At 44.7% G+C, this 69367-nt stretch overlaps 2 protein-coding genes across 4 annotated transcripts in view; one reads left to right on the top strand and one right to left on the bottom strand.

Annotated features, from left to right (window-relative positions):
- LMAN2L (lectin, mannose binding 2 like) overlaps positions 1–3396 on the top strand; it is a 20377-nt gene extending 16981 nt beyond the window's left edge. For both annotated transcript variants that reach the window (XM_056571345.1, XM_056571346.1), the window contains 2 exons: positions 2283–2402; positions 2481–3396. In XM_056571345.1, the coding sequence (XP_056427320.1) occupies positions 2283–2402; positions 2481–2623 (263 nt within the window). In that variant the 3' untranslated portion in view covers positions 2624–3396. The remainder of the gene's footprint in view (positions 1–2282; positions 2403–2480) is intronic.
- Positions 3397–16921: 13525 nt separating this feature from the next.
- LOC130368081 (WW domain-binding protein 1-like) lies at positions 16922–46098 on the bottom strand. 2 transcript variants are annotated; one of them, XM_056571348.1, is made up of 4 exons: positions 24044–24592; positions 23801–23903; positions 19951–20112; positions 16922–17744 (listed from the first exon to the last, which is right to left on the bottom strand). In XM_056571348.1, the coding sequence occupies exons 1-4, from the start codon at positions 24068–24070 to the stop codon at positions 17368–17370; spliced, it is 669 nt and encodes a 222-aa protein (XP_056427323.1). In that variant the 5' UTR covers positions 24071–24592; the 3' UTR covers positions 16922–17367. The 2 variants fall into 2 exon arrangements, with proteins under 2 accessions (XP_056427323.1, XP_056427322.1); XM_056571347.1 differs by lacking the exon at positions 24044–24592 and adding an exon at positions 45963–46098 and having other exon boundaries at positions 16923–17744.
- Positions 46099–69367: the final 23269 nt, after the last annotated feature.

Genomic DNA, 69367 nt, shown 5'->3' on the forward strand with positions numbered 1-69367 from the left:
AGTACGTTTATAATCCCTTTATTTTGATGACCTCTAACTTTTTTATTTTTCCGTATAAGCAGCAGTATGGGGGCTCATTTTTTGCGCCATGATCTGTACTTTATTTTTTATACCACATTTACATATAAAAAACTTTTAATACATTTTTTATAATTTTTTTTTTTTTAATAAAATGTATTAAAAAAGTAGGAATTTTGGACTTTTTTTTTTTTTTTTTTCGTTCACGCCGTTAACCGTACGGGATCATTAACATTTTATTTTAATAGTTCGGACATTAACGCACGCGGCGATACCAAATATGTCTATAAAAAAAAATTTTTACGCTTTTTGGGGGTAAAATAGGAAAAAACGGACGTTTTACTTTTTTATTGGGAGAGGGGATTTTTCACTTTTTTTTTTTACACTTGAATAGTCCCCATAGGGGACTATTCATAGCAATACCATGATTGCTAATACTGATCTGTTCTATGTATAGGACATAGAACAGATCAGTATTATCGGTCATCTTCTGCTCTGGTCTGCTCGATCACAGACCAGAGCAGGAGACGCCGGGAGCCGGACGGAGGAAGGAGAGGGGACCTCCGTGCGGCGTTATGAATGATCGGATCCCCGCAGCAGCGCTGCGGGCGATCCGATCATTCATTGAAATCGCGCACTGCCGCAGATGCCGGGATCTGTATTGATCCCGGCACCTGAGGGGTTAATGGCGGACGCCCGCGAGATCGCGGGCGTCGGCCATTGCCGGCGGGTCCCTGGCTGCGATCAGCAGCCGGGATCAGCCGCGCATGACACGGGCATCGCTCCGATGCCCGCGGTTATGCTTAGGACGTAAATGTACGTCCTGGTGCGTTAAGTACCACCGCACCAGGAGGTACATTTACGTCCTGCGTCCTTAAGGGGTTAAATCAACTGGTGCCAGAAAGTAAAACAGATTTGTAAATTACTTCTATTTAAAAAACTTAACCCTTCCAGAACTTATCAACTGCTGTATGCTCCACAGGAAGTTCTTTTCTTTTTAAATTTCTTTTCTGTCTGACCACAGTGCTCTCTGCTGACACCTCTGTCTGTCTAAGGAACTTTTATAAGCAGGAAGGTTTGCTATGGGGATTTGCTCCTGCTCTTGACAGTTCCTGAGACAGACAGACAGGTGTCAGCAGAGAGCACTTTGGTCAGACAGAAAATACATTTAGGGTGCATTCCCACTTGGCGTATCTTCTGCTGCGTATTTTCCTACCCATTGACTTCAATGGGAAAATAAAATACGCAGCAGCAAATACTAGGGCTCGACCGATTATCGGTTTGGCCGATTATTCACGATTTTGGACATTATTGGTATCGGCAATTACCTTGCCGATATGCCGATAATGCCCCGCTCCCCCAGCCAGAGATCGCCGCTGCCGCTTCCCCATTGCCCCCATTCCCGGTTTTATAATTACCTGCTCCCCTGGTCCGTGCTACTTCTGACTCCTGCGGCGTCCTGCGCTATTGCTGTGCGCTGCGCAATGACGAGTGACGTCCTTAACGCGATGTCACCGTCAGTGCGCACAGTGACAGCTCGGGACACCGCCGGAGCCAGAAGTAGCGTGGACCCCGGGAACAGGTAATTGTAAAACCTGGAATGGGGGAGGCAATGGGGCAGCTGTGGTGGTTGGACTCAGGATTGGCAGGGAGAGAGAAGCGGGTGGCGGCGGTCTCTGGCCAGAGGATAGGCAGGGGGGGAGCAGTGGCAGTGGTTGGACTAGGGCAGACCCCAGGAAAGGTAGAGGTAGAGGGAGAGAAGTGGGTGGTGGCGGCGGTCTCTGGCCCCGAAAAAAGCTGCTGTAGTTCATTGATTTAAAGCGCTCGCTTTAAATCATTGATCTGCAGCGGCTTCTGCGGGGTCGCGGGGGAAATAGCCGATAACTTATACCAGAATATCGGAATAAGTTATCGGCCTCAAAGTTCACTGATTATCGGTATCGGCCCTAAAAAATCAATATCGGTCGATCTCTAACAAATAAGCAGCAAATATGCCAGGTGGGAACGTACCCTTAAAAAGAAAAGATCAGCTGCTGTATGCTCCACAGGAAGTTAAGTTCTGAAAGAATTAAGATTTTTAAATAGAAATAATTTACAAATTAGTTTAACTTTCTGGCACCATTTGATTAAAAAAAAATTGTTTTTCACCGGAGTACCCCTTTAAGTAAATGGTGGAGAGGGGCAGTTATGGGGTTATACACATGGTAATCATTGTGGTAAGTGGTAGCCATTGATTTTGATATCTTAATCACAAATCTCTGCAGACAACCATGACATCATCTCTCTGAAAGTGTACCAGATCAGTGTGGAGCGCACGCCCGGAGAGGAGAAGTTGGACAAGGAAGTTTTCATTCCAAGTGTAGACAACATGAAGCTGCCGGGAGGTAGGTGTCCAGTTCTTCTGTTCTCTTCTGTGGTATTTACGGAGGTTTCATAACCAAATACTGTGTTTGTTCTTCTAGTGGATGATCCGGCTGAATCCATGAGTGGATTAGCTCTCTTTCTTATCATCTTTTTCTCGTTGGTCGGAGTGGTCTTCGCGAGTGTTATACTTCTCATTGTATACAACAAGTGGCAGGAAAGAAGCCGGAAGCATTTCTACTGAGTCCATTGCCTCTTGTTCTGCCTTTTGTGCGCTGATGAGACTTTGCAGACATTGTCGCAGGTGGAGAGTCATTCTGTGAATGGGTCAGGATAGGAATCATTCTTAGCTTGTCACAAAAGATGTAGCAGAATTCACTCTTGGTTGTTTTAAACACTGTTTTTTTTATTTTGTAAGCTGCTACCGAAGACGTATCTATCTGTAACAGATCCATGACGTTTTCTTATTTATGACTGCCTGAATTTCTGCTCGTCACCTACACACAGTGGTGGCAGCCAGGTTGTTGGGTAAACCAGTCATTGGGTATCCTGTCTATAGGTTTCTTATTGCCTTATGCCAGTGTTTCCCATTCTGGGTGCCTCCAGATGTTGCAAAACTACAACTCCCAGTATGCCTGGACAGCCGAAGGCTGTCCAGGCATGCTGGAAGTTGTAGTTTTGCAACATCTTGAGGCACCCTGGTTGGGAAACAGTGCCTTATGCTGTAATGATGACATTACTACACATTGATACCTGAATACTGGGTATGTCCATATACTAGCTGCCTCTGTTGTGTGTAGGTAAATTATTGAAGAACAAGCAGAATGTACATTGCCCTATTGTCCTATCAGTCTCTGTACATTGTTTTTATAACACGTTCATTCTGATCACACAGAATTTCTATGTATCATTCATGTGCATGGTCTGTTAAAGGGATACTCCGGTGGAAAACTTTATTTTATTTTTTTATTTTTTTAAATCAACTGGTGCCGGAAAGTTAAACAGATATGTAAATTACTTCTATTAAAAAAATCTTAATCCTTTCAGTACTTATTAGCTGCTGAATACTACAGAGGAAATTATTTTCTTTTTGGAACACAGAGCTCTCTGCTGACATCTCTGTCCATTTTAGGAACTGTCCAGAGTAGGAGAAAATCCCCATAGCCAACATATGCTGCTATGAACAGAGATGTCAGCAGAGAGCACTATGTTCATGATGTCAGCAGAGAGCACTGTGTTCATGATGTCAGCAGAGAGCACTGTGTTCCAAAAAGAAAAGAATTTCCTATGGTAGTATTCAGCAGCTTAGAAGTACTGGAAGGATTAAGATTTTTTAATAGAAGTAAGTTACAAATCTGTTTATCTTCCTGGCACCAGTTGATTTAAAAAAAGAAAAATAAATTAAATAAAAAAATAAAACATTTTCCACCGGAGTACCCCTTTAATGTCGCACCATATCGGTCAAATGGAAAGCAAATCGGACCACAGCAGTAATACATACTACGGTCTCGTGTACATCCGTTTTGTGTTACAAAGGATCTGTCAGCTTTCCGTGTTATAGCACGTGCTTGTATTACCTTTGAAATAATTGTTCTGAAAGTCTTATTTTTAGATCTCTGTATAGTGCAATTTCAACAATTGGGTGTTACCATTCCTATGTATCTGCACACACCGATGTTATTCCCCCCCCATTGACAAGGGAAAGAAAAACAATATCAAAGTTTTGCCAATTTATTTATAGAATTCCAGGAGGAATGGCGCTATATACCGTTTTTAAAAAAAAAAGGTGTTTCAGTACTATTTCTCAGAGAATACAAGTGTTTACTAAAACAGACGTATCAGGAGAACTGACAGATCCTCTTTACTATTTTATAACTGAAAATGTAAACTTATATTTTATTTTTTAAAAGGGGAATTAACCTATTTATATATCTGTGTATGATAAGTTGAGCACATGTAGCGCCTTACCTCGATCTCTCCTGAGAGCTGCATACGTCCCCACAGCGTGAAAGGTTATGACTACTGTAACATAGTATATTGATAAAAATGTGCTCACATTATCAAACACTGTTATAAACCCATTTGAAGACATATTCCAAAAAATTGGGACAGCCCTCCGTGCAACTGGCCTCAGTCTATCCTCAGTTTATCCTCTTTCCTAGTTTTTTTATATTTTGGGTTGGACCAGTTTGCAGTTTATATCGGGTGGGGATTCTTAGGCTATGTTCACACAGAGATATTTCAGTGCAGAATTCCTTGGGAAAAATTCTACTTGCAAAGCCTGCAAAACTTACTGCACATTAAATTGAATGGGGATTCTGCTGTCCCGTTCACAGCAGAATTTCCGCTGCAGAAATTTGGCTTTCCGGATTCTGCAAAAATAGAAGACCTTTCTTTAAATTTTGCAGAATTCCGACGGAATCCCATTGAACTCTATGAGGCTATGAATTTCAGCAGAATTCTGTGTTTTCAGCACACAGAAATTCTGCCGAAGTTCCTCTGAAATTCTGCTCAAATTCCATAAAACTGCAAAAATTCTCCAGCAAGCTTTGCAGAACAGAATTTGAGCAGAAGAGCAGAATTTCAGCCACATGAACATAGCCTTAGGGCTCATTCACACGGGCGGATCCACAGCGTGTTTTATGCTGCGGATACGCCAAAGATGGACCCCTAAAGTGTGCCTCCAGATGTGCCTGCTCAGAGCGGCAATCCGCCGCTACGAGCAGACACACTGTGATGTGTGTGTGTGTGTCGCAGCGCGCATGCCCAGTATACTCTCACACATCACAGCTGCTCTCGGCCTAGCTCAGGGAGCAGGGGGAGCGGCCGCGATATGTGCTAGTACACCGCGCATGCGCGCAGCGACTCAAACATCGCAGTGTGTCTGCTCATAGCGGCGGTTTGCAGCTCTGAGCAGGCACACTTTAGGGGTCCATCTTAGGTGGATCTGCAGCGTAAAATATGCTGTGAATCCGCCTGTGTGAACGAGCCCTTAGGCTGGTTTCACACTAGTGTATTACATGTGCACTTGTGCATCCGTATTGGGGATGTATGTCTTGGCGTGATAGCTGTCAGTTTGGGTCATCAGACCTGCAGTCAGGCCAGGATTTGAGTCTGTAATATAAATGTTAAAATATGCATGTTATACACTTGTGTAAATCCAGACTGAGGCCACAAGAAGTCTATCACCTACTTGAGTCTATTGGGCAGTGCCCATTGTTTTTAGCCATAATCAGCTGAAGCATTTTTGCTTCTTAGGGTCTATTCACACGGCCGAATTTCTACTAGTGGAATTCCGCCTGAAATTAAAGCCCATAGACTTCTATAGGATTCCGCACTCCCATTCACACTTCTGAATTTCCGCTAGTGGAATTCCGCCTGAAATTAAAGCCCATAGACTTCTATGGGATTCCGCACTCCCATTCACACTTCCGAATTTCCGTTAGTGAAATTCCACCTGAAATTAAAGCCCATAGACTTCTATGGGATTCCGCACTCCCATTCACACTTCTGAATTTCTGCTTGCGGAATTCCGCTAGCGGAATTCCGCAAGCAGAAATTCAGGAGTGTGAATGGGAGTGCGGAGTCCCATAGAAGTCTATGGGCTTTAATTTCAGGCGGAAATTCTGCCATGTAAATAGACCCTTAGGTATCACACAAAGCTGTGTAGACCTATAAAATACGACAAGCCTGGACACACACACATATCAATGCTGCCTTCAGGCCTGTGATTTATTTAGAGCACGTTGTAAGTAGAGATTTTTGCTGCTTTCTTGCATTTTTTTTTTATTTTTTTTTTGCCATAGGAACCAATCAGATTCCAGCTCTGTTTTTCTGATGCTCTTTGGAAAATGAAATCCATGACATGAGTGGATGCTAAAGTTTTTCTTTTGTTTTTATGCATCTTGGTTGCTGCCTATTATTTGTTCTCTACTTAGAAGGAACAGGCTCCATGATCTAGCCGTCCCTTAAAGGGGGTTTTCTAGCGTCAACATCACACAAGGACAGGTCATTGTGCCTGATAAACATTAAAGGGGCCGCCATGATGGAGGGATCCTGAAGGTTGTATGCCCATTGTCAAACATTTTGGGCCATCAGTGTTGTTTTTGTCCTGGAAAACCCTATTTAATTTCTACCTCTTATTGTGAATAGTTTTGCTGAAAATGTATAAAGAATCTATAAGCTTCAAGCTACTCTGAGCCTCATGCATAAAAGTGCCCTTTTTCCCCAAAAGAAACCAGTCAATGCATCGTCCATATTCAGAATGGCCCCTTCTCCTCTGAGCTTACACAAGTATGTATAGTTTTGACACTCGCCAAGAATGTTTTGTCCTTTTTATAGTTTTTCTTCAGCAGTGTAAACATCTGTCGTATGCATGTTTAAAGGGGTACTCCCCTGGAAAACATTTTTTTTATTTTTATTTTTTATTTTTTTAAATCAACTGGTGCCAGAAAGTTAAACAGATTTGTAAAATACTTCTATTTAAAAATCTTAATCCTTTCAGTACTTATCAGCTGCTATGTGCGCCACAGGAAGTTATTTTCGAATTTCCTTTCTGTCTGACCACAGTGCTCTCTGCTGACACCTTTGTCCATTTTAGGAACTGTGCAGAGTAGGAGCAAATCCCCCATAGCAAAACTATTCTGCTCTGGACAGTTCCTGACATGGACAGAGGTGTCAGCAGAGAGCACTGTGGTCAGACAGAAAGGAAATTCAAAAAGAAAAAAAAACTTCCATTGTAGTATACAGCAGCTGATAAGTACTGGAAGGATTAAGATTTTTAAATAGAAGAAATTTACAAATCTGTTCAACTTTCTGGCACCAGTTGATTAAAAAAAAAAAAAAAAAAAGTTTTCCACCAGAGTACCCCTTTTAATCTCCCTTTTTTTTATTTTTTTTATTTTATTTTTTAAATAACTTGTCCACTATTCTATTACATGCTCTATAATATTGAGACTTCTTTATAGCTGTAAACCTGTGCTTCTACACCTGGGGGGAAACTACAGCTCATAGCATGCTGGGAGTTGTAGTTTACCAATAGCTGGAAAGCCACAGGTTAGTGTGCGTTGGTTGATAGAATCAGCGTTTTCCAAACAGTGTGTGTCCAATTATTGCAAAACTACAACTCCCAGCATGCCCGGACAGCCAAAGGCTGTCCGGGCATGCTGGGAGTTGTAGTTTTGCAACAACTGGAGTAGGGATCGACCGATATCGTTTTTTTTAGGACCGATAATCTGTGGAGGTTAGGGCCGATAGCCGATATTCCGGTATAAGTTATCCGCTATTTATCCCCCCGCAACACCGCTGCAGATCATTGATTTAAAGCGGGCGCTTTAAATCAATGCACTGCAGTGGCTTTTGCAGTGCCATAGGCCCCCGCCACCCGCTTCTCTCCCCCTACCTGTCAGGGTGGTCCGGGCCATCCATCCTTCCTGTAGTGTCCGGCGGCATTCCGGGTGGAGGGTGAACCGGTCCGGGCTGTCCTTCTTCTCCGGCGGTCCTCTTCTCCACTCCGGGCAGGCTCTGGCCTAGTAACGCAGCATAGATGCCGCTGCGCAGTGACGCCCGTGCGCAGCGACGCACCTGACGTCACGGCGTAGCGGCGTCTATGCAGCGTACTAGGCCGGAGCCTGCCCGGAGTGGAGAAGATGACCCCTGGAGAAGGACAGCCCGGACCGATTCACCCTCCACCCGGAATGCCGCCGGACATTACAGGAAGGATGGATGGCCCGGACCACCCCCATTACGGGTAAGTTTAATTTTTTTTATTGACTCGGAGGGGGGGGGGGGGGTGTCCCGACCGGTATAGCGGTATGGGCAAAAATTCATACCGGTATACCGCCCAGCACTACGGTGGGGGGTGCGACGCGGTGTGGTGGGTCGGGGGGGGCAGTCGCGGTGCAGCGGGGGCGGGGCATTATCGGCAAGGTAATTGCCGATACCGATAATGCCCAAAATCGTGATTATCGGCCTATAATATCGGCCATACCGATAATCGGTCAATCCCTAAACTGGAGGCACACTGTTAAGAAAACCCTGATCTAAACATCGGCTTGTACTGAGGCTGTGTTCACAAGTTGCATTGCAGTACTGCAAAATCATTCTGCTGTACCGCAAGAGTACTACAAATCAACTGCAACTTGTGATCACTGCCTTATGTGGATGGAAAGGATCTCCTCACTAAGAAGCTGTGTGCCTGTAGCCGTGCCTCATTGCAATGGAAAGTAGGTTCATTTGCATGTAATCCAAAGCTGGGTTTGCTGCTTTAATTATACATGCTGTAAGGACATCTGTCTGGAAAAGAAAGGTTGAGTGTGTTGACAGCTCATCCCCCTGTGTAGGGGCTGATGATCATACCACGTATTCATTCCCTTCAAAGGGTTTTGGTTTTATACCACAGGCCTTTCCGGACAGCTAACAGCTCCTCTTTAAAGAGATGATCCAGTAATAAGAAAACAGGTAATTTATTCCAAACACAGCACCACCCCTGTCTTCAGGTTGTGCGTGGTATTACAACCTGGCTCCATTCACTTCAATGCAATTAAAGGGGTACTCCACTGGAAAACTTTTTTATTTATTTATTTTTTTTAAATAAACTGGTGCCAGAAAGTTGAACAGACTTGTAAATTACTTCTATAAAAAAAAAAAATCTTAATCCTTCCAGTACTTATCAGCTGCTGTTATGATCTACAGGAAGTTCTTTTCTTTGAGAATTTCCTTTCTGCCTGACCACAGTGCTCTCTGCTGACATCTCTGTCCATTTTACTGTCCAGAGCAGGAGAGGTTTTCTATGGGGATTTTCTCCTGCTCTGGACAGTTCCTAAAATGGACAGAGGTGTCAGCAGAGAGCACTGTGGTCAGGCAGAAGGGAAATTCAAAAAGAAAAGAACTTCCTGTGGATCATAATAGCAGTCAATAATTACTGGAAGGGTTAAGATTTTTTATAGAAGTAATTTACAAATCTGTTCAACTTTCTGGCACCAGTTGATTTAAAAAAATAAAAATAAATAAATAAAAGTTCCAGTGGAGTACCCCTTTAAGCCCACTTACAGCCTGATGACAGGTGTGGTGATCTATTTAGATGTAGCTGGTGAGCTGCAGTTCTGAGTTGCGGTGAGAACTAAGGGGGAGATTTATCAAAAGTTTTGCAAAGGAAAAGTTGCCTAGTTGCCCATATCAACCAATCAGATCGCTTCTTTCATTTTGCATAGGCCTTGTCAAAAATATAAGAAGGGATCTGATTGGTTGCTATTGGCAACTAGGCAACTTTTCCTCAGGTTTTGATGAATCTCCCCCTAAGATTTTTCTGTATATTTCTGAAATGGCATACTGTTACATTGCATGTATTTTGCATTACAAGACACAACCTGATCCAGAATGATGGGTCTGTCCGCTGCCAGCTATCCATTACTACTAAGTACATGCCCATGCACTGTAAGCAACCCTGGGTCATGTTACCTCTACCATAGCTGGAAGGCTTCTGCTTGCCATGTCTTTATATCATTGTGCCCACTTTTGGCTCAGGGAGAAAATCCATTTGGTTGTAGCACTGATTTTATTTAATATTTTACTGTGAATGTTCATTGCTGCCTTTATCTTATTTCTGCTTGTATAATTCAATAAACTATGTTCCCAAAACTGGATTGGTGGGATTCAGTGCTTTTAACACAGTTGTCAGAAGGACCTTTAATATCGCTGTAAGGGTATGTTCACACACGAACGGCCCATGAAGGACCTCCTATATGCTGTATATATATGTGCCTGCTCGGAGCGGCGTATTGTAGACACACTGCGATGTGCGAGTCGCACACATTGCACCCTCTCAATGAGCTAGGCCAAGAGCTGCCTCGATATGCGAGTATACTGTGCATGTGTGTGACGACTCGCACATCGCAGTGTGTTTTCTATGCTAGGAGTGGCGTATTGCCGATCCGAGTGGGCACATATAAAGACAGCATATAGGAAGTCCTTCAGCGGCGGATCCGCAGCAAAATCCGCACTTGTGAACGTACCCTAAGACTGTTTGGTCCCAATCCTGTAGCTATGCAGGGGTATACATCACAATACCTTTTTTGATGTTCAAAGATAACTTGGCCCTGAAGCATGATGTGAACAGGGCCTTAGTTGTATGCAGTTAGCTGTGGCAGCAAAATGAAGCTGTTGTAGATGCCATGGACTGAAGAAAAGATGGTTTGGCCGAATACAGCTTAAAGGGATACTCCAGTGGAAAACAATTTTTTTCATATCAACTGGCTCCAGAAAGTTAAACAGATTTGTAAATTACTTCTATGTAAAAATATTAATCCTTCCAGGACTTTTCAGCTGCTGTATGCTCCACAGTGCTCTCTGCTGACACCTTTGTCTGTGCTAGGAACTGTCCAGAGTTGGAGCAAATCCCCATAGCAAACCTCTCCTGCTCTTGACAGTTCCTGACATGGACAGAGGTGTCAGCAGAGAGCACTGTGGTCAGACTGGAAGGAACTTCACCAATTTCACTGTAGTATATCTGTAGTATACAGCAGTTGATCAGTACTGGAAGGGTTTAGAAGTAATTTATAAATCTATTTAACTTTCTGGCACCAGTTAATTTGAAGGAAAAAAAATAAAAAAAAGTTTTCCACCGGAGAACCACTTTAATCAACTGGTGCTAGAAAGTTAAACAGATTTGTAAATTACTTCTATTTAAACATCTTAATCCTTCCAGTACTTATCATCTGCTGTATGCTCCACAGGAAGTTCTTTTATTTTTGAATTTCCTTTCTGTCAGACCACAGTTCTCTCTGCTGACACCGATGTCCATTTTAGGAACTGTCTGGAGCAGCATAGGTTTGCTGTGGGGATTTGTTTCTGCTCTATACAGTTCCTGACATGGACAGAGGTGTCAGCAGAGAGCACTGTGGTCAGACAGAAAATAAATTCAAAAAGAAAAGAATTTTCTCTGGAGCATACAACAGCTGAAAAGTACTGGAAGGATTAAGGTTTTTAAATAGAAGTAATTTACATTCTGGGTTCACTACAGAATTCTGCTTAGAAATTCTATTGAGTCCTATTGCTGTCAATTGGACTGCACTACACAGTGCACATGACAGATTAACTCTGCTGTGGAAATCCATTAACCAAAAGAGTCAAGTTTTCAATGGAATTCTACACGGAATACATTGCTGTCTATGGAACTGGAGGAATATTTCTGAACCTAGCCTAACAAGTATTTATAAACCACAAAACAACAATACAGTCCTACTAGGTTGAGAATAGAAAAGGAATAAAGCAAAGGATATACGGTTGAATAAATCAGATGTGGTCTAAAATTTATATGTTAATAATTATGCTACGGTGTCCTCTGCAGGGCCCTTGCATTGATTGGACATAACATAGACAATTTAAATAAAAGCAATAAATATGGCACTAATAAAAAAAAAAAAATCTTGAACTTGATTAAATAGCAAACAACTAATTCATGTTTCCCAAAAGGTAAGAAATTACTTACAGTATTAGCAATGTCTCTTTGATGGGTCGCGCTGTAAATACACACTTTCGTATCTCGCTGTGGGAGATGGGAAAATCCCATCTATTGACACTATTTGGTCTTATATATTTCCAGTGGAAATACATACATACCCCATCCAGATCCAGTCCAGGTTACACCTGTTACCTGGCAAAGTGATGCAGTGGTTATATAATGCCATTGTTTTCCCGGGCATTTCATTCATACTACTGGAGCCATCAGCTACTGAAAAAGGGGACCTGGCTCCCCAAAACTTTTCTAGCCAGCCACCCTATCATCGCAAACACCCCAATACAGGCAAGCTTGATTCACTAGTCACCCATACTGCAACACTGTAAACTTTGGAGAACATCATCTCACCAGCATTTCTCACAGGAAAGGATTGCAGTAACACATGTTTTGCTCTATACATGTTTTTTCCCTTTGTCTGTATTGGAAGTAAACCAAAAAAGGCAGGAAAAAAAAGCAAATTGGACATCATATCACACCAAACTCCAAAATGGGCTGAACAAAATTATTGGCACCCTGAAATCAGTCGCTTCCAATAACCATCAATAAGCTTCTTATACCTCTCAGCCGGAATGTTGGACCACTCTTCCTTTGCAAAACTTCTCCAGGTCTCTCTTATTGAAAGGCGCCTTTTTCCAACAGCAATTTTAAGATCTCTCCACAGGTGTTCAATGGGATTTAGATCTGGACTCATTGCTGGCCACTTCAGAACTCTCCAGCGCCATACATGTTTGGGGTCATTGTCCTGCTAGAAGACCCAAGATCTTGCACACAAACCCAGCTTTCTGACATTGGGCTGTACAGTGCGACCCAAAATCTGTTGGTAATCTTCAGATTTCATGATGCCTTGTACACATTCAAGGCACCCAGTGCCAGAGGCAGCAAAACAACCCCAAACATCATTGAATCTCCTCCATATTTCTCTGTAGGTACTGGGTTCTTTTCTTTGTTGGCCTCGTTTTATTTTCGGTAAACAGTAGAATGATGTGCTTTACCAAAAAGCTCTATCTTGGGCTCATCTGTCCACAAGACGTTTTCCCAGAAGGATTTTGGCTTACTCAAGTTCATTTTGGCAAAATGTAGTCTTGCTGTTTTTTATGCCTCTGTGTCAGCAGTGGGGTCCTCCTGGGTCTCCTGCCATAGCGTTTTATTTTATTTAAATGTCGACGGATAGTTTGCACTGACACTGATGCTCCCTGAGCCTTCAGGACAGCGTGAATATCTTTGGAACTTGTTTGGGGCTGCTTATCCACCATCCGGACTATCCTCCATTGACACCTTTCATCAATTTTTCTCTTCTGTCCATGCCCAGGGAGATTAGCTACAGTGCCATGTGTTGCAAACTTCATGATAATGTTACGCACTGTGAACAAAGGCAAATCTAGATCTCTGGAGATGGACTTGTAACCTTGAGATTGTTGATATTTTTCCACAATTTTGGTTCTCAAGTCCTAAGACAGTTCTCTTCTCCTCTTTCTGTTGTCCATGCTTAGTGTGGCACACACACACACAATGCAAAGACTAAGTGAACTTCTCTCCTTTTTATCTACTTTCAGGTGTGATTTTTATATTACCCACACCTGTTACTTGCTCCAGGCGAGTTGAAAGGAGCATCACATTCTAGAAACAATATTATTTTTCCACAATTTTGAAAGGGTGCCAATAATTTTGTCCAGCCCATTTTTGAAGTTTGGTGTGACATTATGTCCAATTTGCTTTTTTCCCTCCTTTTTTTGGTTTAGTTCCAATACACACAAAGGGAATAAAAATGTGTATAGCAAAACACGTGTTACTGCAATCCTTTTATGTGATAAATACTTGATTTTCTTGAAAAGTTTCAGGGGTGCCAACATTTACAGCCATGACTGTAGCAGGGTAAGTGTGCTCTGCAGTGCTGTAGCCCTGTTTGCAGCCCACTCTACCCTGGCGGCACAGGGCTAGTTTTAATATAAGACACGAGTGGGGTGGGGATTGGTACCAAGTACCTCTTACCCGTGGTGCCATTGAAAGTTGCTTCTCCTTTCAATCTGGAGGATCAATGTCCCGGATGAGTCTCATGTTGTTACTCAGCAAAGTAAGTGGGGTTGCGGGGAGCTCGCGCTCCGCTGGTGGGATGATGTTCTCCAAAGTTTACAGTGTTGCAGTATGGGTGACTAGTGAATCAAGCTTGCCTGTATTGCGGTGTTTGTGATGATAGGGTGGCTGGCTAGACATGTTTCGGGGAGCCGGGTCCCCTTTTTCAGTAGCTGATGGCTCCAGTAGTATGAATGAAATGCCCGGGAAAACAATGGCATATAACCCCTGCATCAATTTGTTTGCCAGGTAACAGGTGTAACCTGGACTGGATCTGGATGGGGTATGTATTTCAACTGGGAAAAAACTTCAGGGGTATCAACATTTACGGCCATGACTGTATATACCAGTTGTTCTCAGCAATAGACTTACAGCTTGAGCTATCAACATCAGAGAAGGACCATCAGCCACATGGTCACGACATCTCTAGTAAATTCTCTTACTTAATATCCACCTATTAATTTATAGCACAATCACACTATAGTGTGGAACAAAGAGTGTACGTGCAGCACTGCATATTGACTTTAACGTAATCACACTACAAGACATGAAAGTGTATCTACAGCATGACCCATCATAGAGACACTGCTAATACTGTAAGTAATTTCTTACCTTTTAGGGAACATGAATTAGTTGTTTGCTATTTAATCAAGTTCATGATTTTTATTTGTGCCATTTTTATTGCTTTTATCTAAATTGTCATGTCCAATGCAAAGGCCCTGCAGAGGACACCGTAGCATAATCATTAACCAATAAATAATTTCAGACCACATCTGATTTATTCTACCGTATTGGTCTTTCCTTTATACCTAAAACAACAACAGTCCTACGAGGTTGAGAATAGAAATAATTATTTGACACACAGGGTAGTGTGTAACACATTATCCTTGGTTATATTTTCTTGATCCATGTTGAGCTCCCATGACCCTTTTTTCTGTATTATTTATAAACCATAGTAACCTGTGGTAAAACCACATGCTGGGGAGATTTTTGGCCGGTAACTACACTGTCACTTTAGGTAAATTACATTTTAAGTTGCATACCCAAAACAATGACTGATTTTCTATTGTGAACCCGACCTGCTTATGTTGGGTTGTGTGCCAACAATTCTGTCAAAATTACAAAACCTGAAAAAGGGATGTTCACACAACCCAATCTATTTATTATTAAATTCACACAAAATCCTGGAAATAAATGGCTGGAAATTCCCAAAAAAAAGCTGGTCAGAACTTTTCTGACATGTGAATCCTCATAGTAGATAGATTGGAATCCAGCAAGTCTCAAACAACCCAACACTCTCAGTAAATCAGGGCCAATGTGTGTGATTGGTCAGTAACTTATTATTCATCTGAATGATCCTTTTTTTTTTTTTAGACCAGTCTTTTCCAAGCATTGTGTTTCTAGCCGCTGCAAAACTACAACTCTCAGCACGCCCGGAAAGCAGCTGGAAACACTGGTTGAGAAACAGTGATTCAAAATTACAACTGCTGGGCAGCGCTAGTTAACTCCTTGGGGGGAGGTAAACAGTGTATATATATTGGCTCCTGCTTTGTAGCCCCACCACTAATGTGACACTATTAGAGGTGGAGCTGGAGCCAAGGTGGTAAGCATGGCTCTGTTGCAAAAAAAAAAAAAAAAAGGGGGGGGGGGGGCCTCTAACTGCTAAACTGCAACCCCTATCATTCACAGATTTTCAAAGGCATAAGGTTACCAGATTTAGCCATTCCAAATTCTTTGCTTTTATTTCCTCATATGCACTTCATAGCTGTACATAGACAGATACTGTCTGGTACCTGCTCCTCCTTTAGTTATGTCCACTACCCTATTTATAAAACATGACTGGACCACTGCCATATGACATTGTTTGAGCAGGGCTCCTTGTCTAAACAATTGATTCTGTCTGTACATGTACCCTCGGAATTGGAAAGTGTTGTGGAAGATGTTGGTGCTATATATTAAATACTTTTATGTGTTCTTTTGGCCACTTTGGTTGTTTCTGGTACAGCTATAGATTCGCATACAACTTCTTTTCTTGGAATTCTACCATGTGGGCTTATAGTTTTCTCATTATTGAATGTAAAAGGATACTCCACTGGCCAGCGTCCGGAAATAAATATTCTGAATGCTGTTTTCGCGCTCTGGGGTTTGGCCACGCCCCTTGTGACAATGACCACGCCCTTTCAATGTAAGTCTATGGGAGGGGGCGTGACGGCCCATAGACTTGCATTGAGGGGGCGTGTCAAAGGCTTTTGCAAATGACGGACACTTTCAATCAGTTGATTTTAGGGGTGCCAAGAGTTGGAGAACCACCAACTTGCTACTGATGACCTATCCTAAAAGTTTTCCCCATCATTCTACACTCAATACCCATAATGACAAAGTGAAAAGCTTCTACCAATCTGGCCTTTATGGCACAGTGGCCAAAAAGAAGCCTCTTCTCAGTAAAAAAAAAAAAAAGACACATGTAAGCCGCCTGGAGTTTGCAAAAAAATAAACACCTAGAATACTTTCAAACTGTGAGAAACAAGAATCTCAGGCCTAAACTTTTTAGCCTCATTCCTTAGGCTATGTTCATATTGTGAAATGGCTGAAAATTCCCGTAAGGACAGCAGTGCACCAGCAGAACATGCCGGCACTAGGACCACTTGGAAATGCCTGGTCTCAAAGAGGGCAATGCATTTCCTTGCAGAATCCACAGAAATCAGAATTTGGCACATAAATTCTGCAGTGTGCACAGTGCAGCAGAACCCCATTAACATCAATGGGATTCTGCTGCAGCAGAATGCCCCTGAGGAATCCCCCCCCCCCCCACAGAGCTAGGAGGGAACACGCTCAGTACACATTTCTCCCAGCTTGCTCTACTGATCAGTAGGGGTCTGAACACTCAGACCTGGGCAAGTTAAAAATGTTAAATGTCTAGGAAATATAATTTTTTTTTATTATAATGACAGCACCTTTTTAAATATGACAACAGGCACAGCCCATAACCACTTCCGAATTGCAAAAAATAAAAGTTAAAAATAAATAAACACATGTTGAACTGAGTTGGTTTATTTTTCAGTATTCTCTTCTGTGAAGCAGACATCTCTCTGTCGTGTGAATACGAGATTACTTAGCTCTCTGATGTCTATAACAATGTGTCTAACGTTGTACAAAAAATAATAACAAGGAAACGAAAACTTGGATTCTTCATGAAATCCGCCGACAAACATACAAAACAAAAGTGCAAAAGCTCCGTAAGAAGATGCCATCAGTGCAAGGATAGTTTCAGTAAATAGAGGGTTGTCAGGGTTGGCGAGGCCTCTGCACCCCCAGAGTAACAGCCCTTGAAAGTAAATGTCTTTGTGATACAGCCCCTTCTCATCCTATATGCCCACTACTGCTTATAGACCAGAGATTATTTATTCCCTTACGGATGAGGTCTCGGCCTCCACACTGACACACACTCTTGGACATAAGTCAGTCTCTTCTTCCTTCTCACAGGGGCAGGCCACCTTCTCATCACAAAGTACAATCCCAGAGTCCCCAGTGACGTGACGTCTTCTCTCTAAGGCACTTGAGTTCCTCTGATCTACATTGTCATGTTGCTGATGTTCTTCTGTAGATCCCTCTGCTGCCTCAGCAGAAGGGTCCTCTTGGTGAGACCAAGCCATGGAACTGACTGGAGGATCAAGACCGGAGGGAATCTCGTCCAGAATCTCACAATAAGGTGGTGGAGGTGTAGGAGGGTCTTGTGTCACTTCATCATAGGTGGGCAGTTTGCAGGTGGGCCATGGTTCTGTAGGTACAAATGCCAGAGATGAAAGATTTCTGCCTATGAATGCAGTGACCATGCACAGTATTTATTATTCCTCACCAAATGCTGAACTCAGTTATAGTTATGTAAAATGGGGTATTCCCATCTCAATCATTCATGCAGTATCTACACCAGTAAACAACAGACAGAGAACCGGCACTATAATGTACGGTGCTGCGGATGCAGTGTTGGACTGAAGTAGTTGCCTTTGGGTGAGTGATGCGGCAGGTCGGGGGTGTGCTTATATGGAGAAACACATGTAATATGCCAAAAAGAAGAAGGGTATATTACACGCACTCACCCGATATAGGCCAAAGAAGTTGCTTTTATTCCATGCTGGAGGGGTTACAGCAGTTCGGGTCGGGGAGAGGGAGGAATCTTGAGCTCAGCCGAGCTCGTGGAACGAGCTCGGCTGAGCTCAAGATTCCTCCCTCTCCCCGACCCGAACTGCTGTAACCCCTCCAGCATGGAATAAAAGCAACTTCTTTGGCACATACCGGGTGAGTGCGTGTTACCGTATTTATCGGAGTATACCACGCACTGGCCTATAACACGCACCCTGATTTTACCAAGGATATTTGGGTAAAAAAAGTTTTTTACCCAAATATCCATGGTAAAATGAGGGTGCGTGTGTGCGCGTATACCCAGATACACCCCCAGGAAAGGCAGGGGGGAGAGAGGCCGTCGCTGCCCGCTTCTCTCCCCCTGCCTTTCCTGGGGTCTAGAGCCCTGCTGCCGGCCCTTCTCTCCCCCTGGCTATCGGCGCCACTGCCCGTTCTGTCCCCCTGACTATCTGTGCCGGCGCCGATAGCCAGGGGGAGAGAAGCGGCGCCGACAGCCAGGCGGAGAGAAGGGGCAGCGGCACCCATTGCCGGCGCCGCTGCCCCGTTGCCTCCCCCCATCCCCGGTGGCATAATTACCTGTTGCCGGGGTCGGGTCCGCGCTGCTTCAGGCCTCCGGTGTGCGTCCCCTGCGTCGTTGCTATGCACTGCACGGCGCACTGACATCATGCGACGCGCCGTGCAGCGCATAGCAACGACGCAGGGGACCCAACCCCGGCAACAGGTAATTATGCCACCGGGGATGGGGGGAGGCTACGGGGCAGCGGCGCCGGCAATGGGTGCCGCTGCCCCTTCTCTCCCCCTGGCTAGCCAGGGGGAGAGAAGGGCCGGCAGCAGGGCTCTAGACCCCAGGACAGGCAGGGGGAGAGAAGCGGGCAGCGACGGCCTCTCTCCCCTTGTCTTTCCTGGGGGTGTATCAGCGTATAACACGCACATAGACTTTAGGCTAAAAATTTTAGCCTAAAAAGTGCGTGTTATACGCCGATAAATACGGTATATACCCTTCTTTTTGGCATCTACACCAGTAAGTTGCTTCCAGCTGTTGCAAAACTACAACTCCCAGTATGCCAGGAGTTCTAGTTTTGTAACAGCTGGAGGCTGCTATTGGCTACATTAATTTGCAACACAATTTTGCAACACAAATATGGAGCAATTTCGGCACATGATGTGGCATCACTTGTGTCCCACTTGCTATAGTGAATCTTCGCCGTAAGGTGTGCAGCTGGGATCTAGACAGCCGTCAAATTCTTAAATCCTATTCACACTACAAAATGTTTGCTTGCAGCAGACTCCCATTGATTTCAGTGTCATTTTGCTGGTCTTTTCAGGCTACGAATCTGCCAGGAATTTCCTTCATGGAGATTCCGGGCGGAATTTCTGTAGTGTGAACGAGTATTGAATTGATGAAGTTAAGTTGCCAGTTATGTTCCCATCAGGCCTATGTTATATACAAAATGGTGCCTGAAAATAACTATTTGTAATATACAAGCAATAACCCATCAGGTGACTCTTTTCTATGTATTAGGCTATGGACATTCCCTCGACAGTGGAGCACCAGCAGAACATGCCGATGCTAGGACCGCTCAGAAATGCATTTCCGTGCAGAGTCTGCAGAAAGAATAGACATGTCTATTCTTTCTGCGGACAGCGAAATTTGAAATAATGCTATGTAAAAAGCACCGCAGAATCCCACTGAAATCAATGGAACTCTGCTGCTGTGGAATCTCAATGTGGAAGTCTGCACAGAAATTCTGCCGTGTGAACATAACCTTAGTCTTTTTTCATATCAATAGGTAGATAAAACTGATCCTCTTCCATCCATTTCATTGCGCTTTATAAACGGATACCTAAGGCAGCGGCGGCAGTGGCGGATGGAGCAACTCCCTGGTAGGCCATGAGGCTGATCTCCCGTTGTCTCAGCTCCTGTTGATGTCTCAGTTTAACTCTGCGGTGACGATAAGCACAGCAGCACCCGGCCAGGATAATAAGAGTCCACGCCAACCAGAACCCTGAGCAGGAAAAAATAAATAAAAGGAATAATTACATGGTAGTAGCATCAAAAGGCAAGACCTTCATTTAGTATATCTATATAATTAATAAATAATCTTGATTTACAAAGAGACATCATATTCCACAGCACTTTATGTTACAAAAAGTTCAGGTATTGACAAACCAGTCATCAATTTATACAAGGGGAGTGAGGGCTTGGCTTACAAGAAATAACAAGCTATAAGCAAATATAAGACAAAAGTTTTGATAGACAAAAGTTTTGATACAGCTTAGGCTGGGTTCACACTACGGTTTGTAATTACGGTTCCCGTATACAGCTGGGAGGAGGGGGGGGCGGGACTTAATCGCGGCGCCCACACTCAGCCGTATTCGGGAACCGTATTTAATGTATGTCTATGAGCCGAGCGGAGTGAACCGCAGCCTCCGGTCGGCTTAGTTTTCGGCCGTATGCGGTTTCCCGACCGTAGGCAAAAACGCGGTCGACCACGTTTTTGCTTGCGGTCAGGAAACCGCATACGTCCGAAAACGAAGCCGACCGGAGGCTGCGGTTCACTCCGGTCGGCTCATAGACATACATTAAATACGGTTCCCGAATACGGCTGAGTGTGGGCGCCGCGATTAAGCCCCAACCCCCCTCCTCCCAGCCGTATACGGGAACCGTATTTAACAAAACGTGGTTTGAACCCAGCCTTAGTCCGGTTTTGAAAAATATGTTTTACATCAAAAACCTGATATGGAAACTGTAATGCAAAAACGTGGTGTTCAGTCGGATTGTCTGCATTCTGGAGAACTGGTGCAGCCAGAGAGATGACTTAGCTGAACAAGTATTATCACAAAACATTAACATATGAGTGTATGCAAACCTATTGTTTAACTAGAACACCAACAGGTTTATCATCATCTGCTTGTTTCATAAAAACCAGCTTTCATCTGCATGCACTGACTTTTCTGAATCAGAAATACATCTTATAAGAAAGTGAAGTCTTATGTTCTATATATATATTTTTTCCTTCAAATGCTCGATTTCTGCCGTTCCCTACTCTCCCTCTGCAATGCCCATCCTGCCTCCTATTCTCCCTCTACACTGCCCATCCTGCCTCCTATTCTCCCCCTACTCTGCCCATCCTGCCTCCTATTCTCCCCCTACACTGCCCATCCTGCCTCCTATTCTCCCCCTACACTGCCCATCCCGCCTCCTATTCTCCCCCTACACTGCCCATCCCGCCTCCTATTCTCCCCCTACACTGCCCATCCCGCCTCCTATTCTCCCCCTACACTGCCCATCCCGCCTCCTATTCTCCCCCTACACTGCCCATCCCGCCTCCTATTCCCCCCCTACACTGCCCATCCCGCCTCCTATTCCCCCCCTACACTGCCCATCCCGCCTCCTATTCTCCCCCTTCACTGCCCATCCCGCCTCCTATTCTCCCCCTACACTGCCCATCCCGCCTCCTATTCTCCCCCTACACTGCCCATCCCGCCTCCTATTCTCCCCCTACACTGCCCATCCCGCCTCCTATTCACCCCCTACACTGCCCATCCCGCCTCCTATTCTCCCCCTACACTGCCCATCCCGCCTCCTATTCTCCCCCCTACACTGCCCATCCCGCCTCCTATTCTCCCCCTACACTGCCCATCCCGCTTCCTATTCTCCCTATACACTGCCCATCCTGATTCCTATTCATCTTTCTGCACTGCTCATCCTGCTTTCCATATTGACCATTCCATTTCATATTCTCCCCTTAACATTGCCCTTCCTTCCTCAAACCCTTAGTTCTAGCAGTGAGAGTCTCAGCACATCGCCAAGGCTATCTTCTGACATGTCACTTTCACAGTAGGGATGGCAAACTAACCTTATTGTGGTCAGACATAGTCATCAACATCCTGCCCTGATATACAGGGTGGGCCATTTATATGGATACACCTTAATAAAATGGGAATGGGGAATGGTTGGTGATATTAACTTCCTGTTTGTGGCACATTAGTAAATGTGAGGGGAGGGGGGACTTTTCAAGATGGGTGGTGACATTGGTGGCCATTTTGAAGTCGGCCATTTTGAATCCAACTTTTGTTTTTTCAATAGGAAGAGGGTCATGTGACATCAAACTTATTGGGAATTTTACAAGATAAACAGTGATGTGCTTGGTTTTAACGTAACTTTATTCTTTCATGAGTTATTTACAAGTTTCTCTTTGTTTACAGCCATTGACATGTCGTCAAGGTCAACACGTGAGGAGCGGATAGAAATTGTGTTGATGTCTGGTGAACGCAGTAACCGGGTCATTGCAGCAGATTTCAATGCAAGACACCATACAAAACCACCCATCTCCCATGCTACAGTTAGGAAACTGCTTGTTAAGTTTCGTGAAACTGGTTCAGTGTTGGATTTGCCAAAATGTGGACTCATGAAATCTGTGACTAATGAAGAAACATCAGCGTAGCACTCGCCGCATGTCACTGGAGAGTGGCATTAGTCGAACATCCCTTCGGCGGATATTAGCTACTCACAAATGGCACCCTTACAAACTCCAACTACTGCAGCATCTCAACAAGGATGACCCAGATCGGTGCGTAGAATTTGCAGAATGGGCAAAACAAAAATTGGAACAGGACCCTCAGTTTACGCAGAAGATTTTGTTCAGTGATGAGGCAAACTTTTATGTGAATGGTGAAGTTAACAAACAAAACCACCGCTATTGGTCTGACACTAACCCACATTGGATAGATCCCTTCAAGACTGTTGGAACACAAAAATGTAAGGTATGGTGTGGTATATGAGGTACAAAGATAGGGGGGCCATTCTTCATCAATGGAAACCTCAAGGCCACTGGATATGCAAAATTGCTACATGATGATTTGTTTCCCTCTTTATGCACTGATGCTGGCATGTTCCCTGAGTTTTTCCAGCAAGATGGTGACCACCACATTAAGGGTGTCAGGTCCGAGCATTCCTAGATTAACAGTTTCCTGGAAAGTGGATTGGTCATCGTGGGCCAGTTGAATGGCCCCCAAGGTCTCACGATCTGGCCCCCTTAGAGACTTTTATCTTTGGGGTCATCTGAAGGCAATTGTCTATGCTGTGAAGATACGAGATGTGCAGCACCTGAAACTACGAATACTGGAAGCCTGTGCTAGCATTTCTCCTGCGGTGTTGCTATCAGTGTGTGAAGAGTGGGAGAAGAGGGTTGCATTGACAATCCAACACAATGGGCAGCACATTGAACACATTTTATAAGTGGTCAGAAACTTGTAAATAACTAATGAAAGAATAAAGTTACGTTAAAACCAAGCACATCATTGTTTTTCTTGTGAAATTCCCAATAAGTTTGATGTGTCACATGACCCTCTTCCTATTGAAAAAACAAAAGTTAGATTCAAAATGGCCAACTTCAAAATGGCCGCCATGGTCACCACCCATCTTGAAAAGTTTCCCCCTCACATATACTAATGTGCCACAAACAGGAAGTTAATATCACCAACCATTCCCATTTTATTAGTGTATCCATATAAATGGCCCACCCTGTACTTAGACCACTTCCATTCCATTTCTTTTTTAGGAATTCTCCACATAAATGGCAAAGCATTTCATGTTTCTCTTGACAGAACCGCCCCACCCATGACACATCTGAAGATATTTATTGATCATTATAAACATATTACAGCCTATCGGAAGAAATCCAGACTTACACCACAGCTCATAGTAGTACGTGCAGCATTCAGTGTCCCCACAACAGTATCCGATCTCACATCTGTAAGGCTTCCTATCTTCACCAAGGCAGAACTCCCGGCCCTGTAACTCGATCATAAAGAGAAGCTGTGAACGCAGGAGGAATGATCATGGACATTTCACGTGCATGCTCTGTTTAGCTGAAGGTGTATAATTCACTGTAGGAGGAGGTGATGGCCTCTGCAGCTTTGTACTCTACTTACATAAATATACGGCGTCACCCCGCGCATCGCCGGGTATATCTTCTTGAAGTTATAATAAGGATTTAGTCACATCCAAAACCAACAAGAGCAGAAACATGCTGCTGCTTGTCTCGTTCTAGATGTATATCAGGATTTCTTGTCCAGGTCAAGATGTTCTTGTGAGCACTGCACAGATAGGCCAGGCTGTAAAACTGGAGTTTGGGAAACTTCCAAGGTGCAGCAGCAATGGCTGATGAAATAAGAGGTGTGTTTTATCTCTAACCTTATGCAAGGCATTGTGTAAGTGTTTTACAATGAGTTATGACTAGAGCTGGCCATACATGTACTTTAGACAAATATTGGATAAATGCTTGCTTGGCCATTAGAACACTTGGCTGAGCGTGCATGTATGGGGAGAAGAAGTTGGGAGGTCATCATACACATAAATCGGTGTTTCTCAACCAGGGTGCCTCCAGCTGTTGAAAAACTACAACTTCCAGCCGTTGGCTGTCCGGGCATGCTGGAAGTTGTAGTTTTGCAACAGCCGGAGGCACCCTGGTTGGGAAACACTGACAAATGTTCAGGCAGTCTTGCTGAAATCAGCAATTGGACCAACATTAATCGAATGCCTATGGACAGTCTGTAACACACATAAAAAATAATGGGCGGAATATCTCATTCCCTGCGCCAATTTTGCCACTCTGGTGCAAGGAATGATAAATTCCCCCCCCCCCCCCCCAAAGTGCTAATTCGTTTATTGTGTTGCCATAAGAGCTTGCCCACTCTGCCACCTCAGGGTGCCAAACGACGTGTGGCCATGCCCTCACATGGTTTATCACCAAACCATGACAATTAGGTATAAACCGAATGAAAAATACTATAGCACAGCTGCATTTTGTGTGGGCTTTAGGGTCTATAATAACGCCCTTAAAAGGGGTACTTCACCCCTGGACATTTTATCCCCTATCAAAAGGATACCTAAGGGACCCCCACGATAGCGGCTGCGGCACCCCAGACATCCGGTGCACGGAGCAAACTTTGTTCCCTGCCGGATGACTGGTAATGTGGGGTCTAAAGCTTGTGGCGTCAGTCATGCCCCACTCGTGACATCACGGCCATGCCCCCTCAATGCAAGTCTATGGGAGGGGGCGTGACACTCCCTCCCATAGACTTACATTGAGGGGGCATGGCCGTGACGTCACGAGCCCCTGGCGATGCACCTGATGCTCTAAACGAACGCCGGGTGCAGCAGGGAGATCGCGGGGGTCCCCCCGCTATCAGACATCTTATCCCATATCCTTTGGATAGGGGATAAGATGTCTAGGAGCAGAGTAGCCCTTTAAGTAGGGACTCATCTAATGTCCCAGATACAAAACCGGATACCTGGTGGAGTGCTCTGCTCCGCTGCCCCGTTCTGCCGTCCGCATCATGGCGTCTTATGGAGGAGCATGTGACATACACATCACTCCACTGCGCCCAGCGTAACGCTACGGAGGAAGCAGAGTGAAGTGTATGTCACATGCTCCTCCATAGGACGACATGATGCGGATGGTAGAACGGGGCAGCGGCCGTGATGAGTACAGGGCTACAGAGTGGCTACAGGTTCAAGTGAGAAACAACAAGGGGGTCCTGCTATCTACAAGGGGGGGGGGGTCCTGCTGGCTACAATGGGGGGGCTGCAGTCTACAGGAGGGCTGCTACTAATGTCTGCACCTATCTATACTCCCTACTATTAAAGGCAAACTTATAGCAGAGTCACCTGCACTAACTTGAATTTATAGGTAGATAGTGTGGGTGAACCATTTCTACCGCTGCTCACCATGTGAACATCGGTCATCTGTCTCACCGCCAATGCAAATTCCCTGTTCTGCCCAATGGAGAAGAGAGAAATCTTGGGTCATATTACAGCAGCCGCCTCCATTGTACACAACAAGGAACCCACATATCATACGGTAAGCAGCGTCAGAAACTGGGTCACCCTCCTGTCAGATTCCCTTTAAAATAAAAGTACTTGTAATTGGTATCGGCAAGTACTAGAATTAAAGTATCGGTTCTTGTACTCGGTCTTAAAAAAATGGTATCGGGACATCCCTACCTTTAAGTACACATCCACTAATTTTTGAGTTGAGTTTTCGTCTCCTTAGGAGTGGTCCGATGGGCACCCTGACTTAAAGGAGATGTCTCATTCTAAACATTACCGAAAAACGTCTCCCCTATCCGCAGGATAGGGAATAAGCTTTAGACTGCGGGGAGGTCCGACTTCTGGGAATCCACTCCAGCAAACTCCTGTACGAGGCCCCGACTCTCCCCAGAAGCGGCGCCACGCACCCTCCATAAATTTCTATGGGCAGGCCAGTCGGCCACTTAAGGCAGGGGGGTCATGACATGCCGCTCCCAGGGAGATCCCAGTGGTTGGGCCCCCCGCGATCTAAAAAGTTATGACCTATCCACAGGAGGATAGGTTTTTCAGTAATGTTTAGGATGAGAAGTCTCCTTTTAACTGGCAATATTCATTTATGCCTTTAGAAGCCGCTGGGTAGTGGCAGGATCGCGGCTCCCAATCATTAGTGGTGAGTATCTATCTACTGATAGTAGCCAACACTCACCACATATGAAGCTGGCGCAGCACCTGCGCTCGCTTGACAGTCTTTAAAGGGGATGTCCAGGAATCGAAAAACAGACCTGTTTTTTTTTTCAAAGACAGCTTCCTGTCTGTCTCCACTTTGGGTGCGGTATTAAAACTTGGCTCCATTCACTTCAGTGGAACTGAGCTGCAGAACCACACCCAACCAGGAGACAGACAGGGAGTGGTCTTTAAAAGAAATTCTCTCCTGCTTCTCCAGGGCATACATGTATGCCCTAGGTTTGGAACAACCAGGACTCCTCCTAAAGCTGGCTGCCCCCACCAAACAAACAAAGAAATTAGGGGAGAAGGGCCTTAGTAAAAGAAATGACCAAGTCTTCAATCTGGGCTTTATGGCATCTCCTCAATGAAAGACACATGAAAGCCACTTTGGACAAAAATGATGAATTATACTTACTGATAATTCCTTTTCTGGAAGTCTCCACGACAGCACCCCTGAGATTAACTCCTGCTCCTGACTGGGACAGGAAAAAACACTGAGAGGTTAAATTCCCCACCCCTTCCTCTCCACACCAGTGTATTTACACAGAACACTTAAGGAAAGGAAAAAAAGTGCATAAGGACACCACAATAAAAAAACCAAAGGGTGGGTGCTGTCGTGGAGACTTCCAGAAAAGGAATTATCGGTGAGTATAATTCACCATTTCCTCTTCTGTCTCCACGACAGCACCCATGAGAAATACCAAAGAATTTATTAGGGAGGGACTATAGCACTGAGGACTTTATGTCCAAAGGCCATATCCTCAGAAGACAAAACATGAACTCTATAATGCCTGGAAAAAGTATGAAGGTTTTTCCAAGCTGCAGCTTTACAAATTTGTTCTACAGAAGCTCCGGCTCTCTCTGCCCATGACTAGGAAATTGCTCTAGTAGAATGGGCTTTCAACTGAATAGGTGGGGGATTTAGCTCTGGCCACATAAGCTTCCGAAATTACGTTTTTAATCCATCTGGCTATAGAACTTAGAAGCTTTTTTTACCCCTATTAGGTCCGGCAAACTGAACAAAAAAAGATTATCTTTTCTCCACTGACTAGTTCTTTCAATGTATTGGAGAATAGCTCTTCTAACATCAGGAAGACTATATGATATTTCTAATAAATTTTTTGGATTAGAACAGAAGATGGAATTACGATATCCTGTGACCTATGAAAAGTAGATACAACCTTAGGTAGAAAATTTGGATCAAGCTTAAAAATAATTTTGTCATCCAAAATGCTGATATAAGGCTCCTGGATAGAAAGGGCCTGAATTTCACCTACTCTTCTGACTGTAGTAATGGCAACTAAAAATATAGTTTTGAGAGTCAGGAATTTATCAGTAACAAAATCCAGAGGTTCAAAGAGATCCAAAGGAAGAGCCCCTAGAACTGTATTTAAATTCCATTGAGGACAGAGATTTAAAGTCTTAGGTCTGAGTCTACTAGATGCTTTAATAAATCTAGAAATCCACGTTATCAGCTAATTTTACATGATAGACAGCACTCAGAGCAGAAACCTGTACTTTGAGGGTACTAGGGGAAATACCAAAATCAAATCCCTGCTGAATGAAGGAAGTCTAGAATTTTAAGAATCACCGGAATGTCAATAGAAAAAAAAAAAAAGAAATACAATTTCTTCCAAGTCTTGGCATAGAATCTAGAGGTAGTATCTTTACGGCTAGACAAAAGCGTATTCACTACCTTTTCTGAGAAACCTTCCTTCAGCAGAATGGACTTTTAAATTTCCATGCTGTCAAGCTGAGGCTTTGGATCTGATGGTGAAAGATTGTCCCTGGAACAGAAGATCCTTTTGAGGAGGAAGAGTGATGGGCTCCTCCACACTTAAGAGTTCTCAATAGAGAAAACCAGCTCCTCTTTTGGATTGAGAGAATAGAACGGATCCACCTTGTGATTTCTCCTGGTTGCAAAAAGGTCCACTTGAGGAACTCCCCATCTCTCCGTAATCATTTTGAATGCCCAAGCAGCTAGAGACCCTGGGTCTAATATGTGTCTGCTCAGGAAGTCCGCTTCCAGGTTCCAGACACATTTGAGATGAACTGCTGAGATGAAAAGCACTTTGTTTTCTGCCCAAGAAAATATTTGATGAGAAATTGACTGAAGGGCCATGTGTTTTGGGCCTCCCTGACATCTTATTAAGGCCACTGCTGTCGTACTGTCAGAATAAATGAGGATGTGGTGATTTTTGCAGTTTTCTCCAGCTCTTGTAGTGTCATCCATATAGCCAGTAGTTCTCTGAAATTTGAAGATTTCCTTGCTGTCTGTGGATCCCACCTTCCTTTGATTGCTTGAGTCTCTGAGTGAGCTCCCCATCCCCTGGCATCTGTCGTTATGAGTTACGGGTTTGTCTGAAACCAACTTATTCCCTTTTCTAGATCTTTCCTTAGCATCCACCACTTTAGATAGAACCGGTAGATTAGGGCACGAAGTAGTACCCTCCTGGAATCCGGAAGAAAGGAGGTCTGAATCCTCAAATCCAAGAGGGTACCCAGGAATATCTTCCTCTGACTGGGAATAAGATCTGATTTCTCCAGATTTAGAATCCAAACCAACTTCTGCAGAACAAGAATAGTTCTCTGTAAATGAAGTTCCAATTGAGGAACTGAGTCCGACACTATCTGAATGTCGTCTAGATAAGGGATAATTAGAATAGACTCCTTCCTGAGAAGGCTACCACCTCTGCCAAGACCTTGGTGAAAATTCAAAAAGCAGATGACAGGCCAAATGGGAGATAAACAAAGTGGCGGACACTGGACCCCCATCAGATGGCAAATCTCAAATATTTTTGGGAATTTTAATGGATGTGAATGTGATAATATACATCGCATAGATCGATTGTCACCATCACTGCTCCCTCCCTTATTAACTGAATCGCAGATTTTACAGTTTCCATCTTGAATTTCCTGTAAACCACAAATTTGTTCAACGGTTTCAGATTTATAATTGTACGGAATTTCCCGTTTGGTTTGGAAACCTGGCCCAGACCCCTCTGAAGCAGAGGAAACTCCTGGATAGCTCCCAGGCTGAGAAGGTCCTGAACACCCTTGAGAACCAATTTATGTTTTTTTTTAACTCTGCTGAGCAACAACATACATTGGAGGGGGAGGGGATGACAACTTGATCCGGTGGCCCTGGGAAATTATCTCTACTATCCAGGGATTGGGAATCAGGGACTCCCAAACTGGGGAAAAATTAGAAAGCCTTGCCCCTACTGGCCTGGCGTCATTGTTTAGGGTTGGAAGAGGACTGACTGGGGTTAGTGAAGAGATTTCTTCCCCTACCACTTCCTGTATGACCAACGTCCTGTTTTCCCTTTACCTCCTCTGGAAGACTGGTCTGGCAGAAAAAAAAAAAAAAGACGAAAAGGAGATTTTTTTTTTTGGTTGAACCTTATCTAAGGGCAATCCTTTTTTCTTGTCTGCTGCTTTTTCAAAGATACACCTTAATACAATGGGACAGGTTGGTGATATTAACCTCATGTTTGTGGCTTGTTTGTGGCACATTATTAGGAAGCATGTATATTATTAGGAAAAGGATCATGTGACACATCAAACTTATTGGGAATTTCACAAGAAAAACAATGATGTGCTTAGTTTTAACGTAACTTTTTTCTTTCATGAGTTATTTACAAGTTTCTGACCACTTATAAAATATGTTCAATGTGCTGCCCATTGTGTTGGATTGTCAGTGCAACCCTCTTCTCCCACTCTTCACACACTGATAGCAACACCGCAGGAGAAAAGCTAGCACAGGCTTCCAGTATCCGTAGTTTCAGGTGCTGCACATCTCGTATCTTCACAGCATAGACAATTGCCTTTAGATGACCCCAAAAGATAAAAGTCTAAGGCTAGGTTCACACTGTGGAATATATGGGCAGAATTTCTGCCGGAGATCTAGCCGGCGGCTCTAGGACTGCACGGACTACAATGTCGTTCCCATAGATGGCAATGCACTTCTGAGCAGATCTCCCAAAAGATCAACCCAGAAATGCATTGGAGTCTATGGGGGCAGCAATGCAGTCTGCTCGGTCCTAGCGCCGCCATCTCGATCTCTGGGGGACCTTGGGGGCCATTCAACTGGCCCACGACAACAAGTCCACTTTCCAGGAAACTGTTCATCTAGGAATGCTCAGACCTGACACCCATAATGTGGTGGTGCACCATCTTGCTGGAAAAACTCAGGGAACGTGCCAGCCTCAGTGCATAAAGAGGGAAACACATCAAGTGGATTGGTCATCGTGGGCCAGTTGAAAGGTTCCCGATCTGACCCCCTTAGACTTTTATCTTTGGGGTCATCTGAAGGCAATTGTCTATGTTGTGAAGATACGAGATGTGCAGCACCTGAAACTACGTATACTGGAAGCCTGTACTACCATTTCTCCTGCGGTGTTGCTATCAGTGTGTGAAGAGTGGGAGAAGAAGGTTGCATTGACAATTCAACACAATGGGCAGCACATTGAACACATTTTATAAGTGGTCAGAAACTTGGAAATAACTCATGAAAGAATAAAGTTACGTTAAAACCAAGCACATCATTGTTTGATGTGTCACATGACCCTCTTCCTATTGAAAAAACAAAACTTGGATTCAAAATGTCCGACTTCAAAATGGCCACCATGGTCATCACCCATCTTGAAAAGTTTCCCCCCTCACATATACTAATGTGCCACAAACAGGAAGTTAATATCAGCAACCATTCCCATTTTATTAAGGTGGGTCCATATAAATGGCCCACCCTGTAGAATCCAGATCTGGACTAAATAAAAATTTACCAAGGAAAGAAAGGGAGCAGAGTTTACTTTTAGATGTCATGTCTCCCGACTAAGATCTTAGCCACAGTACATGCCTATTGGTATTGGACAAAACAGCAGTACGAGAGGCAAGTTTAACAGAATCAGCAGAGGCATCAGACAAAATATTAGAAGCCATTTTAAGAAGAGGAAAGGATTCCAAAATCTGGTCTTTAGGGGTGTCAGACTGAAGATGGAATTCCAGTTGATCTAACCAGACTCCTAGAGTTCTGGCCACACAATTAGAGGCTATACTGTGTCTTAAAGATGAAGCTGCCTCCCAAGTCTTTTCTTTTTTTAACAAACTCTCTGCCTTTATATCCATCTGATCTTTTTTCCAATTTTGGAGACACACTTTCTTCAGAATCCGAAAGATGCCACAGGGGTAGCAGGTGGGCTAAATGAAGCTAAAAGCTGAGTGTATATCAGAATGGATCAGGGTTTTAATTTCTTGCATAATGGTGGGAGAATCATCCTTAACCACCGATGCAATACGTGTTTTACACAAAGGTTTAGAGGCAGATTCAGGAAACTCATAGTAGCATATTATAAATTTTTTAGGTTTAAATTTTTGTTTCGGTCTAACATAAGAGTCCACAGAAACCTTGTCTCCCTGAAAATACAAGGAAGAGAAGCATAAAACACCAATCAAATGAAGATAGGCAGGGTGAACCCATAGGCCCCCTAGTACTCATGGATCCTGGGACCACTGGAGGATCTGGAATCTTTGCTGGTGAACTCAAGTTGCAGCCTGTGAAAATCCAACGCTGAAATCAGGCAGAGCAGCTTCCATCTGGGAGAGGGGCTCTTTATAGGAAAAGGTCGGTCTCCAGATTCAAATTCATTGCCCAAAACCGGCCGGAAATGACGTCAGACACCAGCGTTCCGACCGGAAGGAGAACGCTGTAATCTCCTCGCCGTAGAAGATTATAACCTGGAAACGCTTGCGCGTGGCAGTGAAGCCAGGCCGCATCAGAGGAAGCTGGGACCACCGCAAGAACACCGCCAGAAGCTTCATGTAATGCCCGCACAGGACTCTGTGCAGCGATCCCGTTCCGCATCCTCCGTACTCCTGGAGTGGACCTGCAGAGCATAACAGGGGGTGTGCTACATCAGCATCCCGAGTCTACAAGGCCCCGGTAAGGACCTCTCTTTTTCTGTGCAGGAGACTAGTCCCCCGCACCTCTCAACTCCTTCCCTGACAGGAAAAAAACACTGGTGTGGAGAGGAAGGGGTGGGGAATTTAATCTCTCCTGTCCCAATCAGGAGGAGGAGGAGTTAATCTCATGGGTGCTGTTGGGGTGACGGATGGGGGAAAAATAAAATAAAAGAATGTTAAAGGGGTATTCCAGGCAAAAACTTTTTTTATATATCAACGGGCTCCGGAAAGTTAAGCAGATTTTTAAATTACTTCCATTAAAAAATCTTAATCCTTCCAATAGTTATTAGCTTCTGAAGTTTTCTGTCTAACTGCTCAATGATGATGTCACGTCCCGGTAGCTGTGCATGATGGGAGAATATCCCCATAGTAACTGCACAGCTCCCGGGACGTGAGTCATCAGAGAGCAGTTAGACAGAAAACAGCAGCTCAACTTCAGAAGCTAATAACTATTGGAAGGATTAAGATTTTTTAATCGAAGTAATTTACAAATCAGTTTAACTTTCCAGAGCCAGTTGATATATATAAAAAAAAGTTTTGGCCTGGAATACCCCTTTAAGGACTCTCAGATTGTGAGAAACAAGTCTGATGAAGCAAATTTTACTTTTTGGCCTTCATTCTAAGGGCTCGTTCACACAGCCGCCTGCTCCCATCAAAAAATGCCCGTTATGCAACCCTTTTGCTAATTTTGCAAACGGGTTATAAAGGGCTGTAAACGGATCCCATTGATCTTTGTAACCCATTATTTTTGACGGCCAAAAGACGTTCCATGCACAATTTTTTTGCCCGTGAAAAATAACGGGTGAAAAACGGGTCTTTTAAATTTAACATTGAAGTCTATGGGAAACGGGTCACCCTTTAATGTACCCGTTTGTCCCCATTAATTTTAATCTGTTTTTCACCTCTATTTTCTTCTGAACATGCTCAGAAGAGGTGGCATGAAACAGGAATTAACGGATTCAAGGATTAACAGATTAAAACGGGTGCAAACGGATATAATATAGGAGTTTTCAACTGTTAAAAAAAATGGCTTACTAGACCCGTTTGCACCAGTTGGTAACCCGTTTTTTTCATGTTCCGTTATTTTACTTGAACGGTTGAATATTGGGACAGGAACCAACAGATGTGTGAACCTAGCCTTAGTTACATGTCTGGAGGAAACCTCATCACCAGCCCAATACCATCACTACAAAGAAGCATCATGCTGTTGGGACAGGGAGACTGGTCATGGTTGAAGAAAAGCTTCATGGAGAAAAGATATTCTTGATGAAAACCTGATCCAAAGTGCTCTGGACCTCAGAAGAAGGTTCACCTTCCAACAAGCCAAGACAACAATGACCCTAAGCCCACAGCCAAGTCCACAAAGGAATGACTGAGGGACAACTCTGTGAATGTCCCCGAGTGGCCCAGCTAGAGACATCATCTCAGGAGAGACCTGAAAATGGATGACGGTCCCCATCCAACCTGACATCTTGAGAGGATCTGCAGAGAAGAATGGCAGAAAATACCCAAATTAAGGTGTGTAAACTTTGTGGCATCATCCCCAAGAAGACTGGAGACTGATCTCAAAGTGGCTTCACCTAACTCCTGAGTAAAGGGTCTGAATACTTATGTCAATATTAGTTTTTCCTTTTCAATAAATTAGCAAAGATTTCTACCATTCTTTTTTAACTTTGCCATTATGAGGCATTGAGTGCAGAATGATGGGGGTAACTTAAAAAAAAAAATCTTAAAAATAATCACAACAAAATGAAAAAAGATAAAGAGTCTGGAGAGTATTTTAAAAAGCAGTACAATAATACAAAAACCTGTGAACATACGGATCATTTCAATCATATTGATCCACAGTATAAATAAAATTCTGTGGGTGTGAAGTAGGGATCGACCGATTATCGGTATGGCCGATAATCACGATTTTGGGCATTATCAGTATTGGCAATTATCTTGCCGATAAGCCGATAATGCCCCGCGCCCCCCCACCGCACCGCGACCGCCACCCCCTCGACCTGCCGCACCACACCCCGGACCCACCACACCGCGTCGCACCCCCCACCGTGATGCTAGGCGGTATACCGGTATGGATTTTTGCCCATACCGCTATACCGGTCGGGCCCCTCCCCCACCCTCCAAGTCAATAAAAAAAAATTTAACTTACCCGTAATGGGGGTGGTCCGGGCCATCCATCCTTCCTTCCTGTAGTGTCCGGGGGCGTTCTGGGTGAAGAGTGAACCGGTTCGGGCTGTCCTTCTTCTCCCACGGTCTTCTCCTCCACTCCGGGCAGGCTCCGGCCTAGGACGCTGGATAGACGCCGCTACGCCGTGACGTCAGGTGCGTCGCTGCGCACAGGCGTCACTGCGCAGCGGCGTCTATGCAGCGTACTAGGCCGGAGCCTGCCCGGAGTGGAGAAGATGACCGCCGGAGAAGAAGGACAGCCCGGACCGGTGCACCCTCCACCCGGAACGCCCCCGGACACTACATGAACGATGGATGGATGGCCCGGACCACCCTGACAGGTAGGGGAGAGAAGCGGGTGGTGGCGACGGCGGCCTATAGCCCCGCAAAAGCCACTGCAGATCATTGATTTAAAGCGCCCGCTTTAAAATCAATGATCTGCAGCGGTGTCGCAGGGGGTTAAATAGCCGATAACTTATACCGATATTCCGGTATAAGTTATCGGCTATCGGCCCTAACCTGCACCGATTATCGGTATCGGCCCTAAAAAAACGATATCGGTTGATCCCTAGTGTGAAGTGTACAGCATAAAACTGAAACCGTCCAAAAAGTTGCAAAATTGCAGTTTCAATTTCCCAACAAAAATATTTTTTTTTTGATTTGCCTTATGTTTTATGGTAAAATGAGTGATGTATTTACAAAGTACAATAGGTCGCGCAAAAAAAACAAGCAATTATATGGGTCTGTGGATGGGAAAAATAAAAGCGTTATGGCTCTTAGAAAGCAAAGAGGAAAAAAACGAAAATGCAAAAATGAAATAGTTTGTGTCCTTTAGACCAAAATAGGCTGTGTCCTAAAGGGGTTTAACCCCTTAAGGACTCAGGGTTTTTCAGTTTTTGCACTCTCGTTTTTTCCTTCTTACCTTTTAAAAATCATAACCCTTAAAATTTTCCACCTAAAAATCCATATTATGGCTTTTTTTTTTGCGTCACCAATTCTACTTTGCAGTGACATTAGTCATTTTACCCAAAAATTCACGGCGAAACTGAAAAAAATAATAATTGTGCGACAAAATCCAAGAAAAAACACCATTTTGTAAATTTTGGGGGCTTCCGTTTCTATGCAGTGCATATTTCGGTACAAATGACACCTTATCATTATTCTGTAGGTCCATACGGTTAAAATGATACCCTACTAATATAGGTTTGATTTTGTCGCACTTCTGGAAAAAATCATAACTACATGCAGGAAAATGTATACGTTTAAAAATGTCATCTTCTGACCCCTATAACTTTTTTATTTTTCCACGTACAGGGCGGTATAAGGACTCATTTATTGCGCCGTGATCTGAAGTTTTTATCGGTATGATTTTTGTTTTGATCCGACTTTTTGATAACTTTTTATTCATTTTTTAATGGTATAAAAAGTTACCAAAAAGAAGCTTTTTTGGACTTTGGAATTTTTTTTGCGCGTACGCCATTGACCGTGCGGTTTAATTAATTATATATTTATTTATATGTTTATATTTTTTTATTTACACGGTTTAATTTTTTTTAAGGGAAAAGGGGGGTGATTCAAACTTTTATTAGGGAAGGGGTTAAATGACCTTTATTAACACTTTTTTTTTAACTTTTTTTTTTTTGCAGTGTTATAGGTCCCATAGGGACCTATAACACTGCACACACTGATCTCCTATGCTGATCACTGGCGTGTATTAACACGCCTGTGATCAGTGTTATCGGCGTTTGACTGCTCCTGCCTGGATCTCAGGCACGGAGCAGTCATTTGTCGATCGGACACCGAGGAGGCAGGTAAGGGCCCTCCCGGTGTCCTTAGGGAAGCCGCAATTTCACCGCGGCGGTCCCGAACAGCCCGACTGACTAGCCGGGATAGTTTCACTTTCACTTTGGAAGCGGCAGTCAGCTTTGATCGCCGCGATCAGCGATGTGTGGTATTAGCCGCAGGTCCCGGCCGTTGATGAGCGCCGGGACCGACGTGGTATGATGCGGGATCGCGGCGCGACCCCGCTTCATATCGCGGGAGCCGGCGCAGGACGCAAATATACGTCTTGCGTCGTTAAGGGGGTACTCCGGTGGAATTTTTTTTTTTTTTTAAATCAACTAGAAAGTTAAACAGATTTGTAAATTACTTCCATCAAAAAAGCTTTATCCTTCCAGTACTTTTTAGCGGCTGTATACTACAGAGGAAATTCTTTTCTTTTTGAATTTCTTTTTTGTGTTGTCCACAATGCTCTCTGCGGACACCTGATGCCCGTATGAGGAACTGTCCAGAGCAGGAGAAAATCCCTATAGCAAACCTATGCTGCTCTGGATAGTTCCTGAAACAGACAGAGGTGTCATCAGAGAGCACTGTGGACAAGACAAAAAAGAAAATAATTTCCTCTGTAGTATACAGCCGCTAAAAAGTACTGGAAGGGTAAAGATTTTTTGATGGAAGTAATTTACAAATCTGTTTAACTTTCTGGCACAAGTTGATTTAAAAATAAATAAATCAATAAATGTTTTCCACCGGAGTACCCCTTTAATATAAACAAATCTATTGATCTGTAATCGGAAATAAGGTAAAGTTATCTGGCATAATCTCACTCCTCTCTAGTAACTAAACGAAGGCCATGTTCGCTCACACCATAAAAAACAGCCATGTTTTCTTTGGCATTTTTTCACATTGTGTTAATAAGGCCCAAGGCAACACTGTACTTGTATAGACGCGGCAGGGGAGGCAAATCGGGAAGGCAACTACCTTAGACTTCCATGCCCCAACAACCTTAGTAATCGCCAATGTTAAAGGAGTAGTCCAGTACAGGAAAACGTATCCCCTATCCTATGGAGGATAGGGGATAAGTTTCAGATCGTGGGGGTCTGACCGCTGGGAACCCCGGCTCTCTGGCCAGATAGCATGTGTCCACCACTGCACAAATCGGCGGCCGACACGCCCCCTCAATAAAGCACTATGGCAAAGCTGAAGATTGCCGAAGGCAGCGCACCGGCTCTCCCATAGAGTTGTATTGAGGGGGTGTTTCACACGTTATCTGGCCAGAGAGACGGGGTTCCTAGCGGTCGGCCCCCGGGCGATCTGAAACTTATCCTCTATCCTTAGGATAGGGGATAAGTTTTCCTGTACTGGAGAACTCTGATTGTAGGTGTAGTGACACTTAACACGTTGTGTTCTTTAGGATGGTATTGCGCTGCGTAGTTAATAGGGATCGACCAATATCGTTTTTTTAGGTCTGATACAGATAATCGGTGGAGGTTAGGGCCGATAGCTTATACCGGAATATCGGTATAAGTTATCGGCTATTTATCCCCCCGTGACACCGCTGCAGATCACTGATTTAAAGCGGGCGCTTTAAATCAATGCACTGCAGTGGCTTTTGCGGTGCCATAGGCCTCCGCCACCACCTGCTTCTCTCCCCCTGCCTGTCCGGAGGGTCCTGAGACCTATCACCGCCACCGCACCGCGACCGCACCCCACCGGCCCCATTGCCTCCCCACATCCCCGGTTTTATAATTACCTGTTCCCGGGGTCCACTCCACATCTGGCTCCGGTGGCGTCCTCCTGAACTGTCACTGTGCGCACTGACGGTGACATCACGTCGCGCACGTCACGTCACTCGTCATTGCGCACAGCGTAACGCAGGACGCAGCAGGAGCAAGAAGTAGCGTGGGCTCCGGGAACAGGTAATTATAAAACCGGGGATGGGGGAGGCAATGGGGGCGGTGCTGTGGGGGGTGCAATGTGGTGCGGTGGGTCGGGAGGGGGGGGGGGGGCGGTCGCGGTGCGGCGGGTCGGGGGCGGTGCATTATCGGCTTATCGGCAAGGTAATTGCAGATACCGATAATGCCCCAAATCGTGATTATTGGCCGATAATATCGGCCATACCGATAATCGGTCGATCCCTAGTAGTTAAGAACCACACAACATACTATTGCCCTATAGTTGCAATGTAAGATGAGCATTATGCAAAGCTTAAAGGGGTACTCCAGTGCTTAGACATCTTATCCCCAACCAAAGGATATGCCTGATCGCGGGAGTCCCGCCGCTGGGGACCCCCGTGATCTTGCACGCGGCACCCCGTTTGTAATCAGTCCCCGAAGCGTGTTTGCTCCGGGTCTGATTACCGGCGACCACAGGGCCGACGGCGTGTGACGTCCCGCCCCCGTGTGATGTCACACTCCGCCCCTCAATGCAAGCCTACGGGAGGGGGCATGACAGCTATCACCCCCCCCTCCCGTAGGCTTGCATTCAGGGGCGGAGCGTGACATCACACGGGGGCGTGTTCGCTCCGGGGACTGATTACAAACGGGGTGCCGCTTGCAAGATCACGGGGGTCCCCAGCGGCGGGACACCCACGATCAGGCATCTTATCCCCTATCCTTTGGATAGGGGATAAGATTTCTAAGCACCGGAGAACCCCTTTAAATACCAAATCCTTACAGCCAATCAGAAGGCAGCATAGTCTCAATCCTTAATAACACAACCCTGTATAACACATACATGTCAAAGTACAGGTATGTACACATTTCTACACGCACCATTGATGTCCTCTATACACAAGGACTGCTTATACCAGTGTTTTCAAACCAGTGTGCCTCCAGCTGTTGCAAAACTACAACTCCTGGCATGCCCGGACAGCCAAAGGCTGTCCGGGCATGCCGGGAGTTGTAGTTTTGCAACAGCTGCAGGCACACCAGATGGGAAACACTGGCTTATACACTACAGGCGCTGGGATGACAGACACACACATATCACACATAACAACATACAGTAAGCAGAACATACATAGTATAACATACAGTCAACAGAAAAATACCGTAGCAGCGCTCTGTAATGCAATAAAAGGAATAACGTTACCCCGATGCAACCCAACAACAATGGCAAAAGGTGTGGAAGGTAAAACAAGGATGGGATCTGCAACCTTCCTGATCCGGATGATACAGCAAACACAAAGGACACACTTCATAGTAATGACAGGAATTCACCGACACTGATCAAAACCACCAAGTAAATTAAAGGAGTAACTTTATTGGACCATCATGCAACACGTTTCACAGCGTAATGGCAGCTTCATCAGACGCCTGATAAAGCAGTCATTGTACAGTGAAACGTGTTGCATGATGGTCCAATAAAGTTACTCCTTTAATTTACTTGGTGGTTTTGATCAGTGTCGGTGAATTCCTGTCATTACTATGAAGTGTGTCCTTTGTGTTTTGCTATACATTCATCAGGACATACACACAGTGTAATATACAGTCATCAGGACATACACACAGTGTAATATACAGTCATCAGGACATATACACAGTGTAATATACAGTCATCAGGACATATATACACAGTGTAATATACAGTCATCAGGACATACACACAGTGTAATATACAGTCATCAGGACATATATACACAGTGTAATATACCGTCATCAGGACATATATACACAGTGTAATATACAGTCATCAGGACATATATACACAGTGTAATATACAGTCATCAGGACATATATACACAGTGTAATATACAGTCATCAGGACATATATACACAGTGTAATATACAGTCATCAGGACATATATACACAGTGTAATATACAGTCATCAGGACATATATACACAGTGTAATATACAGTCATCAGGACATATATACACAGTGTAATATACAGTCATCAGGACATATATACACAGTGTAATATACAGTCATCAGGACATATATACACAGTGTAATATACAGTCATCAGGACATATATACACAGTGTAATATACAGTCATCAGGACATATATACACAGTGTAATATACAGTCATCAGGACATATATACACAGTGTAATATACAGTCATCAGGACATATATACACAGTGTAATATACAGTCATCAGGACATATATACACAGTGTAATATACAGTCATCAGGACATATATACACAGTGTAATATACAGTCATCAGGACATATATACACAGTGTAATATACAGTCATCAGGACATATATACACAGTGTAATATACAGTCATCAGGACATATATACACAGTGTAATATACAGTCATCAGGACATATATACACAGTGTAATATACAGTCATCAGGACATATATACACAGTGTAATATACAGTCATCAGGACATATATACACAGTGTAATATACAGTCATCAGGACATATATACACAGTGTAATATACAGTCATCAGGACATATATACACAGTGTAATATACAGTCATCAGGACATATATACACAGTGTAATATACAGTCATCAGGACATATATACACAGTGTAATATACAGTCATCAGGACATATATACACAGTGTAATATACAGTCATCAGGACATATATACACAGTGTAATATACAGTCATCAGGACATATATACACAGTGTAATATACAGTCATCAGGACATATATACACAGTGTAATATACAGTCATCAGGACATATATACACAGTGTAATATACAGTCATCAGGACATATATACACAGTGTAATATACAGTCATCAGGACATATATACACAGTGTAATATACAGTCATCAGGACATATATACACAGTGTAATATACAGTCATCAGGACATATATACACAGTGTAATATACAGTCATCAGGACATATATACACAGTGTAATATACAGTCATCAGGACATATACACACAGTGTAATATACAGTCATCAGGACATATACACACAGTGTAATATACAGTCATCAGGACATATACACACAGTGTAATATACAGTCATCAGGACATATACACACAGTGTAATATACAGTCATCAGGACATATACACACAGTGTAATATACAGTCATCAGGACATATACACACAGTGTAATATACAGTCATCAGGACATATACACACAGTGTAATATACAGTCATCAGGACATACACACACAGTGTAATATACAGTCATCAGGACATACACACACAGTGTAATATACAGTCATCAGGACATACACACAGTGTAATATACAGTCATCAGGACATATATACACAGTGTAATATACAGTCATCAGGACATATATACACAGTGTAATATACAGTCATCAGGACATATATACACAGTGTAATATACAGTCATCAGGACATATATACACAGTGTAATATACAGTCATCAGGACATACACACAGTGTAATATACAGTCATCAGGACATACACACAGTGTAATATACAGTCATCAGGACATACACACAGTGTAATATACAGTCATCAGGACATACACACAGTGTAATATACAGTCATCAGGACATACACACAGTGTAATATACAGTCATCAGGACATACACACAGTGTAATATACAGTCATCAGGACATACACACAGTGTAATATACAGTCATCAGGACATACACACAGTGTAATATACAGTCATCAGGACATATACACACAGTGTAATATACAGTCATCAGGACATATACACACAGTGTAATATACAGTCATCAGGACATACACACAGTGTAATATACAGTCATCAGGACATACACACACAGTGTAATATACAGTCATCAGGACATACACACACAGTGTAATATACAGTCATCAGGACATACACACACAGTGTAATATACAGTCATCAGGACATATATACACAGTGTAATATACAGTCATCAGGACATACATACACAGTGTAATATACAGTCATCAGGACATACATACACAGTGTAATATACAGTCATCAGGACATACATACACAGTGTAATATACAGTCATCAGGACATATATACACAGTGTAATATACAGTCATCAGGACATATATACACAGTGTAATATACAGTCATCAGGACATATATACACAGTGTAATATACAGTCATCAGGACATATATACACAGTGTAATATACAGTCATCAGGACATATATACACAGTGTAATATACAGTCATCAGGACATATATACACAGTGTAATATACAGTCATCAGGACATATATACACAGTGTAATATACAGTCATCAGGACATATATACACAGTGTAATATACAGTCATCAGGACATATATACACAGTGTAATATACAGTCATCAGGACATATATACACAGTGTAATATACAGTCATCAGGACATATATACACAGTGTAATATACAGTCATCAGGACATATATACACAGTGTAATATACAGTCATCAGGACATATATACACAGTGTAATATACAGTCATCAGGACATATATACACAGTGTAATATACAGTCATCAGGACATATATACACAGTGTAATATACAGTCATCAGGACATATATACACAGTGTAATATACAGTCATCAGGACATATATACACAGTGTAATATACAGTCATCAGGACATATATACACAGTGTAATATACAGTCATCAGGACATATATACACAGTGTAATATACAGTCATCAGGACATATATACACAGTGTAATATACAGTCATCAGGACATATATACACAGTGTAATATACAGTCATCAGGACATATATACACAGTGTAATATACAGTCATCAGGACATATATACACAGTGTAATATACAGTCATCAGGACATATATACACAGTGTAATATACAGTCATCAGGACATATATACACAGTGTAATATACAGTCATCAGGACATATATACACAGTGTAATATACAGTCATCAGGACATATATACACAGTGTAATATACAGTCATCAGGACATATATACACAGTGTAATATACAGTCATCAGGACATATATACACAGTGTAATATACAGTCATCAGGACATATACACACAGTGTAATATACAGTCATCAGGACATATACACACAGTGTAATATACAGTCATCAGGACATATACACACAGTGTAATATACAGTCATCAGGACATATACACACAGTGTAATATACAGTCATCAGGACATATACACACAGTGTAATATACAGTCATCAGGACATATACACACAGTGTAATATACAGTCATCAGGACATACACACAGTGTAATATACAGTCATCAGGACATACACACAGTGTAATATACAGTCATCAGGACATACACACAGTGTAATATACAGTCATCAGGACATACACACAGTGTAATATACAGTCATCAGGACATACACACAGTGTAATATACAGTCATCAGGACATATATACACAGTGTAATATACAGTCATCAGGACATATATACACAGTGTAATATACAGTCATCAGGACATATATACACAGTGTAATATACAGTCATCAGGACATACACACAGTGTAATATACAGTCATCAGGACATACACACAGTGTAATATACAGTCATCAGGACATACACACAGTGTAATATACAGTCATCAGGACATACATACACAGTGTAATATACAGTCATCAGGACATACACACAGTGTAATATACAGTCATCAGGACATATATACACAGTGTAATATACAGTCATCAGGACATATATACACAGTGTAATATACAGTCATCAGGACATACACACAGTGTAATATACAGTCATCAGGACATACACACAGTGTAATATACAGTCATCAGGACATACATACACAGTGTAATATACAGTCATCAGGACATACACACAGTGTAATATACAGTCATCAGGACATATATACACAGTGTAATATACAGTCATCAGGACATATATACACAGTGTAATATACAGTCATCAGGACATACACACAGTGTAATATACAGTCATCAGGACATACACACAGTGTAATATACAGTCATCAGGACATACATACACAGTGTAATATACAGTCATCAGGACATACACACAGTGTAATATACAGTCATCAGGACATATATACACAGTGTAATATACAGTCATCAGGACATATATACACAGTGTAATATACAGTCATCAGGACATATATACACAGTGTAATATACAGTCATCAGGACATACACACAGTGTAATATACAGTCATCAGGACATACACACAGTGTAATATACAGTCATCAGGACATACACACAGTGTAATATACAGTCATCAGGACATACACACAGTGTAATATACAGTCATCAGGACATATATACACAGTGTAATATACAGTCATCAGGACATATATACACAGTGTAATATACAGTCATCAGGACATACACACAGTGTAATATACAGTCATCAGGACATATATACACAGTGTAATATACAGTCATCAGGACATATATACACAGTGTAATATACAGTCATCAGGACATATACACAGTGTAATATACAGTCATCAGGACATATATACACAGTGTAATATACAGTCATCAGGACATATATACACAGTGTAATATACAGTCATCAGGACATATATACACAGTGTAATATACAGTCATCAGGACATATATACACAGTGTAATATACAGTCATCAGGACATATATACACAGTGTAATATACAGTCATCAGGACATATATACACAGTGTAATATACAGTCATCAGGACATACACACAGTGTAATATACAGTCATCAGGACATATATACACAGTGTAATATACAGTCATCAGGACATATATACACAGTGTAATATACAGTCATCAGGACATACACACAGTGTAATATACAGTCATCAGGACATACACACAGTGTAATATACAGTCATCAGGACATATACACACAGTGTAATATACAGTCATCAGGACATACACACAGTGTAATATACAGTCATCAGGACATATATACACAGTGTAATATACAGTCATCAGGACATACACACAGTGTAATATACAGTCATCAGGACATACACACAGTGTAATATACAGTCATCAGGACATACACACAGTGTAATATACAGTCATCAGGACATACACACAGTGTAATATACAGTCATCAGGACATATATACACAGTGTAATATACAGTCATCAGGACATATATACACAGTGTAATATACAGTCATCAGGACATATATACACAGTGTAATATACAGTCATCAGGACATATATACACAGTGTAATATACAGTCATCAGGACATACACACACAGTGTAATATACAGTCATCAGGACATGTATACAGATCACACAGTGTAATATCAGGACATATACACACAGTGTAATATACAGTCACCAGGACATATATACAGATCACACAGTGTAATATCAGGACATATACACACAGTGTAATATACAGTCACCAGGACATGTATACAGATCACACAGTGTAATATCAGGACATATACACACAGTGTAATATACAGTCACCAGGACATATATACAGATCACACAGTGTAATATCAGGACACACATACACACAGATCACACATAGGTTTAGTACACACATAAACTGATCCTCTCACTGCCAGCTCTTCTCTTCTCATCTTTCTCCAGCCGCAGCTACTTCCTGTTCCTTCTCACTCAGCCTTCTAATTGGTCATCCCCAGGACTTCCTGCTCAGTGATTGGTCACGCTTATCAGTCCCGCCCCACGGCTACGAGCCTTATGTCTTTCTTGTGCAGCTGCGAAGATGGGCCACTAGAGGACGCAGTGAGGTGGGAGTCGGGCAGGTACTGGTATATAGGGGTGGAATGCCTATAATATTTGGGTATTGTATGCTGCTCTGACCTGGAGATATTGTTCTGTCACGTGTAGGGTGTTTGGAGTGTGACAGGACAGCACTGGGGATTTGCCTTATTTAGTACTATGGGGGAGATTTATCAAAACCTGTTCAGAGGAAAAAATGCCCAGTTGCCCATAACAACCAATCAGTTTGCGTCTTTCATTTTGCAGAGGCCTTGTTAAAAATGAAAGAAGGGATCTGATTGGTTGCTTTGGGCAACTTTTCCTATGCACAGGTTTTGATAAATCTCCCCCCATGGCTTTTCAGCGTGTACTATTAATAACATGGTCCACATTTATCAACCTGTCTCAAGCCAAGATTTGCTAAGATTGCGTGGTGTTCAAAATCATGTGTCAAATTAGGGTTTTCGTTAAGTACGGAAAGGATTCAGATTTTTAAATAGAAGTAATTTAAAAATCTGTTTAACTTTCTGGAACCAGTTGATTTAAAAAATAAAAGGTTTTCCACCGGAGTACCCCTTTAACCTGTTAGGGACCCTCCGTCCCTAACAGGTTAAAGGGGTACTCTGGTGGAAAAACTTTTATTTTTTAAATCAACTGGTTCCAGAAAGTTTAACAGATTTGTAAATTACTTCTATTTAAAAATCGGTGAGTTGCCTAGCAACATCCCTTGCGTCCCGATACTTAAGGACAGAGGGCGTACCTGTACACCTTCTGCTTTTCCAATCACTGCTGCTCGCCGGGCGGTGATTGGCCGGGGTGACTGCTGAAATCATTCGGCAGGCATCCCGTGCCAATGCCAAGGGGGGTCCTGAGACCGCACCACAATGCGGTCTCAGGACCCCCCTGGGCATTGGCACGGGATGCCTGCCGAATGATTTCAGCAGTCATCCCGGCCAATCACTGCCCCACAATAGGTGGGGCAGAATGGGGAAACCGAAGGGGATCGTCACCGAAGATCCACTTATTCATCGGCAGCGGCGGAGGCGACGATCAGCGGCGGGAATCGCAGCAGAAGAGGACGGTGATGCGGCTCCCTGGATCCTATGGAAGTCGGTGAGTTGCCTAGCAACATCTGGAGATCTACAGCTTGAGACCATTATATAGTGGTCTCTAAACTGTAGCACTCCAGATGTTGCAAAACTACAACTCCCAGCATGCCCAGACAGCTGTTTGGGCATGCTGGGATTTGTAGTTTTGCAACAGCTGGAAGGCTACAGTTTGGAGATCACTGTGCAGTGATCTCTAAACTGTGGCCCTCTAAAACTTGCAAAACTACAACTCCCAGCATGCCCACACATCAGTTTACTGTCTGGGCATGCTGGGATTTGTAGTTTTGCAACATCTGGAGGGTCACAGTTTGGAGATCACTGTGTAGTGGTCTCTAAACTGTTACCCTCCCGATGTTGCAAAACTGCAAATCCCAGCATGCCCAAACAGCTGTCTCGGCATGCTGGGAGTTGTAATTGCGTACCTCCAGTTGTTGCATAACTACCTCTCCCAGCATGCCCTTCGGCGATCAGTACATGCTGGGAGTTGTAGTTTTGAAACAGCTGGAGGCACACTGGTTGGAAAATACTGAGTTAGGTAACAGAACCTATTTGAAGGTTTTCCAACCAGTGTGCCTCCAGCTGTTGCAAAAGTACAACTCCAAGCATGCATGATCTGTCAGTACATGCTGGGAGTTGTAGTTTTGAAACAGCTGGAGGTTTGCCCCCCCCCCATGTGAATGTACAGGGTACATTCACACGGGCGGGTTTACAGAGGGTTTCCTGCTTCAAGTTTGAGCTGCAGCAAATTTTCCACAGCAGCGCAAACTCCTAGTGGAAAACTCACCGTAAACCGCCACCAGTGTGAATGTATCCTAAAAACACTACACTACACTAAGGGTGCGTTCACACGGAGTAAATCAAGAGTAATTCACGTTGAAAAATTTATGGGCAGAAAAAATAATTTTATTTTTGTGAGAAATTCGCGCACAATTAGTGCGCAATTTGCGCGGAATTGCGCACGGCAATGGGGGAGAAAGAAGTGAAGGGTTTTTACAGCCATTTCCGTGCAAATTCCACAAAAATTGCGCACGAAATTGCGCGAGAATTCTATAACCATTGATTTTCTTTTTTACCATTGACTTCTATTAATTTCTGCTAGCGGATTCCGCTTGAAGAATGAGCATGTTCATTCTTCAAGCGGAATCCGCTAGCAGAAATTAATAGAAGTCAATGGTAAAAAAAAAAAATCAATGGTAATAGAATTTGCGTGCAATTCAGCGTCGGAATTCCGTTAGCAGAATTTCCTCAGTGTGAACAGGACAGAGGAAAAAACATTAAAGTCAATGGGCAGAGGAGATGTGCATTAATTTGGAGCGGAGAATTCAAGAGGAATTACTCAAGTATGGCAGTGTTTCCAAAATGGAGCCTCCAGCTGTTGCAAAACAACAACTTCCAGCATTTCCGGACAGCCACTGACTGTCCAGGCATGCTGGGAGTTTATCAACAGCTGGAGGCACCCTGTTTGGGAATCACTTGCGTAGAATACCCTTATGTCCACCCCTATGCAATCCCTAATTTAGTCCTCAAATGTGCATGGCGCTCTCTCACTTCGGAGCCTTGTCGTATTTCAAGGAAACAGTTTAGGGCCACATATGGGGCATTTCTGTACTCGGGAGAAATTGCACTACAAATTTTGGGGGGCTTTTTCTCCTTTTACCCCTTATGAAATGGAAAAGTTGGGGTCTACACCAGCCTGTTAGTGTAAAAAAAAAAATAAAATAATTACATTAACATGCTGGTGTTGCCCCATAGTTTTTATTTTCACAAGAGGTAAAAGGAAAATAAGACCCCCAAAATTTGTAACGCAATGTCTCCTGAGTACAGAAATACCCCATATGTGGGGGTAAAATGCTCTGCAGGCGCACAACAAGGCTCAGGAGTGAGAGCACACTATGTACAGTTGAGGCCTAAATTGGTGATTTGCACAGGGGTGGCTGATTTTACACCGGTTCTGACATTAACGCAAAAAAATAAATACCCACATGTGACCCCATTTCGGAAACTACACCCCTCACAGAATGTAACAAGGGGTATAGTGAGCCTTAACACGCCACAGATGTTTGACGAATTTCCGTTAAAGTTGGACGGGAAAATGAAGAAAACATTTTTTGCACTAAAATGCTGGTGTTACTCAAAATTTTTCATTTTCACAAGGGAAAATAGAAAAAAAAGCCCCCCCAAAATGTGTAACCCCATTACTTCTAAGAACATACCCCATATGTGGATGTAAAGTGCTCTGCGGGTGCACTACAATGCTCAGGAGAGAAGGAGCACCATTGGGCTTTTGAAGAGAAAATTTGTCCGGAATTGAAGGCCACGTGTGTTTACAAAGCCCCAATAGTGCCAGAAGAATGGACCCCCCCCCCATGTGACCCCATTTTAGAAACTACACCCCTCACGGAATGTCATAAGGGGTACAGTGAGCATTTACGCCCCTAAGGTGTCTGACAGATTTTTGGAACAGTGGTCCATGAAAATGAAAAATGTAATTTTCCATTTGCACAGCCCACTGTTCCAAAGATCTGTCAAACGCCAGTGGGATGTAAATACTCACTGCACCCCTTATTATATTCTGTGAGGGGTGTAGTTTCCAAAATGGGGTCACATGTTCTCGCATTATGGGGGGCTTTGTAAACGCTGACTTCCATTCCAAGTAGTTCTTGTAGTGCGTCAGCAGAGCACTTGATGTCCACACATGGGGTATTTCCATACTCAGAAGAAAAGGGGTTACAAATTTTGGGGGGCATTTTCTCCTATTACCCCCTGTAAGAATGTAAAATTTGGGGGGAAAATGCATTTTTAGTGAAATTTTTTTTTTTTCATTTACACATCTGATTTTAACAAAAAGTCGTCAAACACCTGTGGGGTGTTAAGGCTCACGTTCCTTGTGGGGTGTAGTTTCCAAAATAGTAGGCCATGTGTTTTTTTTTTTTTTTGTTTTGTTTTTGCTGTTCTGGCACCATAGGGGCTTCCTAAATGCGACATGCCTCCCAAAAACCATTTCAGCAAAATTTGCTTTCCAAAAGCCAAATGTGACTCCTCTTCTGAGCATTGTAGTTCGCCCGCAGAGCATTTTACATCCTAAAATGGGGTATTTCCATACTCAGAAGAGATGGGGTTACAAATTTTGGGGGGCATTTTCTCCCATTACCCTTTGTAAAAAAATGGTAAATTTTGGAAAAACTGCACTTTAGTGAAATTTTTTTTTTCACTTACACATCCAACTTTAACGAAAAGTCGTCAAACACCTGTGGGGTGTTAAGGCTCACTGGACCCCCTGTTACGTGCCTTGAGGGGTGTAGTTTCCAAAATAGTATGCAATAGGGGCTTCCTAAACGTGACATGCCCCTCAAAAACCATTTCAGAAAAACTCACTCTCCAAAATCCCATTGTTGCTCCTTCCCTTCTGAGCCCTCTACTGCGCTCGCCGAACACTTTACATACACACGAGGTATTTCCTTACTCGAGAGAAATTGAGTTACAAACTTTTTCTCCTTTTATCCCTTGTAAAAGTTCAAAAACTGGGTCTACGAGAGCATGCGAGTGTAAAAAATTAAGATTTTGTTTTTTTTCCCTTCACATTGCTGCTATTCCTGTGAGACACCTAAAGGGTTAACAAACTTTCTGAATATCATTTTGGATACTTTGAGGGGTGCAGTTTTCATAATGGGGTCATTTATGGGGTATTTCTAATATGAAGGCTCTTCAAAGCCACTTCAAAACTGAACAGGTCCCTGAAAAATTAAGATTTAGAAAATTTTGTGAAAAATTTGAAAATTGCTGCTGAACTTTGAAGTCCTCTGATGTCTTCCAAAAGTAAAAACATGTCAATTTTATGATGCCAACATAAAGTAGACATATTGTATATGTGAATCAATATATCATTTATTTGCAATGTCTGTTTTCCTTATAAGCAGAGAGCTTCAAAGTTAGAAAAATGCTACATTTTCAATTTTTTCATCCAATTTTTACATTTTTCACCTAGAAAGGATGCAAGTATCAACAAAAATTTTCCACTAACATAAAGTAGAATATGTCACGAAAAATCTCCCGGAATCAGAATGAAAAGTAAAAGCATTCCAGAGTTATTAATGCTTAAAATTGCAAAAAATGCTCCCGTCCTTAGGCTAAGTCTCCACTTGGTTTTTTGCACTGCGTTTTTAGGGATTAAAAAAACGCCTGAAAAATCGCCAGTGCAAGTGACGTCATCATGTGTTTTTTCTTGCGTTTTTTCCGGCGTTTTTTTCATTTGTGTGGAAATTGCACCTTGGCGTTTTTTTTTTTTGGTACCCAAAATTTCTTAAAGTGCAAAAACAGAAAAACGCTATGTCCTTAAGGGGTTAAACGAAAACCGTCATCTGTTCACTCCTGCACTAACTCAGTTATGTGGGAATCCTATCGCCTGACGCCCGGGACAAGTAGTTTTGGGCGCCGGGCAGGTGAATTTTTCATAGATTTAGCCCTGTATCGGGCTAGCAGGGCCGGACCTACTTCGGAAATCTCACCTCACACCCGCGCTCAGGGTGTATGGAGGGGGCGGCGGCCCCCAGCTGATTTCAGTAGCCGGGGGCCGCTGCTCAGAGGACCCACCCCGTGCCCCAGTCTGTACTCCTTCACACACAGAAATCCTCCCCGTGCAGTGCAGTCTGTCCTCCTCACACACAGCAGTCATTATGGAGGTGAGGAGTTGTGCACAGACGTCCTCTCTCTCTCTCTCCTCCCCCCCCCTGCTCTGTGTTCTCCCCGTGCAAACTTGCAGCCTCTCCGTGGTAGATGAGGTCCTGAGGAGACAGAGCAGGGGGAGGGGGATGGAGCTGTGTTCGGGGGAGGGGAGGAGCTTTGTACGGAGCTGTGTTCGTCCTCGCTCTCCCTCCTGTTTCTTGTGTAATGTAGAAGCAAGCAAGTGTGAAGCTCAGGTGAGGAGGCATGCAGGCGGCGGGAAGGGTGGTTGTATATGTATGAAATGTATAATTAGGGGGGGGCTGTATCAGCGGCGGGTGTATGTATGATGTGTGCATATGTATGGTGTATGTGTATGGTGTTGTATATGTATGGTGTATATGTATGGTTTGAGTTAGGGATCGACCAATATCGTTTTTTTATGGCCGATACCGATAATCGGTGGAGGTTAGGGCCAATAGCCGATAACTTATACCGATATTCCGGTATAAGTTATCGGCTATTTATCCCCCCGCGACACCGCTGCAGATCATTGATTTAAAGCGGGCGCTTTAAATCAATGCACTGCAGTGGCTTTTGCGGTGCCATAGGCAGCCGCCGCCACCCGCTTCTCTCCCCCTGCCTGTCCGGGGGTCCTGAGACCTATCACCGCCACCGCTCCCCCCACCACCGCACCGCAACCGCCCCCCCCGACCCGCCGCACCGCGACTGCCCCCCCCAACCCGCTGCACCGCGACCGGCCCACCGCACCGCGACCGCCCCCCCGACCCGCCGCACCGCCCCTGCCCCATTGCCTCCCCCATCCCCGGTTTTATAATTACCTGTTCCCGGGGTCCACTCTACATCTGGCTCTGGTGGTGTCCTCCTGAGCTGTCACTGTGCGCACTGACGGTGACGTCACGTCGCGCACGTCACGTCACTCGTCATTGCGCACAGCGTAACGCAGGACGCAGCAAGAGCAAGAAGTAGCGTGGGCCCTGGGAACAGGTAATTATAAAACCGGGGATGGGGGAGGCAATGGGGCCGGGGCGGTGCGGTGGGGGGTGCGATGCGGCGGGTCGGCTGCGGTGCGGCAGGCGGTCGCGGTGCGGTGGGGGCGAGGATTATCGGCATATCGGCAAGGTAATTACCGATAATGCCCAAAATCGTGATTATCGGCCGATAATATCGGCCATACCGATAATCGGTCAATCCCTAGTTTGAGTGTATGTGTGATGTGTGTATGATATCTGTATATGTATGATGTGTGTATGATGTCTGTGTGTGTAATGTATGATGGGGAAGCAGCGGCAGGTGTATGTATGATGTGTCTGTATGTATGATGTATGTATGTATGTAATGTATAATATAGGGGGCAGTGGCCGGTGTATGTCTATGTATGGTGTGTGTGTGTGTTATGTATAATATAGAGGCAGTGGCCGGTGTATGTATGATGTGTCTATGTATGTATATACTGTATAATATAGGGGGAAGTGGCCGGTGTATGTATGTATGATGTGTCTATGTATGATGTATGTATATACTGTATAATATAGGGGCAGTGGCCAGTGTATGTATGTATGATGTGTCTATGTATGATGATGTATGGATATACTGTAATATATAGGGGGCAGTGGCCGGTATATGTGTATGTATGTATGTTTTGTACAGGGGCGGACTGACAAGTGCTGCCAGTTGTGCCATCTAATTTTTTATTTTTATTTTTAGTGGCTTCTGGCCGCCCGCACTAAATTGCACCATCAGAATCCTGCCACTTCATACTCACCCGCCGACCAAGAGCCCCACGGATGCACGCAAACACGCCCGAACCAAAACTACATCTTCCAGAATGTTGCACCATAACCTAAACTGTAGAACTATAAAGTGTAACATGCTGGGAGTTGTAGTTTTGGTTCGGGTCAGGCTGCATCAGGGCATGCTGGGAGTTGTAGTTACTAACTGTAATTCCCAGTATTCCTTGACATAGCCTATGGCTCTGCAGCTGACACAAACCAAAACTACAACTCCCAGCATGTTACACAATAACCTTAACTGTACTACTATACAGTGCAACATGCTGCAACACCCACACAACCATAGGCTGTATCAGGGCATGCTGGGTGTTGTAGTTATCTACTAACTAAATGCAACTTCCAGCATTTTCTGACACATAAATTAGAGTAAATAAAATGCACCACACAAACTGGAGAAGCAGAACCGCCCCCCCCCCCCCCCCGCCCCGTAACACAGCGGCTTTCAGTGTTATCCTATCAAAAGACTCCATATATAAGTCCCTATGAAGACTGAAAAATAGTGATTAATATATTTTAAAAAGTGCGTATATATGTGAATTAGCCCCTTTCCTAATTAAAGTTCTGATAATAAATGGTTCTGATAAAAACTACAGATCCTGGCACATAAGATTACCCTCATACATCCCTGTATATGGAGAAATTGGAGTTATAGGGGTCAGATGGGTGGGGCTTGCCTCGGGTGTAAAAGGAGCTAGCTACAGCTCTCCCGCCACTAATAGCCCGGTGCACTGCCTTAGATTGTGATTTGCCATAGATTGTGATGGAGTGACTCAGCAGTTTTCCCTACTCGAGCGCTCCGCCTCCATTACAATCTATAGGCTGACACTCGCACACCACCCCCCAACCATTGGTTACCGCGAGTATCACGTGACATATTTAATCATCAGGCATCGCAGCTCACGGCAGTCTCACTTGGGCTATCACAGGGAGAGGATCTCTCCCTGTGATAGCCCGAAGCTGCACGGAGCTCTCATGGCCTTTGTGGCCCGATTCCGAGAGCGGTATCGGGCCACAGAAGCTAATACTTTTACTGTCACCCGCCAGCTCGCTCATTCACCATCCGCTATCAGGATCCCTATGCCCGATAGCAGCGTTATCAGCTGCGCGCTTGTTCGCCACCGCTATCGGGATCCCTATGCCCGATAGCGCTGACAACCGCTTGCCTCCCCGCCCGCTGCTCTGCTCCCCGTCCCCTGTTAACTCTCAGGGAACGGGGAACAGAAAGTAGAGCAGAGGGCGCAGCTAAAGTAGTACTGCGCATGCGCAGCACTACGCAAATAGCGTAGATAGGTAGCGTAGCTGTAGATTAGTGTAAGTTGTAATTTAGCATAGTTTAGTATTAAAAGTGAAAGGGGGTTAGGCACCACAACTCCCAGCATGGGAGTTGTAGTTTAGGACAACAACTCCCAGCATGCCCATATAGCTAAAGGCTGCCAGGGCATGCTGGGAGTTGTAGTTTAGCTTAGATTAGACAGCAAAAGCACTACAACTCCCAGCATGCCCAGACAGCTAAAGGCTGCCAGGGCATGCTGGGAGTTGTAGTTTAGGACTACAACTCCCAGCATGTCCAGATAGCTAAAGGCTGCCCAGGCATGCTGGGAGTTGTAGTTTAGCTTAGATTAGACAGCAAAGGAACCACAACTCCCAGCATGCCCAGACAGCTGAAGGATGCGTGATGATGCTGGGAGTTGTAGTGCAGTGAAGGCACCACAACTCCCAGCATGCCCAGACAGCTGAAGGCTGTGTGGTGATGCTGGGAGTTGTAGTGCAGTGAAGGCACCACAACTCCCAGCATGCCCAGACAGCTGAAGGCTGCACGGGTATGCTGGGAGTTGTAGTTTAGCTGATGGGACCACAACTCCCAGCATGCCCAGACAGCTGAAGGCTGCGTGGTGATGCTGGGAGTTGTGGTGCCTTCACTGCACTACAACTCCCAGCATCACCACGCAGCCTTCATCTGTCCGGGCATGCTGGGAGTTGTGGTGCCTTCACTGCACTACAACTCCCAGCATCACCACGCAGCCTTCATCTGTCTGGGAATGCTGGGAGTTGTGCCTTCACTGCACTACAACTCCCAGCATTACCACGCAGACTTCAGCTGTTTGGGCATGCTGGGAGTTGTGGTGCCTTCACTGTACTACAACTCCCAGCATCACCACGCAGCCTTTAGCTGTCTGGGCATGCTGGGAGTTGTGGTGCCTTCATTGCACTACAACTCCCAGCATCACCACGCAGCCTTCAGCTGTCTGGGCATGCTGGGAGTTGTGGTCCCTTTGCTGTTTAATCTAAGCTAAACTACAACTCCCAGCATGCCTGGGCAGCCTTTAGCTATCTGGGCATGCTGGGAGTTGTAGTCCTAAACTACAACTCCCAGCATGCCTGGGCAGCCTTTAGCTGTCTGGGCATGCTGAGAGTTGTTGTCCTAAACTACAACTCCCAGCATGCCTTGGCAGCCTTTAGCTGTCTGGGCATGCTGGGAGTTGTAGTCCTTTTGCTGTCTTACCTAAGCTAAACTACAACTCCCAGCATGCTCTGGCAGCCTTTAGCTGTATGGGCATGCTGGGAGTTGTTGTCCTAGACTACAACTCCCATGCTGGGAGTTGTGGTGCCTAACCCCCTTTCACTTTTAATACTTAACTATGCTAAATTACAACCTACACTAATCTACGGCTACGCTACCTACCTACGCTATTTGCGTAGTGCTGCGCATGCGCAGTACTACTTTAGCTGCGCCCGCTGCTCTACTTTCTGTGCAGAGCAGCGGGTGGGGAGGCAAGCGGTTGTCAGCGCTATCGGGCACAGGGATCCCGATAGCACTGTCGAGCGATCGCGCTGGCGGGTAACAAGCTGATAACGCCGCTATCGGGCATAGGGATCCCGATAGCGGTGGCGAACGAGCGCGCTGGCAGGTGACAATAAAACAGTAAAAATATTAGCTTCTGTGGCCCGATACCGCTCGCGGAATCGGGCCACAAAGGCCATGAGAGCTCTGTGCAGCTTCGGGCTATCACAGGGAGAGATCCTCTCCCTGTGATAGCCCAAGTGAGACTGCCGTGAGCTGCGATGCCTGATGATTAACCTCTTAAGGACGCAGGGCGTATGGATACGCCCTGCATCCCGAGTCCTTAACCTCCCTGGCGGTATGATTCTGTCTGGAAATGTGTACCAAAAGCGGTACAATTTTTTTTAACTGAATTTCACATCTCCCTCCGCCCATTTCACATCTCCCCCGTCACATTCCCCTCTCCCTTGTCACATCCCCCGTCACTTTCTCCCCCCTCCTTGTCACATTCTCCCCCCTCCTTGTCACATTCTCCCCCCTCCTTGTCACATTCTCCCCCCTCCTTGTCACATTCTTCCCCCCTTGTCACATTCCCCCCCTTGTCACATTCTCCCCCATCATGTTACATTCCCCTCCCCCTGTCACATCCCCCCCCCTTGTCACATCCCCCCTTCATGTCACATTCCCCTCCCCCCTGTCAAATCCCCCCTTCATGTCACATTCCCCTACCCCCCCTGTCACACACCCCCTGTCACATTCCCCCCACAGTCACATTCCCCCCCAGTCACATTCCCCCCTTGTCACATCCCCCCCCAGTCACATTCCCCCCCTTGTCACATTCCCCCCCTTGTCACATTCCCCCCCTTGTCACATTCCCCCCTTGTCACATTCCCCCCTTGTCACATTCCCCCCTTGTCACATTCCCCCCTTGTCACATTCCCCCCTTGTCACATTCCCCCCTTGTCACATTCCCCCCAGTCACATTCCCCCCTGTCACATTCTCCCCCTGTCACATCCCCCCCCCTGTCACATTCCCCCCCTGTCACATTCCCCCCTTTGTCACATTCTCCCCCCCCCTTCTCACCTTGTCCTGCAGCCAATACACTAGGTTTGCCGGGCAGATTTCAAACCTAGTGTATTTGCTGCAGAACAAGCCCTTTCCCCTTCAGCCAATCACAGGCTTGACACCACTGCGGCCTGTGATTGGCTGAAAAGTGAAAGGTCCTAGAAGATGAATAGTGAAGAGAGGACACCCCGGACCGCACGGAGGGGAACGGCATCTGCAGGGACCGGGACTAGGTGAGCAAAAGGTTTTTTTATTTTACTACTTCTTCCTTTTACACTTAGCTCAGTGTTTTTCTACCAGGGGGCCTCCAGCTGTTGTGAAACTACTACTCCCAGCATGCCCGGACAGCCTTTGGCTGTTCGGGCATGCTGAGAGTTGTAGTTTTTCAACAGCTGGAGGCCCCCTGGTAGGGAAACACTGACTTTTAGTATTTTTCTTTACCTGCTCTGGCCGGCCCCCGCAACGGGAGCCGACCAGAGCAGATAATCGCATGTTTTCCCGGGGGGGCGCATCGCTATATCGCATTGCTTTTGCGATATATCGTGCAGCCCGGCTGGGAACTCTGCAATTCTACCCCGAGCGTGACTCGGGGTTACCGATCCTGGCAGGGAAAATTAACCCCGAGTCACGCTCGGGAATACCGCTCAGGAGGTTAAGGACGCAGGGCGTATCCATACGCCCGTGGGAATTCCGGCCCCCACCGCTAGCCGGTTGGGGACCGGAGCCGGATGCCTGCTGAAATCGTTCAGCAGGCATCCCGGCATATCGCCCAGGGGGGTCATTATGCCCCCCCATGTCGGCGATCGCCGCAGATCCAGCGATCTGCGGCGATTCCGGGTCAATCGGGTCTCCAGTGACCCGGAATTACTGGCTGTTCGGGGCCGTCTCTGACGGCCCCGAACAGCCAGAGCCTGCAGGGGTGAGGTGGCACTGGTGACACCTCACGATCGCCCTGATTCGTCGGCCGGATTACCGGCCGACCAATCAGGGCGCCTGCTGCGGGTGTCACTCCCGCACCCGCTCCGCCCCTCTTCTGGAGGACGTGAGCGGGTGCGGGAAGACGACCCCAGGTGCTGGGGACCCCGATCCCCGGCGTCAATGTTGGGATCGGGGCCCCAGGAGCGACGGCGGCGGCGAGGGACAGTCCTGTGATGAAGCAGCAGCAGGAGGTGAGTTACAGCCTTCTGCTGTTGCTTAGCAACTGCTCCCAGCATGCAAAAAGGGCATGCTGGGAGCTGTAGTTATGCAACAGCAGGAGGCAGACCACCACAACTCCCAGCATTCCCTTATGGGCATGCTGGGACTTATGGTTTTGCAACAGCTGGAGGCACATTTTTTCTATGGAAAAGTGTACCTTCAGCTGTTGTATAACTACAACACCCAGCTTGCACAAACAGCTAAAGTGCATGCTGGGAGTTGTAGTGGTGCATCTGCTGGTTGCATAACTACAACTCCCAGCATCCCCGTTGGCTGTCGGTGACTGCTGAGAGTTGTAGTTTTGCAACAGCTGAAGGCACACTGGTTGTGAAACTTAGAGTTTTTTTTTTTACCTAACTCAGTGTTTCACGACCGGTGTGCCTCCAGCTGTTGCAAACTACAACTCCCAGCAGTCACCTTACACCATGCACCGTACATGCTGGGAGTTGTAGTTTTGCAACAGCTGGAGGCACACTGGTTTTGAAACACTGAGTAAGGTCACAAATTCCGTGATACATAACCAGTGTGCCTGTCAGCGCATGCTGGGAGTTGTAGTTTTGCAACAGCTGGATGTCCCCCCCAATGTGAACGTACAGGGTACACTCACATGGGCGGAGGCTTTCAGTAAGTATCGGGCTGCAAGTTTGAGCTGCAGCAAATTTTCTGCAACAGCTCAAACTGCCAGCGAGAAACTACTGTGAACCCCCGCCCGTGCGACTGTACCCTAAAAACACTACACTACACTACCACAAAAAATAAAATAAAAAGTAAAAAAACACTACATATACACATACCCCTATACAGCCCCCCTCCCCTCCCCAATAAAAATGAAAAACGTCTGGTACGCCACGGTTTCCAAAACGGAGCCTCCAGCTGTTGCAAAACAACAACTCCCAGTATTGTCGGACAGCCGTTGACTGTCCAGGCATGCTGGGAGTTTTGCAACAGCTGGAGGCACCCTGTTTGGGAATCACTGGCGTAGAATACCCCTATGTCCACCCCTATGCAATCCCTAATTTAGGCCTCAAATGCGCATGGCGCTCTCACTTTGGAGCCCTGTCGTATTTCAAGGCAACAGTTAAGGGTCACATATGGGGTATCGCCATACTCGGGAGAAATTGGGCTTCAAATTTTGGGGGGTATTTTCTGCTTTTACCCTTTTTAAAAATGTAAAGTTTTTGGGAAAAGAAGCATTTTAGGTAAAAAATTTTTATTTTTTTTACATATGCAATAGTCGTGAAACGCCTGTGGGGTATTAAGGTTCACTTAACCCCTTGTTACATTCCCCGAGGGCTCTAGTTTCCAAAATGGTATGCCATGTGGGCTTTTTTTGCGGTCCTGGCACCATAGGGGCTTCCTAAATGCGGCATGCCCCCAGAGCAAAATTTGCTTACAAAAAACCAAATGTGACTCCTTCTCTTCTGAGACCTGTAGTGCGCCAGCAAAGCACTTTTCACCCCCATATGGGGTGTTTTCTGAATCGGGAGAAATTGGGCTTCAAATTTTGGAGGGTATTTTCTGCTATTACCCTTTTTAAAAATGTAAAACTTTAGGGAAACCAAGCATTTTAGATAAAATTTTTTTTTTTTTTTTTACATATGCAAAAGTCGTGAATCACCTGTGGGGTATTAAGGTTCACATTACCCCTTGTTACGTTCCCCGAGGGGTCTAGTTTCCAAAATGGTATGCCATGTGTTTTTTTTGCTGTTCTGGCACCATAGGGGCTTCCTAAAGGTGACATGCCCCCCAAAACCATTTGACGCTCCTTCCCTTCTGAGCCCTCTACTGCGCCCGCCGAACACTTTACATAGACATATGAGGTATGTGCTTACTCGAGAGAAATTGGGTTTCAAATACAAGTAAAAATTTTCTCCTTTTTACCCCTTGCAAAAATTAAAAAATTGGGTCTACAAGAACATGCGAGTGTAAAAAATGAAGATTGTGAATTTTCTCCTTCACTTTGCTGCTATTCCTGTGAAACCCGTAAAGGGTTAAAACGCTGACTGAATGTCATTTTGAATACTTTCGGGGGTGCAGTTTTTATAATGGGGTCATTTATGGGGTATTTCTAATATGAAGACCCTTCAAATCCACTTCAAACCTGAACTGGTCCCTGAAAAAAAGCGAGTTTCAAAATGTTGTGAAAAATTGGAAAATTGCTGCGGAACTTTGAAGCCCTCTGGTGTCTTCCAAAAGTAAAAACTCATCAATTTTATGATGCAAATATAAAGTAGACATATTGTATATGTGAATAAAAAAAAAAATTATTTGGAATATCCATTTTCCTTACAAGCAGAGAGCTTCAAAGTTAGAAAAATGCAAAATTTTCAAATTTTTCATCAAATTTTAGGATTTTTCACCAAGAAAGGATGCAAGTTACCAAAAAATTTTACCACTAAGTTAAAGTAGAATATGTCACGAAAAAACAATCTCGGAATCAGAATGATAACTAAAAGCATTCCAGAGTTATTAATGTTTAAAGTGACAGTGGTCAGATTTGCAAAAAATGGCCGAGTCCTTAAGATGAAAAAGGGCTCAGTCCTTAAGGGGTTAAGTATGTCACGTGACACTCGCACCCCCCAGCCCCCGCAGTAACCAATGGGTGGGGGGTGGTGTGCGAGTGTCAGCCTACAGATTGTAATGGAGGCGGAGCGCTCGCGCACGGAAACCTGCTGAGTCACTCCATCACAATCTATGGCAAATCACAATCTGCGGCAGTGCACCGGCATGCTGTGATCGCCATGGCCGGCTATTTAACCATTAGATCACCGCTGTCTAAGTTGACAGTAGTGTCTTAAGGGATCTTATAACCATCCCTGGTGGTCTAGTGGGGGGGATCGTACTATTTTGGTTGAAATCATTTTTTCAACCAGGACAAGTGGATTTTCTTGAGGGACAAGTAGATTGTGTTCCGCTTTAGTCCCTTGGACAAGTAGTTTTTTTTTTCAAATTTCCACACCCCTGACTAACCACAGGTACTGACTGATAGTGTGGGGGGCGCTGATTCATATGATCCCTACCTTGCTGGGATCCGTCCAGCCGTTCGCCCACAATCGTAGTTTTTCTATACAGTGACCCCCCCGACCTATGATGGCCCCGACATATGATCAAATCGACATACGATGGCCTCTCAGAGGCCATCGCATGTCGATGTCAGCATCGACATACGATGCTTTTTTATGTCGGGGCCATTGCATTAAGTGCTATCTGGCAACGCAAAATGCTTAAAGGAGTAGTCCAGTGGTGATTCAGTGGTGAGCAACTTATCCCCTATCCTAAGGATAGGGGATAAGTTGCAGATTGCGGGGGGTCCGACCCCTGGGGCCCCCCGCGATCTCCTGTACGGAGCCCCGACAGCCCGCTGGAAGGGGGCGTGTCGACCTCCGCACGAGGCGGCGGCCGACACGCCCCCTCAATACAACTCTATGGCAGAGCCGAAGCGCTGCCTTCGGCAATCTCCGGCTCTGCCATAGAGATGTATTGAGGGGGCGTGTCGGCCGCCGCCTCGTGCGGGGGTCGACACCCGCTATCTCGGCGGAGAGCCGGGGCCCCGTACAGAGAGATCGCAGGGGGCCCCAGCGGTCGGACCCCCCGCGATCTCAAACTTATCCCCTATCCTTAGGATAGGGGATAAGTTTTTCACCACTGGACTACCCCTTTAAGCTGCTGCCGGATAGCAGCTTAATGTTCCCCGTGTGGTGCGGTGAGTATAACTTACCCCTCCACGATGCTCCGGGGTGCCCACCGGGTCCAGCGCTGGTCTTCCGGTGTCTTCTTGGCCCTCTCCGGTGACGTCAATACGCTGTTGCGCACGCCGTCCTGTCATCCAATAGGAACGACGTACGCAGCGGCGTAATGACGTTGCTACGCAGGCCCAGTAAGGCCTTGCGGAAGACAGCGGAGGACCGGAAAAGAAGACCAGGAGAGCCCAGCAGAGGACCGAAGAAGACCAGGAGAGCCCAGCGGAGGCCCGGGGTCACCATCGGGAGTGGCGGGGACACCATCGGGAGTGGCGGGACGCGGTCCGGAGCGGCGGGAACAGGTGAGTACAGCTTCCTATACTTAACATTGCACGAATCCCTCAACATACGATGGATTCGACAAACGATGGCTCGTTTGGAACGAATTACCATCGTATGTTGAGGGACCACTGTATATGCAAATGTGGCTCTAACTGGCACGGGTGGGGTTTTCAGGAGCCTAGTGACGTCATTGATGCCAGCTTATGAATATTCATCGCCCTTCCCTCCGGCACTCCCTCTCCCTGTTGCTCCTAACTGGTCTGTACTGTGCAGGTTCTGCTTCCTGACATGCGCAGCGAAGACCAGTTAGGAGCGGCTGGGAGAGGGAGAGCCGGAGGAAGGGGGGATGAATATTCATAAGTGGGCGGCGCTGACGTCAAAGTGCCACTAGGCTCCTGAAAACCCCACACGTGCCAATTACACCCACATTTACATGTATACAAAAACTAAGATTGCGGGTGAACGGCCGTATGGATCCGGGCAAGGTAGGGATCATATGAATCAGCGTCCCGCCAGTACCTGTGGTTAGTGCAGTAGTAAACATGTGACAGTTTTCCTTTAACTCCTCACTTTAGTTTTTTCTTCTTCACCTTCTAAAAAGCATAACTTCCTATATGAGGGCCTGCTTTTTGCGCCACCAATTTTACTTTGCAAGAAAATCAACCATTCACCACAAAATCTACGGCGAAATCCCAAAAAATATTTGTGGTGCAAAATTGAAAAATAAAACACAATTTTGTAACTTTTGCGGGCTTCCGTTCCATGCAGTGCATTTTTTTCTGTAAAAATAGCACCTTATCTTTATTCTGTAGGTCCATACGGTTACGATACCCAAATTATATAGGTTTTATTTTGTTTAACTTTTTTTTTAATTATAATTTTTTTTGTATGAAAATTAGCATGTTTAACTTTGTCCTCTTCTGACGCCTATAACTTTTTAATTTTTCTGTATACGGGGATGAGTTCTCATTTTTTGCGCAGTTATCTACCATTACGTACCGTTATGTACTATTTTTGTTTTGATAGGACTTTTTGATCACTTTTTATACATTTTTTAGGGTATAGAAAGTGACCAATTCTGGACTTTGGTATTTTTTTGTATACGCCATTGTCCATGTGGTTTAATTAACATCATACTTTAATAGTTTGGACATTTAACCCCTTAAGGACAATGGACGTACTCCTACGCCCCCATTTCCGAGTCCTTAAGGACCGAGGACGTAGGAGTACGTCCTGTCCATTCCCGGCCCCCCGCCGCTAGCCGGAGGGGAGCCGGTGCCCGATGCCTGCTGAAATTGTTCAGCAGGCATCGCGGCATATCGCCCAGGGGGGGTCATTATGCCCCCCCATGTCGGCGATGGCCGCAGATCGCTGGACAATTCAGTCCAGCGATCTGCGGCGATTCCGGGTCAATCGGGTCTCCAGTGACCCGGGGACCCGGAATTACTGGCTGATCGGGGCCGTCAGAGACGGCCCCGAACAGCCAGAGCCTGCAGGGGTGAGGTGGCACTGGTGCCACCTCACGATCGCCCTGATTCGTCGGCCGGATTCCCGGCCGACCAATCAGGGCGCCTGCTGCGGGTGTCACTCCCGCACCCGCTCCGCCCCTCTTCTGGAGGACGTGAGCGAGTGCGGGACGTGCACCCCGGGTGCTGGGGACCCCGATCCCCGGCGTTAATGTTGGGATCGGGGCCCCAGGAGCGATGGCGGCGGCGGGACTGACCTGCAGCGTCGATCAGCAGCAGCAGGAGATGAGTGACAGCCTCCTGCTGTTGCTTAGCAACAGCTCCCAGCATGCAAAAAGGGCATGCTGGGAGCTGTAGTTATGCAACAGGAGAAGGCAGACCACCACAACTCCCAGCATTCCCTTATGGGCATGCTGGGACTTATGGTTTTGCAACAGCTGGAGGCACATTCTTTCTAAAGAAAAGTGTACCTTCAGCTGTTGTGTAACTACAACTCCCAGCTTGCACAAACAGCTAAAGTGCATGCTGGGAGTTGTAGTGGTGCATCTGCTGGTTGCATAACTACAACTCCCAGCCTGCCCGTTGGCTGTCGGTGACTGCTGAGAGTTGTAGTTTTGCAACGGCTGAAGGCACACTGAGTTAAGTAGCAAACCAGTGTGTCTCCAGCTTTTGCATAACTACAATCCCCAGCATCCCCAGCCAAAGTAGTATGCCTCCCGCTGTTGCATAACTACAACACCCAGCATGCCCTTCCGCTGTCCGTACATGCTGGGGGTTGTAGCTTTTGCAACAGCTGAAGGCACGCTGGTTGCAAAACACTGAGTTTGTTGCCAAACTCGGTGTTTCACAACCAGTGTGCCTCCAGCTGTTGCAAAACTACAACTCACAGCATGCACTGATAGACCGTACATGCTGGGAGTTGAAGTTTTGCAACAGCCGGATGTCCCCCCCCCCCAATGTGAATGTACAGGGTACACTCACATGGGCGGAGGATTACAGTAAGTATCCGGCTGCAAGTTTGAGCTGCGGCAAATTTTCTGCTGCAGCTCAAACTGCCAGCTCAAACTACTGTGAACCCCCCGCCCGTGCGACTGTACCCTAAAAACACTACACTACACTAACACAAAATAAAATAAAAAGTAAAAAACACTACATTTACACATACCCACCCCTACACAGCCCCCCTCCCCAATAAAAATGAAAAACGTCTGGTACGCCACTGTTTCCAAAACGGAGCCTCCAGCTGTTGCAAAACTACAACTCCCAGCATGCACTTATAGACCCTACATGCTGGGAGTTGTAGTTTTGCAACAGCTGGATGTCCCCCATCCCCCAAAGTGAACGTACAGGGTACACTCACATGGGCGGAGGATTACAATAAGTATCCGGCTGCAAGTTTGAGCTGCGGCAAATTTTCTGCCGCAGCTCAAACTGCCAGCGAGAAACTACTGTGAACCCCCCGCCCGTGCGACTGTACCCTAAAAACACTACACTACCACAAAATAAAATAAAAAGTAAAAAACACTACATATACACATTCCCCTACACAGCCCCCCTCCCCAATAAAAATGAAAAACGTCTGGTACGCCACTGTTTCCAAAACGGAGCCTCCAGCTGTTGCAAAACAACTACTCCCAGTATTACCAGACAGCCACTGACTGTCCAGGCATGCTGGGACTTTTACAACAGCTGGAGGCACCCTGTTTGGGAATCACTGGCGTAGAATTTTTAAAAATGTAAAATTTTTGGGAAACCTAGCATTTTAGGTAAAAAAAATTTTTTTTTTTTACATATGCAAAAGTTGTGAATCACCTGTGGGGTATTAAGGTTCACATTACCCCTTGTTACGTTCCCCGAGGGGTCTAGTTTCCAAAATGGTATGCCATGTGGGTTTTTTTTTTTGCTGTCCCGGCACCATAGGGGCTTCCTAAATGCGGCATGCCCCCAGAGCAAAATTTGCTTTCAAAAAGCCAAATGTGACTCCTTCTCTTCTGAGACCTGTAGTGCGCCAGCAGAGAACTTTTCACCCCCATATGGGGTGTTTTCTGAATCGGGAGAAATTGGGCTTCAAATTTTGGGGGGTATTTTCTGCTATTGCCCTTTTTAAAAATGTAAAAATTTTGGGAAACCAAGCATTTTAGGTAAAAAAAAAAAATTTTTTTTTACATATGCAAAAGTCGTGAGACACCTGTAGGGTATTAAGGTTCACTTTACCCCTTTTTACGTTCCCCGAGGGGTCTAGTTTCCAAAATGGTATGCCATGTGGTTTTTTTTTGCGGTTCTGGCACCATAGGGGCTTCCTAAATGCGGCATGCCCCCAGAGCAAAATTTGCTTTCAAAAAGCCAAATGTGACTCCTTCTCTTCTGAGACCTGTAGTGCGCCAGCAGAGCACTTTTTCACCCCCATATGGGGTGTTTTCTGAATCGAGAGAAATTGGGCTTCAAATTTTGTGGGGTATTTTCTGCTATTATCCTTTTTAAAAATGTAAAATTTTTGGGAAACCAAGCATTTTAGGTAAAACATTTTTTTTTTTTTTTTTTACATATGCAAAAGTCGTGAATCACCTGTGGGGTATTAAGGTTCACTTTACCCCTTGTTATGTTCCCCGAGGGGTCTAGTTTCCAAAATGGTATGCCATGTGTTTTTTTTTGCTGTCCTGGCACCATAGGGGCTTCCTAAAGGTGACATGCCCCCCAAAAACCATTTGTCGCTCCTTCCCTTCTGAGCCCTCTACTGCGCCCGCCGAACAATTAACATAGACATATGAGGTATGTGCTTACTCGAGAGAAATTGGGTTTTAAATACTAGTAAAAATTTTCTCCTTTCTACCAATTGCAAAAATTCAAAAATTGGGTCTACAAGAACATGCGAGTGTAAAAAATGAAGATTGTCAATTTTCTCCTTCACTTTTCTGCTATTCCTGTGAAACACCTAAAGGGTTAATACACTTATTGAATGTCATTTTGAATACTTTGGGGGGTGTAGTTTTTATAATGGGGTCATTTATGGGGTATTTCTAATATGAAGACCCTTCAAATCCACTTCAAACCTGAACTGGTCCATGAAAAATAGCGAGTTTGAAAATTTAGTGAAAAATTTCCAAATTGCTGCTGAACTTTGAAGCCCTCTGGTGTCTTCCAAAAGTAAAAACTCATAAATTTTATGATGCAAACATAAAGTAGACATATTGTATATGTGAACCCAAAAATGTTTTATTTTGAATATCCATTTTCCTTACAAGCAGAGAGCTTCAAAGTCAGAAAAATGCAAAATTTTCATTTTTTTCATCAAATTTTGGGATTTTTCACCAAGAAAGGATGCAAGTTACCATAAAATTTTACCACTAAGTTAAAGTAGAATATGTCACGAAAAAACAATCTCAGAATCAGAATGATAACTAAAAGCATTCCAGAGTTATTAATGTTTAAAGTGACAGTGGTCAGAATTGCAAAAAACGCTCTGGTCCTTAAGGTGTAAAATGGCCTGGTCCTTAAGGGGTTAAGCACATTATAGTTTGGGCATCACCACATATTTTTATATTTATTTTTCTTTACCTATTTAGTTTTTTTAATATGGGGGAAAAAGGGAGTGATTCAAACTTTTATGAGGGAAGGGGTTAAATCACATTTATTAAGATTTTCTTTAACATTTTTAAAAAATGTTTAGTCCCCAGAGGGAACTATAACATGCAATCATTAGATTGCATACACTGAACAATGCTAGGCCATAGAATAGCCTGCCATGGCTGACTGGAGGTTTGGATCACTGATCGGACGGTAATCGGACGGTGAGTGAGCAGCCAGGATTGTTTTTTATTTTTATTTTTAATTTTAGATGCGCAATCAACTTTGGCCGCGGCGTCAAAGAGGTTAATGCCAGACAGCACCGCTATCGGGGATGTCCGGCATTAGACATAGACATCAGCCGCTGGGACCACCCCGCAATGACGTGCGCTCAGCTCCTAAGCTCGCGTCGTAGAAGAGAAGGGGAGCTGGTGTAGGGTGTACATGTACACCCTGCATCCTTAAGGGGTTAGAGATGTGGCCCCGTAGGGGAGATCGGTCGGGAGATCCTTTGGATAGGGGATAAGATGTCCTGTGGCGGAGTACCCCTTTAAAGGGGTACTCTGCCCCTAGACATCTTATCCCCTATCCAAAGGATAGGGGACAAGATGTCAGATCGCCGCGGTCCCGCTGCTGGGGAGCCCCAGGATCCCCGCTGCGGCACCCCGCTATCATTACAGCACAGAGCGAGTTCGCTCTGTGCGTAATGACGGGCGATACAGGGGACGGAGCAGGGTGATGTCATGGCTCTGCCCCTCGTGACATCACGGCCCGTCCCCTTAATGCAAGTCTATGGGAGGGGGCGTGACGACCGCCACGCCCCCTCCCATAGACTTGTATTGAAAGGGGCGGGCCGTGACGTAACAATGCTCCGGCCCCTGTATTGCCCGTCATTACGTGCAGAGCGAACTCGCTCTGTGCTGTAATGATAGCGCAGTGCTGCAGCGGGGATCCCGGGGATCCCCAGCAGCGGGACCGCGGCGATCTGACATCTGATTCCCTATCCTTTGGATAGGGGATAAGATGTCTAGGGGCAGAGTACCCCTTTAAGGACACAGCCATTTATTATTCTAAAATTCATAACTCTTTTATATTTCCATTCCCAGACCCATATGGGGCTTGTTTTTTGCGTGACCAGTTGTACTTTGTAATGACATCACTCATTTTACCCTAAAATGTATGGTAAACCCCCCCCAAAAAAAATGTTGTAAGGAAATTCAAACAAAAATCATAATTTAGCAAATTTGGGGGGTTTACTTTTTGCGCTGTACACTTTACGGTAAAAAGTACATGTTTTCTTTATTCTCTGGGTCATTTCGATTAGAATGATACCCATGGTTACATACATTTCTATTATTGTACTGCTTTTAAAAAATCTCAAACTTTTTTTTACAAAATCAGTATGTTTAAAATTGCCCTATTTTGACCACATTTAACTTTCTTATTTTTCCTTTTCAGGGATGTGTGAGGGCTTATTTTTTGCGTCATGATCGGTAGCTTGTTTTGGTACCATGTTTGCATATATGTGACTTTCTGATCGCTTTT

The sequence above is a fragment of the Hyla sarda genome, chromosome 4 (genome assembly GCF_029499605.1).
Source record: "Hyla sarda isolate aHylSar1 chromosome 4, aHylSar1.hap1, whole genome shotgun sequence".
Taxonomy (NCBI): domain Eukaryota; kingdom Metazoa; phylum Chordata; class Amphibia; order Anura; family Hylidae; genus Hyla; species Hyla sarda.

Bases quoted from the DNA above. Each gene is read 5' to 3' on its own strand.
- LOC130368081 (XM_056571347.1), bottom strand. From the start codon at position 46,001: ATGAGAAGAGAAGAGCTGGCAGTGAGAGGATCAGTTTAT. The intron at 23,904-45,962 runs GTGTGTACTAAA...ATCGAGTTACAG, and splicing joins CAGTGAGAGGATCAGTTTAT to GGCCGGGAGTTCTGCCTTGG. The intron at 20,113-23,800 runs GTAAGTCTGGAT...TTTCCTGCTCAG, and splicing joins GTACTACTATGAGCTGTGGT to GGTTCTGGTTGGCGTGGACT.